The 72,089-nt window shown below is 37.4% G+C and overlaps 1 protein-coding gene and 1 long non-coding RNA gene across 2 annotated transcripts; both read left to right on the top strand.

The window, feature by feature from the left end:
* Positions 1–22,810: 22,810 nt before the first annotated feature.
* On the top strand, positions 22,811–28,847 carry LOC138879084 (uncharacterized). Its single transcript, XR_011402674.1, has 2 exons — positions 22,811–23,011; positions 28,509–28,847. It is a non-coding gene; the product is annotated as an uncharacterized lncRNA (long non-coding RNA).
* An 829-nt stretch (positions 28,848–29,676) lies between these two features.
* On the top strand, positions 29,677–38,153 carry LOC104235220 (transcription factor GTE1-like). Its single transcript, XM_009788937.2, has 9 exons — positions 29,677–29,794; positions 31,322–31,444; positions 34,582–34,791; positions 35,540–35,617; positions 35,746–35,970; positions 36,142–36,240; positions 36,384–36,442; positions 37,497–37,647; positions 37,745–38,153. The coding sequence occupies exons 2-9, from the start codon at positions 31,322–31,324 to the stop codon at positions 37,937–37,939; spliced, it is 1,140 nt and encodes a 379-aa protein (XP_009787239.1). The 5' UTR covers positions 29,677–29,794; the 3' UTR covers positions 37,940–38,153.
* The last annotated feature ends 33,936 nt before the right edge of the window (positions 38,154–72,089 follow it).

Raw genomic sequence — 72,089 nt, forward strand, 5'->3', positions numbered from 1 at the left:
AATTGCACAAAGCAGAGTTCGGCCAGACACATCACAATTGACATGATTTAGAATGAGAAGTATGGTGATAACTGAGGTTCAGGCAATCATTTGAATCTTGAATTTTGAGAAAATACAAGGATGCAACAACTTTCAAAATGAAAACACAATACAACAAGTGAGTGTGAGAGATTCAGGTCATTCAGAGGATTTGTGGTCCAGTTCCAACCAAAAGGTCAAACAACTCCTTGCTGGCCCGAAGCAGATAATCAGAATGAAGCATGGCAGTGGCAGAAGCAGACGCTCAGCAATGATGCCACAAACTAACCACCACGTTTTCAAACTAACAAGATTTTATTTTTCTAAAGCGGGGGCAAGAAAATTTGTTAATCCACAGGGACCTCCCACGAAGAAGGCATGGTTTAGGGGCAAGAAATTCTGTGCAAGATCCTCCAAGAAGAGAGCATGGCTCAGGTAAGTTCATTCTCGGCTTTTCAGGACCCCCCTGGATAATGGGATTTAATTTTTAAAAGTTCTCAGAACCTTCATGGATAATGAGATTTAGTTTTTAAGTTTTCAAGACCCTCCTAGATAATGATATTTAATTTTTAAAAGTTTTCAGGACCCTTATAGATAATGGAATTTAGTTTTTAAGTTTTCAGGACCCCCTGGATAATGAGATTTAATTTTTAAAAGTTCTCAGAACCCTCCTGGATAATGGGATTTAGTTTTTAAGTTTTCAGGACCCTCCTAGATAATGAGATTTAATTTTTAAAAGTTTTCAGGACCCTCCTAGATAATGTGATTTAGTTTTTAAGTTTTCAAGACCCCCCTGGATAATGGAATTTAATTTTTAAAAAAATTCTCAGGACCTTCCTGGATAATGATAGTTTTTAAGTTTTCAGGACCCTCATAGATAATGAGATTTAATTTATAAAAGTTTTCAGGACCCTCCTGGATAATGGGATTTAGTTTTAAAGTTTTCTGGACCCCCTAGATAATGAGATTTAATTTTTAAAAAAACAAATTCCCAAGACCCTCCTGGATAATGGGATTTAGGTTTTAAGTTTTCAGGACCCTCTTGGATAATGCAATTTTAATTTTTTTTAAAAACAAAAAATTCTCAGGACCCCTCCTGGATAATAGGATTTAGTTTTAAGTTTTGAGGACCCCCCTGGATAGTGAGATTTAATTTTAAAAATTTTCAGGACCTTCCTGGATAATAGGATTTAGTTTTTAAGTTTTCAGGACCCCCTGGGTAATGGAATTTGTTTTTTAAAAAACAAATTATCAGGACCCTCCTGGATAATGGGATTTAATTTAAAAATCTGAGGACCCCTCCTGGATAATGGGATTTAATTTTAAAAGTTCTCAGGACCCTCCTGGATAATGAGATTCAATTTAAAATTCTCAGGACCCTCCTCGATAATGAGATTTAGTTTTTAAGTTTTGAGGACCCTCCTGAATAATGGAATTTAATTTTTAAAAAATTCTCAGGACCCTCTTCGATAATGGGATTTAGTTTTTAAGTTTTCAGGACCCTCCTGGATAATGAGATTTAATTTTAAAAATTTTCAGGACCCTCCTGGATAATAAGATTTAATATTTAAATTTTCAGAACCCCTCTGGATAATGGGATTTAATTTTTAAAAAAAAACAAATTCCCAAGACCCTCCTGGATAATGGGATTTAGTTTTTAAGTTTTCAGGATCCTTCTGGATAATGGAATTTTAATTTTTAAAAAACAATTCTCAGGACCTTCCTGGATAATGAGATTTAGTTTTTAAATTTTAAGGACCCCCCTGGATAATAGGATTTAATTTTTAAAAGTTCTCAGGACCCTCCTGGATACTGGGATTTAGTTTTTACGTTTTTAGGACCCTCCTGGATAATGAGATTTTTTTTTTAAAATAAATTCTCAGGACTCTCCTGAATAATGTGATTTAATTTAAAATTCTCAAGACCCTCCTGGATAATGGGATTTAGTTTTAAAAGTTCTCAGGACTCTCCTGGATAATGAGATTCAATTTAAAATTCTCAGGACCCTCCTAGATAATGAGATTTAGTTTTTATGTTTTCAGGACCCTCATGGATAATGGAATTTTAATTTTTTTTAAAAAAAATTCTCAGGACCCTCCTAGATAATGTGATTTAGTTTTTAAGTTTTCAGGACCCCCTGGATTATGGGATTTAGTTTTTAAAAGTTCTCAGGACCCTCCTGGATAATAGGATTTAGTTTTTAAGTTTTCAGGACCCCCTGGATAATGGGATTTATTTTTTTCAAAAACAATTCTCAGGACCCTCCTGGATAATGGGATTTAATTTAAAATTCTCAGGACCATCCTGGATAAAGGGATTTAATTTTAAAAGTTCTCAGGACTCTCTTGGATAATGATATTCAATTTAAAATTCTCAGGACCTTCCTGGATAATGGGATTTAGTTTTTAAGTTTTCAGGACCCTCCTTGATAATGGGATTTAATTTTTAAAAGTTCTCAGGACCCTCCTGAATAATGAGATTTAGTTTTTAAGTTTTCAGGACCACCCTGGATAATGGGATTTAATTTTTATAAAACAAATTCCCATGACCTTCCTGGATAATAGGATTTAGTTTTTAAGTTTTCAGGATCCTCTTGGATAATGGAATTTTAAATTTTTTTTAAAAAATAATTCTCAGGACCCTCCTGGATAATGAGATTTAGTTTTTATGTTTTCAGGACCCCCCTGGATAATGGGATTTAATTTTTAAAAGTTCTCAGGATCCTCCTGGATGATGAGATTTAGTTTTAAAGTTTTCAGGACCCCCTGGATAATGGGATTTAATTTTAAATAAAAATTCTCAGGACCCTCCTGGATGATGGGATTCAATTTAAAATTCTCAGGACCCTCCTAGATAATGGGATTTAGTTTTTAAGTTTTCAGGACCCTCCTGGATAATGCGATTTAATTTTTAAAAGTTCTCAGGACCCTCCTGGATAATGAGATTTAGTTTTTAAGTTTTCAGGACCCTCCTAGATAATGAGAATTAATTTTTAAAAGTTCTCAGGATCCTCTTAGCTAATGGGATTTAGTTTTTAATTTTTCAGGACCCTCTTGGATAATGGGATTTAGTTTTTAAGTTTTCAGGACCCTCCTGGATATTGGGCTTTAGTTTTTAAGTTTTCAAGACCCTCCTGGATAATGAGATTTAATTTTAAAAGTTTTCAGGACCCTCCTGGATAATGGGATTTAATTTAAAATTCTCAGGACCCTCCCCTGGATAATGGGATTTAGTTTTTAAGTTTTCAGGACCCCTTGGATAATTGGATTTAATTTTTAAAAGTTCTCAGGACCCTCCTGGATAATGGGATTTAGTTTTTAAGTTTTAAGGACTCTCCTGGATAATGGGATCTAATTTTTAAAAGTTTTCAGGACCCTCCTGGATAATGAGATTCAATTTAAAATTTTCAGGACCCTCATGGATAATGGAATTTAATTTTAAAAGTTCTCAAGACCCTCTTGGATAATGAGATTTAATTTAAAATTATCAGGACCTTCCTGGATAATGGGACCTAGTTAAATTTCAAGACCTTCCTAGATAAGAAGATTTAGCGTAAGTTCTACCTTTAGGAACTATAATTTAGCTTTAAAGTTGTCACTCTTAAGTTGAGATTTAATTTGAAGTTTTCAAGGGCCCTCCTGAATAATGGGATTTAGCTTTTAAATTCTTAGATCTCTTTTAGGTAACATGATTCGATTAACACTCACAGATGCGCCCAGGTTCCAAACTGGGGCAGAAAAATTTCTTTCATTTCGTCCGTTTTGTTGTAATGGCATTCAAGTTTTGGAAATCAGGTGCCCACCTGGATAACAAGGGAATACAAGTCAAGTTTGGAAATCAGGCGCCCATTTGGATAACAAGGGAATACAACTCACGTTTTGGAGATCAGGCGCCCACCTGGATAACAAGGGAATACAATTCAAGTTTTGGAGATCAGACGCCCACCTAGATAACAAGGGAATACAATTCAAGTTTTGGCAATCAGGCACCCACCTGGAGAACAAGGGAATTCATTTCAGAGTTACTTCAATTCGCAAATTCATGAAGCATTCGGAACCCGCCTGAAGAATAGGATCCATTTTTTAGTCTCATGTTGAAGATCAAGTAGAGATTCACGGAAGATTCAAGACAAGAAGTAGATAGGATCTTGTATTTTTCTTTTACTTTTGTTGTAATTTTTCCCTTATATTTTCGATGTAGTTGTAGGAACTGCGGACCGGAACCTCGATGGCATTTCACTCAGTTCTCCACCTCGGTACTCCATCGTCCTTCTCACTTGTGAACTACACGTGGCCTGATTCCTTTATAGCCAAGGATATGTAGGCAGCTCAGATACCAGCGCTCGGTCACATTCTCTTAAACAATGCGTATTTCCCGTCAAAGAGGGGCAGCTGTAGATATGTAATTTTTGACCCACGCATTAAAATTACCTTTAATAGTCCTAGTATTTTTAGGATATTTATTTGAGTTTATTTCTATAGGATTTCACTTTATTACTAATTTTAATTCTACTTTTTAGGCACAAAAATTGAAAAAATACAAAATACAAAATACAAAATAAAATAAAATAAAATAAAATAAAATAAAATAAAATAAAAAGTTTCATTTTTCTATTTAATTTAGTATTAGGTATTTTTAGAAAGACATATTACTTTCAACTTATTTTTATTCTAATATAATCCTTGAAATACCAAAAAAATAGTTTTAACTTTAATTCTTAGCTTTAATTTTTATATTAATAGTTTCTCAAAACCAATTAGAAGTTTTTACATTTTTGTAGGTATTTAAATTGGATTTTTAACAAATAGAGGCCCAAACTTAACAACCCAATTCCTTAAGCCATCAAACCCCTTGACCCGCCCGTTTGACCTGTTACCCGCCCCATTTTACCCTCTAATCCTGGCCATCCATTCACTTTGATCCAACAGCCTCTATTTCTCCCCACCATAACATAAAAACCTAATATTTCCCAAACCCTACCCTAATGTAACTACACCCAAACGGCGCCCCCCCTCCCTCTTCACACGCTTCTGCCCGTCACCAACACCCCAAAACCCGCTGGAAAAGTCATTTTTCCGGCATTTCACGTAAGCCCTGGTCCCCCCTCATCATTATAACACGATTTTACGCGTTTTCCTCTCATCTCACGTGTTTTTCGCAATTGTTTGAAGAATCCGGGCCGTTCATGAATGGATGATAGTTAAATGGGGGCCGTAGGATCGAAATCTTTAGATCCTAGGCGTCCATTTGCCTAAAATCCGTTTGTACGAAAGGTTATTCGGAATTTTGAAGTTTTTTTTCCTGATTTGGAGATAAAAAATCGATTTCTTGGTGAAGAAGCATAGGAGGTTCGAGACCCCCTATATATTGGGATGATTTCTCAGATTTTGGGTTCGAGAGGAGGAGACAGAAATTTGGAAAAAAAAACTTGGAGAAAAATTAGGGTTCCTTTGAGATTTCAGATTTTTACGTTTGATTTGAATTCCAGAAAAAAAAATACAAAAAATAGTTTGGGTCTAGACTCTTGGTCAAATTTTGTTTCTAGATTTCGAAATCAGGAAAATACCAAAAAAAAATACAATATCGTTCTGCCTTCTTCAGTTTTAATATCGGATTTGGAATTCAACTATGGAGTTTGATCGAGGTTTGTCGTGGAGTTGAAGCAGCCGTCCGAGATCTGTTCGTAGTTCGCAGTCACGTTCAATTTATGTGGCAATTTTATCTTTTAGAGTTGGTCGTGTACTCACTGTTTTGTCCGACGTTGTTAAAGTGATTCTTTTCCAACAGGTTCATTATGCTACTTCCTCTTTATTTTAATGTAGTTAGTTGTGTCTGTAAATTTGTTGTTGGTTAGTTCATGTGACTGTGGTTTCTTGCCTCTTCTTTAGCTTCTTCCGATGAATTTGGTTTATTATTTAGGTTGAGTTTAATACATGCTTGAATCTGGAATTTATGGCTTCTGTGCTAAATTTGAGCTTTAGTAGACGTAGTCAACTCTTCGAGCTAAGTTGTTTCCTTCGGTCTTTTTTTTTCATGTTAGAATAGTGTACCTTTAGGTTAAGTGGGTAAAATGATTTGAAAGTGCGACTTACCAAAGCTTCCCTCGTAAGTAAACATTTTTTTTGTGAAATTAAAATGAGATAAAGAAGTTCGGTTACTTATTCAATTAGTTGTGTAGAGTATGGATTTCTGGCAAACATGTTTGGTGCGTTTTGGTTGAAAGTTGGTTGAAATTTTTCATTCACTTATTCTGTTAGATACTCCTATGTGATTAGTGTCATTTAATTGTCGTATCACATTTTGAGTATATAAATCATTTTTGTGGTATGTTGGAACAATTTGATAAGTATTGATTTAGTCTTGGTAGCAATATTTGATTAACTTGGGATCTTAAGTGGCTATTTTCTAATTTTGGTATTGGATAAGTATTGATTTAGTGTCTAAATGACATACACTCAAAGGCGTTTTAGTGTTAATCTTGAGTCTTGAGCTTCTCAGCAGTCTCACGTTTGATCTTCGGGCTATTATTTCCCTATCTTCTTCGACATGTCCTGTATGTTTGCTGATGGGTGTTTCCTATTATTTCCTCTATATTTGTCTTGGACAATGAAATTTGGGGAGTAGAGAACAAGAATTAAGATCTTAAATTTTCCATTGCTTCTGTTTATTGCTTTATTACTCGCTGGGAGCATGCCTAGGCCGACAATATTTGGGTAAGCAAGCCTTAGAATTTTGTTGGTCTCGAGGCGAAAGGTCATTCCCTTAGTTAAATTTAACCGGGGAATGCCCCGAAGGATTTGTATATATTTTATCCGGGGTATGCCTCGAAGTACATGTAAATGAAGGCCAGAGATTGGGATGAGTAGAATAGAACTTTAATATTTTCTTCTATTTATTTCATCTTTCTTAGGTGGGGACGACCTCTAGCCTCTTGTGTATTTATTTTGTTTTTGTGTTTTTACCTCAATTGAATATTTTAAAGCCGACTAGATCAAGTATGCAACCGTACTAGTTACGGGACTTGGGGAGTGCCTAACACCTTCTCCCCGAGTCAAATGAACCCCCTTACCCAATCTCTGGTGCGAACTTAGTTTTGGAGTCCAAAGTGTTTTAAAGGAAAAAATATTTTAAAAACGGTGACCTGACACACCGAAATCAAAGTCAGGTGGCGACTCTGAGTTATTTCCTTTTGAACATATTTTGTCATTTTTTAATTGAAAATCTTTTCAAGTTTTGCGAAATATTTTATTATGTTAAAAGGGTTTAGTAAAGTAGAGGTAAAAAAGAGGTATGACAAGCAATAGTAAACATGTTTAGTGCACCTAAACCAAAATTGATTACCACTTAGTCTTGACCTGTCACAAAATCACTACTAATTGAGTGGCCAGCCAAGAATTTCTGAATTTGAATCTTTCGGTGCACGCGAACACGTGTACATATTCGTAGCCAAGATATTTAATTATATACAAACTATTAATTACCACAAACTATTACCAAAAGAGAACAAGACAGATTTAGAAGCTCTAGAGAGTTATACTTGGCTGTCTATTTTAGGTATTCCGTATTTGAAATTTTATGTTTACTGTTCCGACTAATTCAAATTTATATTGAGTAAGTTAGTAGAAGGAGGTAAAGCACTCTCCATCAAAATATTCTTAATTTTCAGACTCAAACACGACACTTTTGATTTAAAAATGGATAGTTCGGTGTACGAAACATCTCGTGTTCATGCAAAATACAAAGCAAGGGAGATTGACTCCACTATTCGAACACGGTGACCTATAAGCAAGGGTGGATCAAGGAGAGGCTAGTAAAACCTTTGCTTTAGGCCCACTAAATTTTGCGGCCCAAAAATATTTTTAGTTTTTGATTTACTATCTTATTTTCGCTTAGATAATATTGAAGTTTATAGAAAAAATATGAAAAATCCAAAATCCTTATAAAAATGGAAAGAAAGACTATCTATTTATAACAATAGTAATATTTTAGAACTTTGAATTAAGATACTCAAAGCTTCATATCGATAAATAACCTTTTTTTACAATACAACCCAAGGTAACGAATTATAAATACATGGCTAACATTTTATTAACTTAAATTTTCTTACCAATATAAATATAAATATTATATTTTATAAGATAAAGATAAAAAGAAAGAAAGAAAAAAAGGAACCAATATAATATTAATATTATATTTTGCAAAATAATTATATTATAGATAAAAAAATTAAGATTCTATATTAAAATTTAATTTTAGGCCACGGGTTTTATCGAAACGCCTTTTACGTGTGAGACAAAAATATTTCAAGTCAATGACTATGAGATTGTTTGGTACATTGGAAATGACATGAAAAAGAAAGAAAAAAGCTGGATGTGTTCTAGTGGGATTTGCTCATGTTGCATTGGGGCCAAATGTGAATAATAAAATAACATTTTTATTTCTTTTGTTTTTTAATTTGAATGACGTCAGAAAATTGTTCCCTTCGTAAGTACTCTAGTTTTCTTTCTTTTGTTTTTCCCTTAAGACAAAGCTTACATTAATTTAATACCATCTTATTAAAATTGTAGGTACACTTCAAACTAAGGGCCAATCTTTTGCTTCATAGGTTCATCCTTTCTTGAAATTAGGAAGATTAATTATTATTAAAATAAAAGGTCACTCCAATAATGGGTGACAAGAAAACATTTCAAGATTGATGAAATTTTCATGTTACTAGCATAAGAAATTGTTGTTTATTTTTAATCCCAAAAACAGATAAAATGAGAGTTATTGCAGGTTAACGGCTAGCATAAAATTAAAATTCAGAATACGTTATCCAAATAAGGGAAATGAAAGGTGACGATTTATATCACCGACCACAATTAACTTCAAATTCAATTCTTTTTGAGCTAAAACAACGTTTTTTTGTAAAATCTTGAGAGAGATATACCTTCACCGGCTAGTTAAGAACTTCTAATATGAAAATAAATTACAAGGATACTAAAAAATAAAATAAAGTAAAGGGCATAAGCACATGATATTTCCCATCAGAACAAATGAGGTTCCACTTAGCTAATATTCAGAAAAATATTACTCCTACACATTCACTTTCAGTGAAAAATGCATATTACTTTATAGGTCAACTTGCATTTATAATTGTTCTATTTACCTTCTCTTTTTAATGTTTTGGATTTCTAACGTATCTTCCACTAATGTGATACTATTAAATATTTTTTTTCCTATGAAAACGCAGTGTCGTGTTAACTCACTTATACCAATAGTCTATAATTCATTATTTAAATAAATCTTGAGAGATGATCTGAATTAGCCAAATGTATCACTAGATGCTGTGTGTAATCCATTATCTTTTGCATTACGAAGACTGCCACGAGCCAGCAAAGATTTGAAGTTTATTGTTCGAAATTGTAGTTTGTTTAAATTATTGGGTCCTAATTTAATTAATTTGTACATATTTAATAAAATTTCTTAAGACAAATGTAAAAGAATAACACTTTGACATTCTATGAAAATTCTTGCTTTATAAATATACAAAATATATCTTTTCCTCATATCTGACTTTAACTTTTCTCTCATGATCCAAGAAGTATATAATACTAATATTCAAAGGTTCTTCAATCACTTATTATTATCATGAGGAATATCACTGAACATTTTTTCGATTATCTCACTTGCATTTATTTACTTAAATGTCATTATATTTCATATATTACTATTGAATGCTGACTTCTCTGTTCTTGGGTCATTAAATATTATCATTGTTACATATTCATTGTTATCTGATAGAACTTGTGCCAATATTGTCACGAAATCAATTAAACGGTTTCTGGATATTAATATTGGAAAAGATTAACTCTATTCTATTAGAAAATCTAATTGTTTAAATCTAAATTTGAATTTTGGGTTAAACAATAAATACATAATTTAGACTAAAATTATTGAAATCGGCTGAATCTGTATCCCGCATGCTAGCTCGACCCCTAGCCACAAAGTTGGCTTGGGGACATGATCATCATATTGCATCCTTCCCTAAAATTCTATACGTACAAAATACTAAAATAATACAAAACCCATAATCTTGTGACATGGTTTTCAGAAAAAAAGTACAACTATTAGAACATGTGGTGCAACATCCACGAAGCTATGCTACTTCAGTTTCTTTATTAAAAAAATGATTAGAAAAAGGAAAAAAAGGAATAAACTTTCTCTGATAGGATCACTATCCACCTTAATAATTTGATTATTTTATGCTAATTTTTAGTCAAATCCTAATCCTAACGATTTTATCCATTTTCAAACGAATATTTTAAAGATAAATTTCTCCAAAATGGGTAAGATAAGAGAATATATTTCATTTTTCTATAAGTAAACTAACTCATGATGATTGCGAAGAGTACTTAATAAGATTAAGATTTTATTATTAAAAACCCAAATTGGTAAATGGTCAAAGCTCCCAAGCTAATCAATATTTAAACTGTTGTTTAGTAAAAACTATGTTCTAGTCATCTTTAATCGGGTGAAATTCAGAAATAGCCAGATTTATAAGTGGTCATTCAAAAATAGTCACAGTTTCAAAAGTAATTGAAATTTAGCTATTTTTCATGTAAAGAAAAATCTGAACGAAAACATTGTTCAAAAATCGAAAAATACTCCAGTATAATATACTGAAATTCCAATATAATATACTAGAACTCCAGTATACTGAAATTCCAATATATTATACTAGAGTTCCAACATAAGTATATTGGAACTCCAGTATATTATATTGGAGTAATATACTGGACTTCCAGCATAGTATATTGGAGTTCCAATATAATATACCGATCCAGCATAATATGTTGGAAGTTTATACACAGGTGCTCCAATCTCCAGTATATTATACTAGAACTTTTCGCGTGTTGGAGGTCCAGCATAATATGCTGGAAGTTCATATACAGGTGCACCGATCTCCAGTATATTATGCTGAAACTTTCCGTGTTGCAACAAAATAGTAGTTATTTTTCAATGACTTTACAACCGCTGACTATTTTTGAATGAACAGTCCAAAAAACAGACTAGCCCATGCTATTTTTACTGTTTAATCAAACCAATGGGATTTAATTTGGAGTTGGACCAGAAATATTAAATGGGGCTTTTACTATTCTCACTCTTCTGGTTCTTTTTTTTTTTTTTTAAAAAAAAACAAAATTTCCTGTTTAATTTTTTTATGCATAAGTAGATGAAATTAGAGGTGAGATATAGCATCCAATAAATTTGCTTAGTATTTAATGAAGTGAGTTAAAAACTATGAGATCTCAAGTTTAATCTCACCACGAAAAAAAATACTAAGTAGTTTCTTCTCATCCGTGTTAAGTTGTCGTGAACATCAAGTTAATGATTCAATTCTAAAGTGACTAATTAGTGAGAATAGAAAATCCCCTTAATTTTGTTTCAATATTTTCAATTTTGCAAATCTTTATCTGAATCACTTTTATAAGTTACTTACGCTTGCAAAGGTGCCCTTATTGGCTAAGCAACCATAGTTAGGTGCATTTCCATATTTCTTCAAATATATCAGATTACAAATTGACAACTCAGTTCCATCACTTTAATCATAAATAAATATTTTAAAGTTTTCAAATCAAGTCATTTCTATATTTTTGTTCTTTCATTTATTTATTCCTAACTATTTATTTTTCTCACAATCTTAAATGAAGAGAATATGAGTGCCATTGTGATAAGTTTAGTTGCTGCCAAAATTTGGTGAGTTCCGTTTGGTGAGATTCTGCTCCAAAATTTTGACCAAGCCATTTTAAAGACATAATGGAAGAGTCATCATCATCTGGAGTTATGATAAAGCTTACTGCCACAAATTACACATTGTGGAGACCTCGGATGGAAGATCTCCTCAGTTGTAAAGATTTGTTTGATCCCATAGAAGCAAAGGGTAGGAACCCCGATTCCACCAAAGAAGTAGAGTGGAAGAAATTAAACAGAAAAACTATCGGTCAAATTCGACAATGGATTGACGATAGCGTTTTTCATCATGATGCACAAGAGACAGATGCGTATGCCCTCTGGGTGAAGTTAGAAGGGATGTATCAAGCCAAGACCGCTAGGAACAAAGCCTTGTTGGTGAGGCGTTTGGTAAATTTGAAGTTAAAGCACGGAACTTCAGTTGCCGAGCATACCAGTGAGTTTCAGAGCTTGATAAATTAACTATCGTCTGTTGACATGCCGCTCGGGGATGAGATGTAAGCCCTACTACTTCTTAGTTCTCTTCCTGATAGCTGGGAGACGCTGGTAGTCTCTCTCAGTAATTCAGCTCCTAGTGGAAATCTGACCATGTCTATGGTTTAAGATGCCTTATTTAATGAAGAAGCCAGAAGAAAGGACATCGATCATGGTGAGTCGCATGCCCTTATTACAGAAAGAGGGAGACAACAAGAAAAAAGTCAAGATAAGAGGAGAGGCAGAAGCAAGAGTAGGGGAAAATCCACAGATGGTAGGAAGTCATCATATGCGTGCTACCACTGTGGAATAAAGGGCCATTTAAAGAAGAACTGCAGAAAATTGCATAAGAAGAAGGAGCAGTTGAAGCAAAATGATGGAGATGCATTAGTCACTACCCACAGAGAGGTAACCATTTGTTCCATCCAAGAAGAGACATGCCTTCACGTCTCAAGTCAAGAAGAAAACGAATGGGTGGTAGATACTGCAGCATCATACCATGCCACATCCCGAAAAGATTTTTTCACAACATACAAAGCAGGAGACTTTGGAGTAGTGAAGACGGGGAACACTTCTTCCTGTGAGATAGTTGGAATTGGTGATAACAAAATACAAACAAATATCGGGAGTACAATGATATTAAAGGATGTCCGTCATGTGCCAGATCTTCGTCTAAACCTAATATCAGGTATAGCTCTTGACAAACAAGGCTATGAAAGTTATTTCGGAAAAGGCACATGGAAATTGCTGAAAGGGGTTATGATTCTCGCTCGAGGACATATTTGTGGCAACTTATATAAAACTCATGTGAAGGTATGTTCAGACAGCCTCAATGTTATGGAAAAAGAGGCGTCTCAAAACCTGTGGCACTAGAGACTCGGTCACATGAGTGAAAAGGGGATATCAATTCTAACGAAAAAGCAGCTTATCAGAATGGACAAGAATGCTGCTTTAGACCCTTGTAATCATTGCTTATTCGGAAAGCAACATAGAGTCTCTTTTACATTTTCTTCAACCAGAAAATCAGAGTTACTCAGTCTGGTACACTCTGATATTTGTGGTCCCATGGAGGAGAAGTCACTTGGCGGCAATAGGTATTTTCTGACTTTCATTGATGATGCTTCTCGAAAGGTGTGGGTGTACTTCTTAAAGACAAAGGACCAGGCTTTTGATTATTTCAAGATATTTCATGCCATGGTAGAGCGTGAAACGGGAAAGAAATTAAAATGCCTTCGCTCAGATAATGGAGGCGAGTATACTTCCAAGGAGTTCGATTCCTATTGCAAGAGACAAGGGATTCGACATGAAAAGACGGTCCCACGCACCCCACAACACAATGGAGTAGCCGAGAGAATGAACCGGACAATTATGGAAAGAGTCAGAAGTATGATCAGTATGGCAAAGCTGCCTAAGCCATTCTGGGGAGAAGCTGTTCGCGCCGCCTGCTACCTAATCAACCGGTCACCATCAGCCCCGTTGAATTTTGAGGTTCCAGAGAAAATATGGTCTGGTAAGAATCCCTCATATTCTCACTTAAGGGTATTCGGTTGTTTAGCACATGCACATGTATCCAAGGAGCTCAGGAAGAAGCTTGATGGTAGAACTATACCATGTATCTTCATAGGCTATGGAGATGAAGAATTTGGGTATAGATTATGGGATCCAATACAGAAGACGGTGATCAGAAGTAGGGATGTTGTATTCCACGAAAACCAGACAATTGAAGACATTGAAAAGCCCACAATGTCTTATGAAAGAGGTTCCAGTGCCCAAAAAGTTGGTCCAGATCCACTACCATTGCAGTTTGACACAAATAGCATGGGGGAGCATGAAGCAGTACCAGAAGCAGAACAGGAGGATGTTTGGCAGGGGGAGGCACAAACCCCTCAGGAAACTACAGAACCATCACAGGGGAACGATGATGGTACACATCCTGAAGCTAATAATCAACAACCTCGTCGATTTGAATGAGGTCAGATTCCATCAACTCGATACCCAGAAACCGAGTATATTCTACTTTCTGAAGATGGAGAACCAGAGAGTTTCCATGAAGCTATATCTCATAAGGATAAAGAAAAATGGCTGCAAACAATGACCGAAGAGATGAACTCTTTACAAGAAAACAACATTTATGAGATTGTGAAATTTCCACAAGGAAAGAAGGTACTGAAGAGTAAATGGGTATTCAAGCTCAAGAAAGATGGCAGAGGAAAGGTGGTGAAGCACAAAGCCCGGTTAGTAGTCAAAGGATTCCTACAGAAAAAGGGAATGGACTTTGATGAAATATTTTCACCATTTGTAAAATTGACTTCAATCCGCATCATCCTTGGATTGGTAGCCAGTTTGAATTTGGAGCTTGAACAAATGGATGTCAAGACAGCATTTCTTCATGGTGATCTAAATGAAGAAATCTATATGGAGCAGCCGGAAGGTTTTGAGGTTTCAGGAAAAGAAAACCTCGTCTATAAGCTTACGAAAAGTTTATATGGCCTAAAGCAAGCACCGAGGCAGTGGTACAAAAAGTTTGACTCATTTATGGTAAGTCAAGGATATAAAAGGACTGTTGCAGATCAGTGTGTTTACATTCAGAGATTTTCGGATGGCAATTTTGTTGTACTTCTACTTTATGTAGACGACATGTTGATCGTCGGACAAGATGCAACAAAAATTAGACAGTTGAAGAAAGAACTCTCTAAGTCCTTTGAAATGAAAGACTTAGGTCCAGCTCAACATATTTTGGGATTGCAGATAACTCGAGATAGGAGAAACAAGAAGTTATGGCTATCTCAAGAAAATTACATTGAACGGGTGATCAAACGGTTCAATATGAGTAATGCCAAACCGGTAGGTGCCCCTTTGGCAAATCACTTCAAGTTGAGCAAGAGTTTGTGCCCCTCATCCAAGAAAGAGATTGAGGAGATGTCTACAATTCCATATTCTTCAGCAGTTGGAAGTCTGATGTATGCCATGGTTTGCACGAGGCCAGATATCGCACATGCGGTAGGTGTGGTAAGTCGTTTTCTTTCTAACCCTGGAAAGAAACATTTGGGAGGCAGTTAAGTGGATTTTCAGGTATCTTAAAGGTACTTCAAAATCAAGTCTGTGCTTTGGGGGAGCTGATCCAGTCTTGGAAGGCTATACAGATTCAGATATGGCCGGAGATCCTGATGGAAGAAAATCAACCTCAGGATATGTTTATACTTTTGCAGGGGGAGCTGTGTCATGGCAGTCAAGATTGCAGAAGTGTGTTGCACTATCCACAACTGAAGCAGAGTATATTGCTGTAGCGGAAGCTGGAAAAGAAATGTTGTGGCTAAAGCGGTTTCTCCAAGAACTAGGGATAAATCAAACAGAGTATAAGATACATTGTGATAGTCAAAGTGCAATTGATTTAAGCAAAAACTCAATGTATCATTCTCGGACAAAGCACATCGACATTTGCTATCACTGGATACACGAGGTGATGAATCAACAACTGTTGAAACTAGTGAAGATCCATACGAAGGAGAATCCAGCAGACATGTTAACAAAGGTGGTCACTCAAGAAAAGTTAGAACTGTGTAGAGACATAGTTGGAATAACTTTCAAATAGTAGCTGCGTTGGAATGCAGCTGAAGGGGGAGAATTGATAAGTTCAGCTGCTGCCAACTACCAATTCTAGAAGCCCACCATTGTTGAAGCCTCCATTGTTGAATGAAGAATTCAACCACCAACCACCTTCTTTAAGGCTATAAATAGAGCCTTATGTTTTACACAGAAAAATCAATCTAGAGAGATTGAAATACAATTCAGGAAGAGATTGTGAGAACAAAAAGAGAGTTTGGTGAGATTTTTTTTGTAGAGAGAAATTCTTGGTGTAAATTCTCTGTAATTCTATTCTTGTGAAATAGAGTTGTTTTTTCCTCCCAAATAATCTTCATATTGATCCGAGAATCACAACACATTGTGCTAGAAAATTATGAATCTGGGAATTTTCTTGCAAATGAATGCTAATGAAAAGTTGAATGAAAATATTAAATATGGTGGCTTGAAGCAAGCAAGTTGGAACACATTGTACTAGGCAATTTCCTTAATTAATTTAAGGAACATATAAAATACTACTATTAGTTTAAAAAAATTATAAACAATTAGTTTAAGACCCCACCATTGTATATTATTACGTCATCTCTTTTTGTCCTTAATACTACAATCGGTAATGGTGTTGATGGAGAAAAGCTGTGAATCTTTCTGATTTGGTGGAGACATCTTTGGCCACAATTAAAGTATTTAATCAGTTCTCAATTAAAATTTCAATGAATCATGTAACATTTTATAAATAAACCAGCTGGCAAATATATATATATATATATATATATATATATATATATATATATATATATATATATATATATATATATAAAATAAAAAGCTCGGTGGCTTACTATGCTACTTTGCACTTTATAACGTAGCAAATATATAGACATTTTACAACAACAACATACCCAGCCACGTAATCGCACAAGTAGGGTTTGGAAAGGATAGTGTGCATGCAGACCTTGCCGCTACCTTATGAAGGTAATAAAGAGAATGTTTCCAACAGACCATTAGCTCAATAAAAGCATAATCACAATAGTTATGACAAAGAAATATAGTAGTGGAAAAGCTATTGAAGGAAAAGCCTTAATAACAGCCAGCAAAATAAAATAATTGAAGCAAAGGAAACAACAGGCAGTAATAGAAATCTAAAATTAGGATGATGTTTTATACTTCAATGCCACACAAGAGGGGGGTGATTTGTGTGTTGTTCAATTTTTCGCGTGCATAGATTATAGAAGGACTTGGTTCTTCTATGTGTTCCTTATACTACTGTTGCGAAAAGTAAAGAACACAAGTATTTTTACGTGAAAAATGTCCGGGTCAAAAGGGGAAAAAAAGAATATACTAGTATTACAAGTATGGAAAATATTGCAAATATATAGACATTTTGTAAACCCGATTAGAACATTCTGCAAGATTCCCATTAAATCAAGAAAATTAGCCTAGCTATACTGTATACATGATCAACCAATTACTAAACCTTTACAGAAATCACACATAATATCTAACATAAGCCTAGTTTCAAGTCAAAGAATTCGTAGTTGTTCGTAGTTTCCATGCTTATATCATGGATTGATTCCAAACTTCACGGCCAAGGTTGATTTTATTGTAAAATTGAGATTATTTCATTTCTGTTCGCATCAAAGAGGGCCAATGAGGGAGGCGATGCCGAATCCAACCATGGGCTTGCAGGTTTGGCAAAATCCAATTTTATGACATTAAACCCTATATATATGTGTGTGCGAAAACAAACATAGATAGAGTCAGAGAGATATACTTAGAACTCAAAACGTCTAAATTTTGGATTCACCACAGATGATTTGGCCCGGATTAGACCACTGTTTGTGCTTCATCTCATGGTTCTGCCATCTTTTGTAGCGGTATCATACCACATTTAGTGGTGTACATAATAGATCAAACATAGTGTAGATGTTCACAGACCAAAGAATGTGATGTCAACACAACAGGATCACGATACTTAGCCTTTGTCGCTCTCCAAAGGGCAAATGTTCTTAGTTATCAACCTTGGCTAAATCATTAGAGATTAATATTTTATATGTTACTCACATTTATTTAATTTTCTTGGGAGTTGAGGAATTCTAGGTAAGGAAAGGAAAAGGAATAGTGTAATACTAGTTGAACCTTGCACTTAATAAAATAAAAGATATAAAGTAGTTTTAACTTTTAAAGTGGGCACAAAATCTTATAGTTATTGAGTCATACAAGATACATTCATAAGCAAACGAAGAAATATTATCTTGATCAATTATATGTATTTATAGCTCCCTTTCTGGGTTTTATCATACAATTGTTCGATAAAAAATGACAACTACGTATATATATATATATATATATATATATATATTCGTTGTGATTCTACCCCTCTTATTATTTCCTTTTCACTCTTAAGAAAATAATAAACTATCAGGAGTCTTAGGAAGAGAAATAGAAGAACGATGGTATAAAAGAGAAAGTGTAATACAAAATCCACATGCAAAATGGTCTATAGGGCACAAAGTATAACATATAATGGAAATACTACAAGAAAAATGTACCAATTTACAGATACAAAAACAACTAAAACAGATTAATATGAATTTCTGTAGATCAACTGTGTATACAACACAAAGCTATGACAAAAATGAATATAGAAAGAAGAAATATAGAAAATATAGACATCAATACAACAAGAGATACAATAGAAGAAAATCATCAGCTAGAAAACCCTATCTAGATAGGTATAGACATGTTAGAAAGTATAGAACGGATAGAAACTATAAAAATAAGCTAGAATGTTTTACTTGCGGTAGTGTAGAACACTTAGCAAATACATGCCCAAAAAGAATTAATAATAAAACAAGAAATTCACAGTTAATAGAAGATTTTCAAGAAACCCTAATAAATGTAGATGAATATATGTCAGATAACGAAAGTTTATACTCTATAGTAAGCGTAGATATAGAAGAAAAAACTCAAATAGATACCTCAGAATCAGAAGAGGAAGAATTAGTAAATGAAATAGGATTAGAAAAATTAGATTTAGAAGAAAATACCTTTGTAAATATATCAGAAGAATGTAACCATAATTTTGAAAGAAATAAAGAATTAGATAGTAATCAGTGTTTTATATGCAAATGGTACCCTAGTAGAAATAAAAGAGCTAAATGTAAATTATGCTATCTAGAAAGATGTATTTCATGTATAGAAAAAATTTTGAAACAAAAATAAATAAAGAAGAAAAATACCAAGAAATAAATGATCATACAATGAATTTGAGAATAATGACATTAGAAGCTAGAATAAATGAACTAGAAAAAAGAATACGGAAAATGGAAAAAGGAAAAGAGAAATTAGAAGATATAAAAGAAAATCTAACAACAGTAGAAGAAGAACTAATGAATATAGAAAATTATGATACACTAATATGTAATGAAGATAAAAAAATAAGTACAATAATATTTTTTGCAAGAATCAAAATAGAAGATTATGAAATAGAAACGTTAGCTCTAGTAGATTCCGGGTGCACAAGATGTATAATAAATAAAAAAATAGTTCCCCCAAATCTAATCAAAACCTTAGAAAAGCCAGTTGCAGCTATGCAGATGGATGAAACTCATAATATATACAGACATTATATAGATAAATCACAAATTAGCTTTATAAATACATGTTTAGATTTCTATAAACCCAGCTACAAGGTGGATAAAATCTGGGTGAGAGACTTAAACATAAATGTAGATTTTGTACTAGGATTAAGTTTTATAATACATAATAATGGTAGTTGTCTACTCAGTAGAGATGGAGTAATATTCTTTAAAAATATTACACAAACACCAGTACAAACAATAGAAACTGCAACCAGGATAAGAACAAGACTGAACGCGAGCTTGCAAGAAAATCAAAAAGAATGTTGTAAAGAGTGTAAAGATAAAAATACATGCTGTAAGATTAAAGAAGAATCTAAAACCTTAATATTAGAAGAAAATAAAGATAGAGATATATTAGAAAAGGACTATACTTTAATAGACATTGAAACAGAATTATACAATTTTAAAACAGGACTACAAAAATAGGAATAATAAAGAACGAAAAGGATCTAGATAATATAATAAAAACATTAGATGAAATAGAAATAATAGGGGAAAAACCTTTAAAACATTGGGAAAACAATAAAGTTATGTGTAAACTAGATATAATTAACCCATAATATATAATTAAAACAACTTCAATAGAAGCTACAAATCAAGATCTAGAAGACTTCAAAATTCAAATTAAAGAACTTATAAATTTATGAATAATAAGAAAATACACTTCTAAACATAGGTCAGCAGCCTTTATGGTTAGAAACCATAGTGAGATAGTAAGAGGAAAAGCAAGAATGATAATAAACTACAAAAGACTTAATGATAACACTAGAACAGATGGATATAAGTTACCTGATAAAACAAAACAAATAAATAGAATACAAGGAAAAACGATATTCAACAAGTTTGACTGTAAATCAGAGTTTTGGCAAGTGAAGATGCATGAAGAAAGTATTGAGTGGACCGCATTCACTTGTCTAGAAGGACACTTCGAATGGCTAGTAATGCCGTTTGGACTAAAAACAGCTCCACCAATTTTTCAACGAAAAATGGATAGTATATTTGGAGAATATAAGAGGTTTGTTTTAGTATATGTAGATGATATACTAGTATTTAGTAAAGATATTAAAGAATATTTAGGGCATTTACAGACAGTATTTAGATTATTTGTAGATAATGGAATAATAATTAGTAAAAAGAAGATGGAACTATGCAAGAATTATATAAATTTTCTAGGAGTAATCTTAGAGGATTCTAGAAACAGACTACTTGATAATAGAAACAAATGGTAGTTTTGAAGGATGGGGAGCAGTTTTAAAAGCAAAACCAAATAAATATAATGATAAGAGCACAAAAAAAAAATATGTGCTTATCAAAGTGGTAAATATAAAGAAAAAGAAAATATGAGTAGTATAGATGCAGAGATATTAGCCGTAATTTACGGATTAAATAGTTTTAGATTATATATATTAAATAAACAAGAAGTAACAATTAGAACTGATTGCGAAGCCATAGTTAAATTTCACCAGAAGATAAATGCAAAGAATAGTAGTAGAAGAAGATGGTTAAATTTTATGGATACTATATCAATATATAATCTGGTTTTTGAACATATTAAATGAAAAGATAATAATTTAGCAGATTAGTTAAGTAGGCTTAAAATTACTGTCAATTAATAGACAAGTATTTTACATGTACAACATGAGACCAACAGTTTCCAAGACTGAAGACAAAGAGAAGGGCATTGCCTCACGCTCAAACAGATACTTGCAGACAGTATTAGGTAATCTTCATTTTAAGCCACATCCTTTAGGAGAACAGACCAATACGGAAAGAATAAATTTTGGAAAAACATAATTTAATATTTTTTCCACCATCAAATATGTCATTTAGAGTCCTACCAGAATGTGTCATAGACAGACCTCAACGGTGTTTAATTGATAATTTATGGATATCATACAATAAGAAAGACACAAAATATTTTATAGCGTCTCTTAATACCTTAGGATAATATTTTACAGATAAAAACCAAGACACAAGATTTAAGTATTATGTGGTTATACATGATAAGACAAATGGTATTTTTCAGACATGGTTAGAAGTACTAGATTCCATTAAAGATATAGAAAAACTACTTTTTAAAGGTTTTAATGATTTTACTGAAGCATTAGATTATGCAAGAGGAATACTAGGACCAAAACTATATCTCCCCAGCACTCAGACAAAACCCGGAAAAAATCCCTCAATATAATATCAGAAAAGACAATGACAAGATAATATTCTGTGATCATTATTCATCAATGACAGAAGCCTTTAAAATAATAAACCAGAAAAATGAAACCCTGGCACAAGAAAAGACAAAACTTATGGAGCAGGTAAAGGTATTGGAGCACAGGGTACAAGCTTGAGATTTGAATTATCCCAGACTCAAGCTATTTCTCAACAAGATACAGAGATGAACATTCCAAAACAGAGTTCTCCATATCAAACAAAAATGGATGAGAAGAGTGTGCATTCCCCAATGAATGCAGCAAAATCCACTGTATCAGATAATGATACAGCTAGTCCGGTTCAAACGGTAGCCGGTAAAGACACATCAAATCCGTTTATGGCTGTCACTTTGCCAAAAAGTGAAGATGAAAGTTCATCAGGTTCATCGAGAAGAAGACTACCCAGAACATTAACACAGGGATAAGTGTTAAAAAAGAAGAGTATAATTTCAAAAAAGAAAAAAAATGAAAAAATAAAAAATATAATAAAAAAGACATTAGAAAATTTTTTTCAAGACAAGGAAGAACAAGACAAACACATGGTTCCAAGTCCAAGACCAAGTCCAAATCTAAGTCCAAATCCAGAAAGGACCCAAAGTTCAAGAGAAGATGATAACTATGAAGACAACCTAAATTATCAGGATGCTCAAGATCCATATGAAGATGAGTCAGAAATGAGTTTCGATTCAATACCTATATATAATTTAGACACATAAAAATAAAGTCCCAGTTAAAACAACAATTAAAAAGCACCAAAAACAAAGAAAATAAGGTTGGTATACAGAGCAATAATGACAGCATACTAATGAGAAAAACAAGAAGGAAAAGAAGATGTGACAGAGAAATGCTAGATGTGCTAAAAGACAAAAGTAACGAGTGACATAAAGTAATTAAGATGTGACAAGAGGTAAAATTAGTTGTGCTAAAAGACAAGTTAAAATTTCGAGTGGAAGAAAAAGTTACAAACACAGAAGGAATCTCCGACCAAGCCATGTGAAGATGGGGCCCAATGAAGTTCCCTGCAAGACTGGACAAGATAGATTTCGGAGGAGTTTGGAATCCGTTTTTCAAATCCGTTCCAAAATTTAGCTATAAAAAGGAGAAGGAAGCACAAGAAAAATAAGATCGAAGAGAAAAAACACTTTGAAGAAAACCCATCCAACCAACTCCCCTTTCCATCATCAACCTCCTATCCAAAACCCTTTGTAAAATATTTCTTATGAATACTTTAGTAGTTCCTCCTCTAAGCTTGTAAAATAAATAAGGCCTTATGTTTATGTGTGATCGTTTTTAATTCCCAAAGCTCAGTAGACTTTTTCGGATTTCCCGAAAGGAAAATCTCTCTCCTATAAGCATGTAAGTTACTCATCTTTTATCTAAATTATGTTCCTATTACCCCTGTTTATTTTAAAATTTTTGTTATCCTGTATAGTTTCATGTTTCATGTTCATATGATCGATTATTAGATATCACTCTAAGTATATGGTTAGCTTCCCAATTTCTTAACAATTATGATGATTAACCTGTAAATTCCTAGGAGAAACTGGTTAAGTAAAACCCGAAAATAATTAAGAAGGGTATAAGTGTTTAACCATGGCCAGGGTGAGATTAAAGAAATAAGAGTTAAGAAAAGTATTAAAATCTTTAAAAGATTGGGAAGAAGAGATGAATAGAGTGGATTAAAAAAAAAGAGTAGTAAAGGGGTAATTTCAGTTCATAATTTAGATAATATGGTAACTATACAAGTCTATAGAATAAAAGAGAGAGAGTACCGAGTAGGATTTTCACAACATAAGAGTTCAATCGCAAAAAATAATTTTATTATTAATGTCCAACAATCATAATAACTATACAAATCCAGAAAGCTTTGCTAGGAGCCTTACTCAAAGTTTGGAAGAATTTATAATAGACGTGAAAAACGGGTTTTATTCAATAGTAGATTTGGCCATACATTTTATATATCTACAAGACAATAGTAGTATCTGTTCAGATATATATATATAGAAAACAACTACATCTGATATGGTTAATATTATCATACCATCAGTCATATCATCTATACCATCTAAGAAGACGATTTAGACGATTTTAATTTCGACTTTATACCATCTACCCTTACTTTATACCATCTACCTTTACTTTATAAATCTACCCCTCTTATATATATATATATATATATATATATATATATATATATATATATATATATATATATATATATATATATATATATATTCCTTATACTTGATTTCTTTTAATCGAACCTATACCTATATATTGTGGGAAAAACTCTCGTCGATTGGCATGCGAAAATTATATTACCAGGCGGTTTCAAGTAAAGGGTTTTTATTCTAGGCTTGAGTAATCAAAGAATGCATGTCCGTGATTAATATTCCTTCCAATGCAAGAAATTCCTATTAGTTACTGCATTCGTAATTAAATATTAATTAATACATATTTAATGAATGTCCTAATATAAATATAGGGTGTCTAAGTAAAAGTTTTAGAATTTGTAAGTTTGAACCCGTAACTAATATGGTAGCTAGCTCCTCCCCATTATCAGCTACAGCCACTCGAAAATTCAAAAAGAACCAAAGGAACATTTGAAAACAGTCAAATTAATGATCTGCTTATTGCTCGGAAAGAGATATATCAGCACAGCACTTATGCAAACATGCATCTTCTCTATATATCATTCTCTCCACTAATACACTGTTTCATTCTCTCCCTGAGCTCAAGAGCACCAAACCCTAATTCTATTTGCCCCATCCTTCCCTCCCCCCCACCAAACCCGACCGAGGTCGAACTCTTATCTTTTTGGTGAAAGATTCTTCATAATTCTTGAATTTTCTTCCCACTTGTACAAATGGTTCTTGATTCAATGTTATATTGAAAGAATTCCTTATGGTTAATCCTAGTGAAGATGGGAAAAGCTAAATTGTTCTTCTTCATCTTCAATTATTGATAAAGACCTTAAACTTTCCACATTTAGTGGCCACTTTGCAATTTAAACATTTGTATTTCAGGCGAAAACATATCTAAGATTTTAATTCGATAGGTTCAACTTTTATGTTCTTACCGCTAAAATCATTCGACTTTTGAAAATATAGTTTTACAATTTAATATTTGTTGAAATTGTAGTGATTTTCACATACGCATACATACACTTCGTGTCAATAATGCAGGTTCAGATGAACCCAATAGTTATACTCTCCAACCGCCACTGTCACTTGATCACCTACACAACTTGAGCTTGCGACTGAAGCTAACACACAACTGATGTTTGGTTGGCAATCAATTCATTCTAAAGTATCTTCATTTAATCAAATCTGTGTCAAGTGGCCACCATATGACAAAATAATTAAGCCGGCAATGGCTCAAATTGTACCTATATAAGAAACTGTTACTAGTTCCAACATTGTTAGTATATAGTTTGTCTTCTAACATCACTTTAGTGAGTTTATACTAAAGCTTTTGATAAAACGATTTGAGTTGCTCTTAACTATAACATACTGCACTTTCGAGGACATAACCATCGTCTTAATTTAATTAAAACTCCTTTCTTTAGTATACATGTGAAAGTTCGAAAAATTACAAGAAAAGTATATATATTTTCATGATTTCCAACATTACAAGTAAAGTCGCCGTAAAGAATTTTCATGGCAATTTTAGGATATCGTTGAAATTTAGTCGCATCTACCTTTTCGAGTCTAAATGACGTCATGGCGAAAAAGTTCCAATCTTAGATGAATTATGCCACAATGTCATGTCCAAAAAAACCAATTGGATGTTAGGAAAAATAAGTACGTTTGACCTCCCAAAAATAGACGGCTAAGATATATTGTAGAGGTCCCTTTGATATGTGGTGTTAACGTATGAACAGCTAGTTTCTATTACTTCAATAATCATGTCGATATTTATATTCATAAGCATAACGATCAGTATACTAGTGATATTATTCGTTTTACACGTTTTAGCACGACAGTTGAAGACTTGTTAATTTACTTATATATTCAACATAATTTTTGTGTTTTGTCGATGCCGAATTTGTTTAGAGATTATAATATGCTCGAACCAATTAGGATTTGCTACATTATATAAATATAAGAAATAATGAAGCTAGAAAAATGGAGAAAACAGCGAGGCCATTGAGTGGGGAACATTGAAATTGCATTAAGGTGTTAAGGCTAATAAGGAAAAGTTAAAAGGCACTGAGTATTAGTTTTAGTGGATGCTTTATTTGAGGCCTTCGATAGGGACATTACCACAGAGCCAAATTTTGATGAAAATAAAAATAGTGAGAGCACTTCAATAATAATATTATAGTCAATTAAATATATCCACATACATAGGGAACTGCTTTAATTTTGGTGGGTGGGTCTTTTTATTATATATAAATAATAAGTTTCTTACTAGACCCAATAATTTGCGAACATATTTGTACGATTTTGAATAAGTTTGGAGCTTCGTGATTTTCATGTATTACCTAGCAAGTTAAATCATATACTTATATATTTAGGATATATCAGTAACTTTTTAATAGAAATTACCTAATAGTTTGGGTTTTTATATAAATAACTTGATTTCAACATAAGGGTTCATATACTATTTATGTATTACAAACTATGCCATGGTAAAAGTTTAGCATTTATCAACTTTATTTAATGTGGTTAATTAACTTATGATCATTAGCATTTCGGTTCGGTTTACCTTATGAATTTCATCTTTCCTGGGGTGAGACGTAGCCACATACAACGAAGGATAATACTCAATTTAACACAGTTTCATCATAAAATTATATTGTGTATGAAAAATAATATAATGTGTATATTAAAAAATACTTTTCATTTATGTATTTTAAATTTTGAATGCTCTTACGGCTTGTTTGGATGGTTGTTACCTATTGCAAAGTATCGTATTGCTACTTTAAATACAATGTTTGTTTTGATTGTTACTTAAATTCTATTGTATCGTATCGTTAAATCCGTCGTTACGTAACGATGAAATGTGTCACTTTATGTAACGACCGATTTGATGTGATCGCATCGTTACCTTATCTTTTTCTCTTAATCTCACCCTTCATTATTATTAAATAATTTTATTTTATCATTTACCGTACCTTTTTTATACCGTATCATAATTTTTCTTTATAATATTGCAAGTTTATCATCATATTGCTAGTGCGTGATACCATGAAATGACGGCAAAACAACACAATCCATCCAAACATTGTATTCATCAAACGATACAATACAATACAATACAATACAATACAATACAATACAATACAATACGATACGATACATTATGAAACGATATGTAACAACCATCCAAACAAGTTGTTAGCGAAATTCCTGACTTCGTCACTGTTTCTAGAATTATCTCCTTAAGTAATGGACACGAATACTATATTCTATCTTAGTGGTGCCAACTTGGAGCTATGCTACTAGTATATAGTACTCCGTATTCCAGTTTAGTTAATTAATCAAATAAAGTTTAAATGAAGATTTGAGAAATAGAGAATTGGGGGCCACCTTTGAAATCTTTGACCAATTGTTTGGAGTATATATGGACTTAATGAATCATAAGCCACATACAATCTAATAATGAACCATTCTCCAATTGAACTTTTGTTTTAACAAAGCACAGATATAGAAACCATAAAATAATTTCTTTTATAAAAAGTATTACACACAGTGTAAGCACTAATATTTGCTGAAGTCACACAATTAGTTAAAGCATATATACATACAAAAATTCTTGTCTGGTTCCAACTGAAATTAATGTTGCAAAAGGTCAACACAATTAGTAGTTGTGAAATATGAAATGTGTAGCTAGTTTGGGCTGTTTTGGTTCATTTGCTGAAAAAGATTAAGTATTTAAAATTGAATCTGATTTTTTTTTTTTTTTTTGTAGAAGTTAAAGTAGTGTTTGGCATGAATTTCACTTATAAAAAAAATTAAAAAAATGACTAGAAACCACTGTTTTCACTTGATCAAATAAGCCTCATGTTCCAAACAATATTCACATAAAATAATACATAAAAAGGCAACTAATAAGGAAAAATGACACTATATAGTCACTTTCAAAATAATAACCGAAAAATTTATATATTTTTTGAATAGATATACATTATGTATGCTATATTCAAAAATTATATATTTTTTCGGCTACCGAATGTAAATAACTTTTGGCGCTAGTTAAAAGTGAAAAATTTCTATATTTAGTAGCTAATTTTTTTGTAAATCCTTCAAAAGAATACGAAAACGATTTGAAAAAATGCTATCAAATGAAAACTGGACTAATAAGGAAAAATGACACTATATAGTCACTTTTAAAATAATAGCCGAAAAATTTATATATTTTTTGAATAGATATACATTATGTATGCTATATTCAAAAATTATATATTTTTTCAGCTATCGAATGTAATAACTTCTGGCGCTGGTTAAAAGTGAAAAATTTCTATATTTAGAATCCTTCAAAAGAATACGAAAACGGTTTGAAAAAATGCTATCAAATGAAAACAGGACTAATATAGCCGTACATTCAATTTCTTAAATTAAAATAGCCTGCGAATATATATTATATGTATAATTCGTGTATAGTTTATTTATGTATTCCGACTAGAAAAAGTAAACAGCTATCAAATGAAAACAGGACTAATATAGCCGTACATTCAATTTCTTAAATTAAAAATAGCCTGCGAATATATATTATATGTATAATTCGTGTATAGTTTATTTATGTATTCCGACTAGAAAAAGTAAACAGTAAATCTAGCTGGCTATTTATATGGCTTTTTTTAAAGAAAAGAATGAACTCATTTGGAAATTTTTGTGTGAAGAAACAGATTAGACTGGGCCAAGCCCATTTATAATATGGGCGCAAAAAAGGTGGTGGTTTAGTAAGAGAAGCCCATCAGGCGTTAATTGACTTGGAAAGCACCGGCCCGTTGTCCTTCCACTGCACAGAGCGGGAGCTACTCGTTGCTCTGTGAAGCCAGCCTCACGCAGTCCGCCCCGCTTTAGGGACCAAGAAGCCCATGCCTTTGCTTGGGCCACGTGACCCAACTCCATGCTTGGATAGGGCAGGTAAGAAATTAGCCCACCAAGCCCAACCTTCAGAGACGGCCCATCATTCCACCACATTAATGCCCCCACTTGGGTTACAAGCCCTCGTTACTGAGCTCGGCAAACAAAGCTGTCTCACAGCCTCTTATAAATAATTGTAATTTAATGTTAAAAGCCGATGTGGGATGTTGTTGATTTCAATGCATAAAATTTTGTTAGTGTAATGCTGCAATTTATTTATACAACTGGAGTGTTTGTCGAACTAAGCAAAGGCAACCATGTAAATAATGCAGCAAATACTTCTATCATATTATAAATTGTAATATTTACACCATTATTATCTAAGGTGGCATTAAGAGTTTACCTATTAGGGGGAAAAAACACTTTGTTGTAGAACATTATCTGAACGCATTAAAGGACCAAATTTTATTTATATTTTCCAAATTTTGATGTTCATGACATATTTATGTAGCAATGTTTGGTATATATTCCATCTATTTCAAAAAGATTGTCTTAGTTTAATTTGACGCAAACTTTAATAAAGAAAAAAAAATAATTATATATATTGTGATTTAGAGCCCGTTTGGATTAGTTTAAAAGAAGTGGCTTTTCAGCAGAAATAACTTTTAAGCCAAAAAACAATTAAGTTGGGTTGCCTAACTAATTGTTTTTGGCATTTTTAAGCAGTTTTAAACTTATGTTAAACACTTTTTAACTTTGCCAAACACTTAAAACATTAAAAAAAACTTAAAAATCGATTTGACCAACTTAAAAGCCAACCCAAACACCTTCTTAATACACAAATTTCAACTACTATTAAGCTTCTTTCAACTGTTACTGAATTTCATGATTTACATTATCAGTATTCCTAATTCGATATTATTTATTATTTGACTCAAATCAAATATCATATTGTTAGAAAGTAAAACCATAAGCAAAACCAATTACTTGGTGCTCAAGGGGTAAGGAAAAAATAAGTCTCAACTTAGCTGACACCACTCACTCACCTTCATCAGCTTCGAATCGTTGCAATTCTCCGATCTACTCCCGCCGGCGAAATCGAGCTGTAAGTTTTGTTTTTCTCTCTCAACATTTCATCTCTCTTAACGAAACCCTAATCCCTTTAATTCAGTATTTTGAAGAGCTAAAAAAAGAGGTAACTTTCTGGGTCTTTAATCTAGAAACGAGAAGCATAACCTCATTGTTATTCAAATCTAAGTGCACATGTTTAAACTGCAAAATTATTTAATGCATAAGATGTAGTAGTACTTATTTTAGCATCAATTGCAAAATCTGTTTCCAGTTCTTGATTTATTGTAAAAAAAAAAGAGTTAAATTTGCAGCACGTGGTGTGTGGGTAAAACAAAAGTTTGGTATTTAAGTGGAGAAGCGTAGAGGGCGGGCCCGTTGTCTATCGAGTTTTGAACCATGTGCCACCTGCTCTCAATGATTTCGTGGTTATTTTAAAAAAGGAGTTAATTTGCTACATTTATTTTCATTTTTGTGAGGGTCATCTTAGTTTGATAATTAGCTTCAGTTGTGAGGGTCATCTTATTTTGTTCCTAGAATCTACCTGTAAATTAAGAACTTGAAACTAGGAAACAAACAGACAAATACACTGAGAAAAAGAATTGTTGATAGGAGAGAAGTAGACGAGAAGCCAAAATTGACTTGAACACAGAGTCCTAGTACACAGATAGCATAAGGTCGTATTTTTATGCTACATTTTTCTTGGATCATTTCGTGCCTCACTGTTCAACTGTGCACTTCATCTAAGTTGCATCGCTTCAGTGTGAATCGATCTCCTTTCAATTCGCATTTCTCCATCACTTTGTGAGGTTTCTTTTAATAGCGCTGCTTAACTATAGAAGTGTGCATGCAGTACTATTTATTTACTACTACTTCTTATATGATAATAGCTTCTGGAGTTACGAGGTGTACTTATCTGCCTTTGAGTACAACATCAACGACCCAGTGAAGGCAGATACTACTACTTATCTGCCTTTGAGTATTTCTTATAAATTTTCTCTTGAACTATTTTTAAAGAAATGTGGTCTATGGGAAGAGTATGTATTTTATTTACTCTCCATTTGATAATGGCTGCAAAATTGCCGGGTCTACTAGTCTGCTTTTGAGGATAATAAGCTATGTTGCGCGGACTCTCCAAAATGTAGCCGCACCCGTGTCGGATCCTTCAAAAATGCACTACTTTTGGAGGATCCGATACATATCAGGCCACATTTTCGGAGAGTCCGAGCAACATAGATAATAAGTACTCAAGTTTCTGACATTTTTATCATAGAGAAGATGAAACAACAATTAGACAATCAAATGTGAATGTGTGAATTTCAAGTCATCTAGAATACTCATAAACATCCACTATCATGTGAATATATTGCTAATTCAGTGAGGTTTTGGTTAGTTCTTATGAAAGGTTCTAAGTATTTAAATGCTATTGCAATTAAGTTTTTTATCTTGTTGACATTATTAAAGTGGTGTAGTTTGCCTTCAATTTGGGTTTATGGTTTCTTTTTGCGATGAAAAAGGTCAATGAGTTTTGGCTAAGGTAGAGCTTATATCCTTGTTTAATCAGATGGAGAACGCAAATGGCTCGGTTCCTGACATCCCAATACAGGAGCTTAAAGAGAAAAAAAATGCTGATTCTGTTGAAAATTTCAGCCAACGTGTTGATGAAATGGTTGGGAAGGTTGATCAGGTACATCGGTGCTGAGGCAAATTGTAGACTTGATTGTTATAACTAGTTTGTTCAAGCATTCTTTGAAATTACTGTTCTTCTTTACATTATAGTCACATTGTTGTTTTGTCCGATCATCATGTATTTTGTCTACATGATCTTGTTAACATGCGATTTCTAGCATATTCTTAATGTGTTATCTGTGATAAATCTTTGGTAAATCAAAACATGTTATTTCTATGTTCTTTTTATTTTGTATAATGTTGGCCAGAGATGAATTTAAATGGGAGAAATATCGTCGGTGATGGTTCGTATAGCCAATCCCAACTTGTTTAGTTGTTATAGATGACACACAATATACAATTCACAGCCTTATCAAAAAAATAATACATGTTCAAATTGGCCATATTTTTTGTAGAAGTAGTCATTCTAATCGACATTATGGTTGTGCTTTAATGTGGACAAGTTTGGGTGTGTAAAAGTTGTATTCTAATAGGAGAAAGTGAAAGGCAAAGAGATTCTCCATTGCACCTCTCAAGTTCTTTTCTTACATGAATACAATTGAGAATATAATATGTAAAAGAATAACATAACATTCTTCTGCAAAAAATAATACATGATTCAAATTGGCCATATTTTTGATAGAAGTATTCATTCTAATCGACATTATGGTTGCACTTTAGTGTGGACAAGTTTGGGTGTGTAAAAGTTGTATTCTAATAGGAGAAAGTGAAAGGCAAATAGATTCTCCATTGCACCTCTCAAGTTCCTTTCTCACATGAATACAATTGAGAATATAATATGTAAAAGAATAACATAACATTCTTCTGATAGTCTGCTACAGATAAGAAGATACATTCAGTTACTTGCCAAGATTTATTAGCAAGAGCATTCAAAATGAAGATATCAAGCCATAAGCCCATAAGCATATTCTCTTCACTTTTGGAACCTTGTCTTAAAGTCATATGTTCTGGTGAAACAAATAGGGAAGAAGCAAAGTTGATTGGAAGGAAGCCAAACCACATTAGACAGATATTCAGTGCACAATGCCTTTTTTTTGGGGTGGTGGGGGTGTGTGAACTTGCTTGATCAGAGATGTGAGAAGAATGACAGAATTTACAACATAATCTGTTTAACCATGGAATTGAGCGTGGCACCATAGGATTTTTTTTTTAAAGTTTAGTTCAGGGAAAGGTGTTTTGATAAGATGAAGTGAATTAAACACAGGGTAAATACACTCATGGAAAAGAAAAAGCTGACCAAGTATGGACCATGCGAGCAAAAGCTTTCGGAATTCTCCAATCTAATCCTTTTCTCTCTTGTTTGATCCTTGTGGTTCTTACCCTACTCTGTCAAGGTGTTAGGAGAATGAGCTGTTCACCTCTTGTGGTGAGGCTTGCCCTTTTCCAGTTAATTTCTGAGTGATAACGGTAGAGCCGTCAATATGGGTTTGGCCAGTTGGGCCAACCCAGCCCCGCCCGTGATTTAGTAGGGCTAGGCTAGAATTTTTGGAGTCCGTTTAAAAACGAGGCTTTTAAGCCCGGCCCGAGTAAGCCCGTGGCTCGTGAGGCTTGACTGAGGCTGGCCCGTGGACCTAATAAAAATACATATTTAAAATATATAAAATATAAAAAGTATATGACACAAAAAATAACAAGAAGAGTATCCCAAGCTTAAAGTTTATTAAGCTCATCATATTAAAAGATCAAAGTCTTAAAACGCTAATTAGCTTTAAAATTTTAATTATTCTTAATATTTAACTAATTAATATTGCATATGAATTGTAGATGTAGATAAAAGTGAAGATGTTAAGACAACCTTCTCCTAAGCGGATTCAAATGTGTTTGATGAAGATGATGTGGTGGATATCCCATAAGCGTCATGGACGTTCTCTTGAATAGTTTGTTTTGAGTTTTGACTTTTAGTGAATGAAATATGGTCTTGTCTTTTTACTTTTTTAGTGTTTATTGTGATATATTGGAACAATATAAAAAGTTATTAAGTTTTGTGAAATTTTTCTAATAAGATTTTTTTAACTTTTAAATATATATCTTTTTTTTTAGTTTAGAACTTAAAGAAAAAATATAAATTATATTTTTAAAAATGATCGGCCGGCCCGTGGGGGCCTACAGCCCACATAGGGCTGGGGTGACCTGACCATTATAAGGCCCATCAAAATGGTGGGCTACCCAGCCCAGCCCGTCAATTGCTAAAGCCCATGTGGGCTGGGCTAGCCCGGCCCCACCCATATTGACAGCTCTAGATAACGGGCCAGGTTTCTTTTACTAGTTGAAGGTAAAATTAATATGTGATGCCAAAAAAAGAAGAAAGAACCAAAAAAAAAGATGAAAAAACAAGGCATTGATTAAGAGAATTGTAAATGGTGGCTTTCTCCGGATTCTGTAACGATGTGAAAAGAAGATGGACATTTAGAGAATTGAGCTCTTCTTTTCTTTTGGCTTTTGAGCTCTTCTTAGTTATTTGGTTGAATGTAAGCTGTAACTTGGACAAACCACACGATCCATCTACCTCTGTAAATGCCTTGTTTGGGCTGGTTTGGGGAGAAAGCTATTAACAACTCGGATATGATTGCATCTCCATACGACTGAGGCTTATAAAACCTTTTCTTTCCCTTTTCTTTTCTAGATGGCAGGGAAGGTTAGTTGCCACTTCCTGCCCAGGCATTCCCTTACCATTGGATATGTTCTAATGATACTCTGTTATACTTAAATCCAATTGATACACTTTTTGGTTCCTTCTTATGCTTGATACTCTATATTAGGTGTAATGATTTTCAGCTTGCTAGCTTGCAATTCTTATCCTTGCCTGTGGCAAAGCTGCCTATTGCTCACTTCAATTTTTTTCATAAATGATCTCATAGCTTCATTTTTAATGCTCTTAGCAAATCATTTCTGTTTGAAAGCTTTTGCTTCGCACTAGTTCATAAAACAGACAGTAAATGTTATTCTCTCGGTATTGTTACTCTCACTAGACTATATACCAGCACAAAAACTGTATATTATCCAGCATTTGCAATAAAAAATTATAATATCTCTCAGCATCTATGTTGCTTATAGCTCATGTATTTCTGCCATGTTTTCATTTGGAATACAATTGCTCTTAAGTGTTATCTGGTAACAAGCTTGTTACATCAACAGCTTGAGCAGAGACTGAATGATGTTGAGCATTTCTATTCCAATACTAGTAAAAAGCAATCAAACACGCCAAGAGGTAGCTCTATTCTGAAAGACAAAGAGAAACAGATTTCTAGCTTTAAAAGGCGCCAGCAGGATGCATCACGTAGAGAAGCAGCTGGTGCCAGGAGAATGCAAGAACTTGTGCGCCAATTCGGCACTATATTACGTCAGGTAACTTATTGTGTTCCAAGTGTCTTGACACCTTTTTTTCTGCCTAATGCTAGTATGCTGCTAAAACAGTAATTTTTGTAACCTTTAAACTTCTACAACTGTTAATTATGAAATAATTTTGTATCCTGAAGCAAAACAGCAAGACAACGTGACAAAAGGTTTGGGAAAATAGTGGTACTTGCAGAATGGAGTGTCATTCTGATAAACATTGAAGCTCCAGATAAGGATGTGTTATAGCTACTTAATAAAATCACTATTGTTACTCGATGGAATTTGCTGAGGCCTGTGCGTTAAAGAGATCTCAATATGCTTAAGTTTTAAGCTAGTGTTTTTTGTCATTGTGATTTCCTGTTTCCTGTAAAAGTATACTCAGTTTTGACGTATCTCATATCATTTACTCATTTTTGGGACCAATGCCATTATACTCTTTTTACTTTCTCGACGGAGGTACATATCATTGTATTTGTCCTGCTGTTGATTTTGCATTCTCTCCCTGTCTCACCTTAATGAATAAGTTCACTGATTTACCAATAAAAGAGGAAGTCAGTTGGCCGATCTTAGCCTTCATTCTTCTCTATCTATGTAACCATCTTTATTTTATTTCTTCTTACTGTAGGATATAGTGGTAAAAGAAAAGAAGGGTAGGGTATCTGAACATATTATGGTGGTGCACCATGTTTGAGAGCAAATGTAGTTATTATTTACTCTAGTTAATTTATAGAAACTCATTGCTTAATCTATTTGTCAGATCACTCAGCACAAGTGGGCAGAACCTTTTATGGAACCTGTGGATGTTGAGGGTCTTGGATTGCATGATTACTTTGAGGTAAAGGTTTTGGATTTTCTTTTGAGAAGAAAGGTTTTGAATTTTCTTGCCGGTATAATTGTATCCATGATGTCCTTAGGATTCCTTTGGTCATTTTGTTTCTGCTAATACATCATGTGTTTTTCTAGGTTATTGAGAAGCCCATGGACTTCAGTACTATCAAAAGAAAAATGGAAGCAAAGGATGGTTCTGGCTACAAGCATGTCCGGGAGATATGTGCAGACGTTAGGCTTATATTTAAGAATGCAATGAAATACAATGAGGAAAGGCATGACGTTCATGTAATGGCCAAAACCTTATTGGGCAAATTTGAGGAGAAGTGGTTGCAGCTTTTGCCAAAAGTTGATGAAGAGGTACAACCCATATCCATGTGTTGCCTATGGTCTTTGTCCTTTATTTAGTATCTCATGTAAATTGGTAAGATTATTGAATCATTTTCTTGTAGGCTGTTGATTATGCTTATGTGATGATTGGCTTTATAAGTAAATGATTGAGACATAAATATATAGAACTACTGCTTATAGGAAAAGCGGCGAAAGGAAGAGGAAGCAGAAGTCCAGCAGGATATGCAGCTCGCTCAGGAGGCTGCTCATGCCAAAATGGCTAAAGATTTGAGTATTGAGGTAGTTAAAGCTCAGTTTCCTTTACACAAAGATAAAAGTTTAGTCATATTGGGCCGACTGTTTGTGGATCTTCCTCTTCCCACATACTTATTAAATTTAACCCGCTATAGAAATTTAACTTAGACTTATCTTTTGAATTCCAGCTTGATGAGGTGGACATGCAACTAGAAGAACTCAGGGAAATGGTGCTTCAGAAATGCAGGTTAGAACCTTAGCAAATAACTCTCTTCAGTTAAACTGTGCATTTATTAATTCCGAAGTAGCTGATTGGTTTTATAAATATATTTTATACTCTAGTCCTTCCTTTCATTAGGATAGGGTTACCAGATAAGTTTTCAGGCTTGGTCCAAAAAAATTACCTAAAATGCTCCATGTATTTTATTTGTTTTGTCCGGATGTTTCTATGGTATGAACTTTTTCAGTGCTGAACAATGGGGTCTTTTCAAGAAAATCCCCAACATATGGTGCTAGTAATAGGCGAAAACCCCATGACCACGATGACAAGTGTGCCAATATGGTCAGACACTTGAAATAAATATAATGAGAACACTAAATGTTTCGGCCTAGAGGGAAGACAGAAAACAAATGAATTTTACGAGTCTTGTGCCTGGATAAGAGGGAGGGGAGCAGTTGTCCTGTTAATAAGTTAAGTAACATTAAGAACAAACAGTTCAAAACTGAAAAAAAAAACTACCATATGACCTTTTTCCAATAGTAAAGTAAGATGGATGTGTCGGCTGGGAAATTAAAGGCAATTGTAATTGGGCCTGCTCATGACAGGGTATTGACAGTGAAGCTTTTCTTTTTCCCTCCGGGTTCTGGTCTGGTTACTTACTTGGAGGGTAAAACTAGTATGCTGGACATTCATTGTGTGATTTGCTGTGCAATTCTGTATTCTGGAACTTAATAATACTATGAATGACCTTTTCTCCATGTTTTTTTATAAATTCTAAAAGCGAACAGTTGAAGTCAGATAATCAGATAAACTTAGGCCCAACAGCTAGATGCTAATTGCTAACATAGTAAGCGAACAAGGAATGCTCCAAGTATGATTTGGGCCATAATACATATGTTTATGTGATACATTAGTATGTCTTGTCCTGGTTCAACAAGGTCAGGCATGAAATTTGGCTCATCGCTAACAAATCATTTAGATGTGTATTGTGCATGTGTTTTCTTTGTTTCTGTAGTTATTATGTTATTCGATTTTAGGTTTACTGCAGTATTTGTCGCTAAGTTTCTCATAAATATTTCAGAAAGATGTCAACTGAAGACAAGAAAAAACTTGGGAATGGGCTCACAAGGCTGTCTCCTGAAGATCTTAATAAGGCACTGTTGATTGTGGCACAGAGCGATCCTACTTTCCAACCGACAGCAACAGAAGTGGAGCTTGACATGAATGCTCAGGTCATCATTATCGGTCTTGATCATTTCATATATGCAGCATTTCTAGTTCTTAATCTACTCTTACTTTACATGACATGGGTATTTTACCTTTATGCAGAGTGAGTCCACATTATGGAAGTTGAAATTCTTCGTACAGGACGTGCTACATGCACAGGGAAAGAGCCCAGCGAGCATCGTACCAAACACCATCAATAACAATAATATCCTAAACAACAACAACAACAAACGCAGAAGAGAAATTTGCGATGCACTCGCCAAATCTTCCCAAAAAAGGAGTAAAAAGCCATCCTGATTTGTCATAACCAACATCTTGTGGTCACTTTTGGAGGTGTAAATGTTTTGGGGGGGGGGGGGAGTTGACAAACCATCTATCCTCAACGTTGTTAATACCTCAGAAAGGACAGGAATAGTTATTGTAATAAGTAGGTTTTTGTATAGGAAATTCCTGATGGATATATCTTACAGGCAGCTTGCATTTGCAGATATACATAGCAATAGTGCACTAACAGGTCGTCCTTCAATGCTTGGTTAAAAAGGGCAGTCCGGTGCACAAAGGATCCCTCGTTCACGCAGGGTTTGAGGAAGGGCCGCACCCCAAGGGGGTGTGATGTAGGCAGTCTACTCTGATGCAAGCATCAGTGGTTGATTACGCGGCTCGAACTCGTGACTTATAGGTCACACGGAGACAACTTGCCCGCTGCTCCAAGGCTCCCCTTCAATGCTTGGTTAAAATATCATTTAGTCCTCCAATATCTTCTTGAAAGGAGGTTTATAGGAAATAGCTTATGCCACCCGCATTGTCCCGAATTGACACGAGAGGCTTGGATTTAAAATTTGTGTGTAAACATTCCATTTATTGTAACTTTTGTCTCTTTAAGGAAAGGAATAAGCAAAACGACCCAGGGCTACCTTCTAAAGCCAGTAGTGGAGTTTGTGCTTTGTTCTACCCATAAGTTATTAGTATCACATTCTCTTTTCGTCAAAGTCGAAGGCCTAATAATCAAAGCTATAGTTGCATGTTTGTCTTTTACTCAATGCATAATATATACTCTATTATTTTCAGTGTTTATAAGATGATCTTGATTCAGCATTGGTCAACATTAAAGGTCTCACTACAAGCAAATGCCTGGTACTTTACATTTGGGAAAAGTATGGATATTAGTATATGTTTTTTCTGCCATCGTTATCACAAATTGAATATATTATGTTAATAACAAATTTAGCTCTATTGATGGAGGGCCAAGCTTTAAGTTTGACTTTGATGGAGGGCCAAGCTTTAGCTTTGACTTCTGCTTCAAACTCTGCTTTGGAAGACTGGCCCCACCCAAAGTGATCGATGTCGCATCTTGACTTGAGTAGGAGGTTTTCCTTTCTTTCTCTCTTCTCCTTTGCTTCTTTAAATTAAAAGAATACACTAGTACGATATACAAGGCAAGTATAGCGAATGTCCACAATAACAATATATCAAGTATATTTCCATAATTGAGGTGTGAGGAGGATATTGTATACGCACACCTTATTTCTTGCATGTGAAAGTAAAGAGTCTGTTTACAATAGACCCTAGACTCAAATAAGTACAACGAATATAAAGATGAAAAGTAATTCAAGGTAATTAGACAGAGAAAAAAAACAACAGCTCAAACACACAATGTTATGGAATATTGGGGACCAAAGATAAAAAGGGAATATTTGTTGTCCTTTTACCTAAGCACACATTTCTAAATCCTAGTACTAGATCAAGCAAAGAGCTCGAAGAAAATAAAATGCAGAAGTAGTAAAAGGGGGAATCAAAACTTTGGAATAAAAATGTTATTCGAATCCTTTTTTTAGGGGAAAGATACGATAAGTCCTAAATTTTTGTCTCGGAATTCTAAGTACTATTGAAGCTTTTTAGGACTAATAAATTCTGTTTTTCCAGCTCAAGATAGTGACTGCTTTTTTTAATATATATATAAACTTTAAAACACTGTTAAATTAAATACTAGTACAAAGTTATTGACTAAGTAAACAATTACTCAAAATTGATTTCTAAGATAATCAATCATTTATGATTGTTTAAAATAGACAAATTAAGCTTTTATACCATAATCATAGATGATTGTGATAATATGCAAAGTATTGTTAGTTAATGGGTATATTTAGATAATGAAATTTAAAAAAGAAATGAGTTAATTTGAAATTCGAATAATAAACAAAGGCTTTATAAGCAAAATGACTACTTAGTGTTAACTTCATACATTTGTGTCAAATTAAATCAAACTAAAACATAAAGGAGACAAAAGTCATTCTTCCCCATTTAACTGTAACGATTTCTAACTTAGTTCAACCAACGGATAATTTAGGTTCTTTATTTATCTATCTATCTATCTATATTTATATCTATATCTATATCTATACTATATTAAAAGCACGAAGGCCCACAGCAAAATGTCGTTCACCTTACCTTTTAAAAATAAGTTTCACATTAGAAAAAGTTGTAATTTAATTAACTTTCCTAATATCTAGCACTTTATAATCAACTAAAATTTTGGTTATTAAATATTTTCTTATTGACTTTCCTAATATAATTTTTTTCCTTATTTTAAATTGTTAATATCAATAACAACAACAACGGCCCAGTGTAACCCCACTAGTGTGAGGAGGAGGATTCTTTGCACCACTTTAATTTCATATTCATAATATTAAACTCCTATATTTAATATTATATATTTTTCATCAACTCCCTTTAAAACTATAACGTTGAACATGAAAGTTTTTCCGTAATATTTAAATTCTAGAAAAAGATCTAAGCTCTTTTTGTTTTGGTTGTGCATAAAATATTTGTACACCTATACAGAGTTACTTGAACAAAAAATCTCTATATCCTTTTTTATCCTATTAACTATTTAGCTAAAACTAAAATAAAGAATGTAGTATTATTCTATTGCATTTCTTTATTTTTGTTATTTGTCATACGAGCATGAATATATACAATAAATTTTATTATCTTCTACATTCATGAGCCGCTCTATATATTTTATATTTATTTAGGTTTAATGTGTAAGAAGCTATAAGCAATTATAAAAGATACATTGAAATTTATTTTTCATATGCTAGCTAGCATGGACAAATGCACGGCTATGGATTATAGGTGACCTCATTTGGCCTTACCAGTTTCAGAAAAACTCCGAATTGTGACTAACTTTTGTTGATCACCTCGGACTGTTGACTCGCATTTTTGCCGCGAGCTCCTTTTGTTGTTGACTTGAATTGTAATTTGAGCTGCTTTCCCTTTCTCCAGGTGGATACCTGATTGCTGAAATCAAATTGTACTTTGAGATGCTTTCCTTTTCTCCAAATGGACGCCTGACTGCTGAAGTTGAACTGTATTCCCCTGCTCTCCAGGTGGGCTCCTGATTGTTGAACTTGAACGTATTCCCTTGCTCTCCAGGTGGGCGCCTGATTGCATGAACTTGAATTGTATTCCCTTGCTCTCCAGGTGGGCGCCTGACTTCAACAAAATAGACAAAACAAAGAAAATTTTTCTGCCCCAGTTTGGGTATCTGGACACATATGTAAGTGTAAAACGAACCACATTACCAAATATCAATAAGTACTTGAAAGCTAAAGCTTGAGTTATACTCCCTTGTTCTCCAGGTGGGCTCCTGATTGCTGACTTGAAATGTATTCCCTGCTCTTTAGGTGGGCTCCTGACTGCTGACTTGAAATGTATTCCCTACTCTCCAGGCAGGCTCCTCACTGCTGAACTCGAATGTATTCCCTACTCTCCAGGCGGGCTTCTGACTGCTAACTTGAAATGTATTCCCTGCTCTCTAGGCGGGCTCCTGACTTCAACAAAATAGACAAAAATAAAGAAAAATTTTCTGCCCCAGTTTGGGTATCTGGGCACATATGTAAGTGTAAAACGAACCACATTACCAAATATCAATAAGAACTTGAGAGCTAAAACTTGAGTTATACTCCCTTGTTCTCCAGGTGGGCTCCTGATTGCTGACTTGAAACGTATTCCCTGCTCTTCAGGTGGGCTCTTGACTGCTGAACTTGAATGTATTCCCTGCTCTCCAGGCGGGCTCCTGACTGCTGTATTCCATGCTCTCCAGGCGGGCTCCTGCCTGCTGACTTGAAATGTATTCCCTGCTCTCCATGCGCGCTCCTGACTGCTGACTTGAATGTATTCCTTGCTCTCCAGGCGGGCTCCTGACTGCTGAACTTGAATGTATTCCCTGCTCTCCAGGCGGGCTCCTGACTGCTGATTTGAAATGTATTCCCTGCTCTCCAGGCGGGCTCCTGACTGCTGACTTGAATGTATTTCCTGCTCTCCAGGCGGGTACCATGATTTCAACGAAATAGACAAAACAAAGAAAATTTTCTGCCCCAATTTGGCAGTTGTATGTGAGTGTTAAACTGAATCATATTACTAAGAATTTGAAAACTAGGTCCCATTATCCAGGGGGGTCCTGACAACTCTTAACTAAACGATAATTTTAAATCTAAGCTATATCTTTTAAAGACATGACTTTCGCTACATCTTGTTATCTAAGAAGGTCTTAAACTACTCCCCATTATCCAGGAGGGTCCTGATAACTCTTAACTAAACGACAATTTTAAATCCAAGTTATATCTTCTAAAGGTGTTACTTCCATTAAATCTTGTTATGTAAGCCAGTTTTAAACTACGTCCCATTATCCAGGAGGGTCCTGAAAATCAAAAGTCAAGTTTTATCTTAAGAGTGACAATTTCACGGCTAAATTATATTACCCTACAATAGAACTTACTTTAAACCTTACTATACAATGGAAATCCTAAAGCTAGGTCCCGTTATTCAGGTATTCAGGAGGGTCCTGAAAACTCCTAATTGAATCCTATCTCAAACATGTAAACTTTGAAGCCTACTTTTGTTCCTTTGGGGCGCACTTATGCTAGATCTTGCTACTCACAGTTGTTTTGAATTTTAAACTAAATCCCATTTTCCAGGAGGGTATTGAAAACTTTAAATTAAATCCCATTATCCAGGCGGGTCCTGAGAGTTTACGGTCAAACCTGTCTGGTGCTTGCCTTTCCTTGCAGTGGGTTTCTCCAAAACAAACGAGATTTCCTGCCCCTGTTTCAAATCAAAGAAAAATCTTTCAGTTTAAAAATATGGTTGTTGGTTTGTGGCCTTGACTTTGAGGGCAGTTGCTCCTTCACTTCTCATGATAACTGATTTCCACTCGAAGACCTTGCTTGTTCCTTGACTAATCACTTTCTCTGTCATCCTTACTCATGAACTGACATTTACCAACTTTTGTGTCTCCCATGTGTAAGCACGTGATTTTTGCTTCACGGACAATCACTCCAAAAGAAAACAAAAAATAGTGACAAATGGCCTCGCTGTGCAATTTGTCGTTTTTCCGTGACATGTGCTGTTAGTCATTTGTGGATCTGTCCATTTTGCATTTAATCTTACCGATCAAAATACAAAGCATGTATGTCAGGGTAATTAAAACCATAATTCGGTCATTAAAAAGAAAGAAAATTCACAAAAAATATGTGTGCATTTTTATTTCAGGTTGTGATTTAACCATTTAGAATTTTTTTAGTATGTGTGCAAATGATTGTGTCAAGTATTGATTAGTTGGATGTGGCAAGTTCATTTTAATTTAGTTGTATTTTTAAAATTGGAAAACAAAAGAAAAAAAGAATTCAAATGGTGTAGCAAATCGGACTTGGGCCTATTTTTGAATTGAGGCCCAAGTTCAGCCCATCAGCCACGTCCAAGGACACAAGTCCAGTCCAAACATGACCTGCCCAGGCACCTCCCGAAACGACGCCGCATCAAGCGTCTGATCTGAGCTGTTCAACCACACCCATCCAACGGTCCACATCCGCACCCGTGACCCGACCTGTTTAGCCGGTCCAACCCAACCCCTCATTTAAATCCAAACGACCCCGTTTTAATGCCAACCGACCTCGTCTCACCCCTCACCATCAGATCCAAGCCGTTGAGATCATCTGATCTAACGGCTCAGATCCAATCCTCTACTCCGTATATAAGCCTTCCCTCACACCCCACGCCCCCTATCCGAACCCCACCTTTCCTCATCGTCTTCACCAAACACTGAAACCCCCCCAAACCCTAGCAGCCGCCCTGATTTCCCTCTCACCAGAACCCGACAGCATGAACGCCGGTGACCACCCCCTTCACACCCCTGAAACATCCAACCACCCTAAGCACGAATCCACTAACCATGTACCTCGAATCACCTCCCATCGTCTCGAATCTGGATTTGAAGATTCGAGACAAAACTCGATCTATACCAAACCTCACCATCTTCGTACCAGACACTCCCATGACCTCCCTCGTGACCAAACCAAGCTTGGTTTGGTCCGAATCTACCCACAACTCCTAAAAAACTAGATCTGAAGATCCAAAACCTAGAACACGAGTAGCCTTGGAATCCGGCCGGTCTTAACAGGGGTTTGAGGTCTAATAGACCTTAATCAAGGTGTTCTCGTGTGAGAACACCCTGATTAAAGTTTGTTCGGCCTCAAATGGTCGAAGCTAAGTCGGATTTGGGTCAGTTTGGTTTAAACTTTTTCAGTAAGTTTTCCCTTCTCTTTGTTTTAATTTTGATTGAGTTGTTAGCATGCTTTGTTGTGACTGTTTGTTATTATCTGATAATTTTCTTAATTTCTTCCATCTCTGTCAAAGACCTTTTTACTTGGTCGTTTGTTTTCTGTGTATGTTTTGAATGTATCCTGCGATAAACATGTTCGATCAGGATAATCATCGCACAAATAATTTATATAGGTTCCCAGTGATTGATCAAAAGTTGTCCGAAGCCCTTTAGGTCTCTGTATGTATTTGTTTATATGAACGACTGATTATTACCGGTTATAATTAGTATAGTCGACTTGATAAACGTCGTCGATTAACTTCCTACGACTGAATGTTCAAATATTCTAATTCGTACAAAGTGAACGAACCTGTCGATTGTTAATTGGATGCTCGACTTTGCCTGAATTTAACTTGTAACTGCATTGTAAACAATTAAAAGAATCAGGCTAGGGCAGTTCTGAAATTGAACTTTCAGAAGTTCAAAATTACCTGATGCCGCAAGGGGTTTAGGGCAGTAATAATCAAGGTTAGCAAGGGTAGTCTGGGGTTCGAGAAAAATAGGAAAAGCTTAGTTTAAGTGAGCTGACAAGTAGGGTACTAAATTAGGATTAAACTAATGCCAATGGGGAACAAGACACAAGAGTATGGGGTTTAAAATGAATACTTAAATGAACCCATAACTCTTGAACAAAAGGAATAAGCCAGGCGTGGGGAACAAATGGCTGGCATCAAAAAGATGCTTAGGCATGGGATTTAATAGGTATGGGCAGTCTGCAATTGGCAGAATCCAGGCAGCTTGACTGCACTGGTTGTTTGGCTTACAAATAGGCTATTTATGAACTTAAAAGGGGCTGAAAATTTTAGTCTTGAGAGAGGTCTTGTGAGTTGAAGAAAACTGAAAGAAAAAAAAAATAGAAAGAAATTTCCAGAAATACAGTAACTGAACACTGTCCAAAAAACTGCACAAAGAAACCAAGTTGGTTATCCTAACTGGGATTGTTATTGTTCCATTAGAGAAGTCTGTGTTCTTCTGCTGTGATTGTTATTACACTGAGCTTTCTGTGTGCTGTTGGTTCGAGTTTTAGTCTCCTTGATTGTCGAACTGTGCTGGTTATTTGCTAAGCCTTGGTGATTATTGAACTTCTGTGGCTATAGCACAAAATATTCTGTTTCCTTTCTCGACTGGTTTTGTTTCCTATCCTGGTTTCCTGGGATTATTAGTCTGTTGCTCGACCAACGTGTGAACTTCATCTTTGTGGCTGTTTGGTTGTTGTTGTGTTGTGCTATTTATCTGCTGCTGCTGTGCTTGCTGCGTACCACTCAGCTGATCATTTCCTTCTTCTTTTGTTCTCTATACCAGGTACATGACTAATATACTGTCAAATGTAATTGGAAAGTTGAGCATGAATACAAAAGAAAAGAACTGAAGAGTGACTCTTATACATAGATTGTTACATTAAATATCATGTACTGTATGATAATTTTCATTCCTGTTTTGATAATAGAAGTAGCCTGTATGCCCAGTATATATCAATGTAGATTAGCTGAATGTTAGTTTATATATGTATGCTGTTAGGTGAAAATATTCCCAATATAATAGGTTGTATCTTAGACTTAGTTTAACTGTGTAGTATATTCTTTAATGTAGGCCAAGCATGAAAACTATCCACTCCTAGTTAAGTTCTTTCCCTTTAATAAACGATCCCTTTATAACTGATAAACCACGCCAATAGAACCCAGAACAAGTTCACGGCCTCAACCTCACAGGGGTCGAGCCCAGGTCGAAACAGACCAAGCGGGCCCTTAATATTTGCTCGGCTGACTGTGTACGTGGCCGTGCTTCTGATTTTGCGCAAGCACTCGGAATTCTGTTACAGATAACTTGCAAGCATGTAATTAACTAGGGCTATCTCTGTTTTCAATTAGTAGAGACAAACGCGACAAGAAACGTAGTTGCTATAGGATATCCTTTAAAAATAAGGACGAGATGAGCCTCGACAAATAAAAACGCACAAGCTGCGGGGCCCTCGTTAAATGTATATATCAAAGCATTCAGTTCCCAAGGCGGGTCGTTTAGCAAATCTCGCGACCCTCCCGGAATAATAACGCGATAGCCTCTTTTAGCGCATATTTAATAATTTTACCCTCTTAAATTCGGGTGCACATTTATGTGACCCAAATCCAAATCTCGACGGATTCGAGATGTGTTTCTAATCACAGGTACATTGATTGTGACGTGGTTCGAAATGCGTGTCCATGATGTCACAAGTTCTTTTTAAAAAACAAGAATGAGACGAGCCTCGATAAATAAAATGTACAGTAGCTGCGGGGCCCTCTAAACGTATGTATATATATTAAAGTATTTAGGATCCGGGATGTGCCGTTTAACGAATTTCTATGACCTTCCCCAAAATATCAAGACGCTAGTTGCTTTAGGCGCGCCTCTAATAATTTATTTTCCTTAATTCGGGTGCACATTTATGTGACCCAACTCCAAATCTCAACCGAGTCGAGATATATCGATAACCACGGGTGCATTGATGTAACGTGGTTCGAGATATGTTTTCACGACGTTGCAATTCTTGTAAAATAATAATAACGACAAAAGCGGTTAAAAGTTAAAATTTGCACATATATTCAATTTGTATAAAATCAGATAATCAAGCCGAACATAACAGTTGAGCGACCGTGCTAGAACCACGGAACTCGGGAATGCCTAACACCTTCTCCCGTGTTAACAAAATTCCTTATCCGGATTTCTGGTATGCAGACTATAATTTAGAGTCATTCTTTTCCTCGATTCGAGATTAAAATTGGTGACTTGGGACACCCTAAATCTCCCAAGTGGCGACTCTGAAATAAATAAACCAATTCCGTTTTGATTGTCCTTTAATTGGAAAAACTCCCTTGCGCCCTCTCGGGTACGGAAAAAGGAGGTGTGACAGCTCTGGCGACTCTGCTGGGGATTTGGAGCCCAGAACCACTGGTTCAGGGTTAGAAATTCGAGCTTAGATAAATTGTTATATTTGGTTTTATCTGATTTTTGCATGTTTGAGCCTAATGTGCTAAATGTTGCTTTTACCGCTTTGATATTATTTGAACTGTATATAAACTATGCCGAAACCTTTCTCTTCTTATCTCCGGGGAGAAGCTCGCTGGTCAAGCCTCCCTATTCTGTTAGTGTCAATACCCAAAATAAGAAAGAGGACGGATAAGTTACGAACCCGGACGGCCTTTTGGTTCCCGGTAAGTTGCCCCTCCTCGACTCGAGTTATCCGCTCGGGTACACAATCTAGAACATATACCCAGGTTATAAACCTAGTATAACGAAACTCCATGCCGGATCCCAAGTAGGAACGCTTATTTGCATCACGTTGCATTTGACTTAGGGGACTCAACACAGGGGTTGGGTCCGTCTAGGACTAGCAACCTGATATGAAAGGACCATCCTAATGCATCATATTTGTTTTCTGTGCATTTATTTGTCTCGCGCCCGCATGCTGACCGGTGTTTGAATATTGAATAAAATTGGGAAAAAAAATAATAATACTGTCAAAATACTGTTAAGGAGTTAAGAAGAAGAAATAGCGGTTAAGGAGTTAATCGTTTGTTGTTGGGAAAAACCAATGCCAAAATGCTGTCAAAACTCTGCCAAAATTTTGAGAATAATAAAAAAAAATAAGAAAAAAATAAATATATATATATATATATATATATATATATATATATATATATATATATATATATAGTTTGTCATAAAAATGAAGATGAAAAAAGTCTTATTTTTCAAAAATCATTTTTATTATTTTTATGAAAATCCGAATAATATATATATATATAAATATATGTCTTTATTTGTTGCAAAAAATATTTGTCTTGCCAAAAGTCTTGAAAAGATCTCCTTTCCCCTTTTAAAGTAGTCCTTTCATAATTTTATGTCTAAATAAAGTTTTTTTTATTGTTGCATTCACTTGGCATAATCACCCTAATAAATGTGCAGGATGAGCACGATACAAAACGAACCTTTTTCAGTAATGACCAAGATCCCTTTTGAGTTGCGATTATGGTGGAACGACTTAGGCAAAGAAGGGCAAGACAAAGTAAGGAAATATCTGAAAGGTCTCCCGGACCTACTAAACGTTCAGCCTCGGGGTGATATTATCAGATCATTGGTCACTTGTTGGGATTCTGCACACAACGTGTTCCATTTTTCGGACTTCGAGCTCACCCCGATGTTGGAAGAAATAGCAGGGTACATCGGAAGTGATGAAGCCCTTTAAGGTTCAAATACTTGATTGCACCTAGAGCTGTCACGGTACACCGGTTTCTGGATTTCCTAAAAATACCTCGAACGTTCCACCATCCAGATCTTGCCAAAGGGTTCTGCAGTCTCCACCTCATATATGCTGGATACGGCCACGTGGGCGGGTTCAATAAGCCGGATTTCAAACTATGCAGTAGAGGCAACCGACAAAAATGGAACGAACACAGGCTAGTGGCTTTTATGACAACCTTTCTGGGTCTTATAGTGTTCCCAAGGAAAGATGGAAACATTGATCTAAAGGTAACCGGGGTCGTCAATACTTTGCTTACCCAAGATAAAAGTACTCTGGCGCCTATGGTTATGGATGACATTTTCCGGGCTCTCACTTCTTGTCGAGCCAGGGGCGACTTTTTCGAAGGATGTAACCTACTGCTGCAAATGTGGATGACCGATCATTTATGCCACCGCTCCTCGCTCTTGGGCTATGGTTCGCCCGAGAAAACTTGTATCGGAGAATTCTACACGAGAATCAAAGGGCTCAATTTACCTGAAGGAGTCACATCATGGACCTCATTTCTCCGAACTCTCACTGCCAGCCAAATCCAGTGGACGCTCGGATGGTCACCTATTGAGGAAATCATATACATGCCGGCAACCCGGCCTCACTTTCTGTTGATGGGACTGAGAAGTATCCAACCCTATGCACCGTATCGGGTTTTGAGGCAACTTGGGAGGTATCAAGTGGTGCCGGAAGATGAAGATTTGAGTACCCAAGTGATTGAAATCAGTCCGAACGGTCATTTCCCTGAAGAAGAAGTTCGCCAAATCTGGAGTGAGTGCCAACATCTGACAGCAAACACTTGTGTGATTGATACGGCAAAAGGGGAAGTCGCCCCGGGATATCACGCTTGGTTTAAAGGTAGCCTGTCCTACGAAAGACCGGATAAGAGACCGCATCTCAAAGATTTCGTAGAATCGTCCCAAGGGCAATGGAATTGGTTAGCAAAAGAGAAGGGTTATCGGGAAGAAATCGGTGATTTGAAGCTACAAATGGACAGTCTGAAATTCGATAACAGCGTACAAATCGCGGCGGATCGAAGCGAAAAGAATAGATTGATCCAAGAGAATGAAGAACTTAAGGCCCAAATCCAAAAATTGAGATTGTCTCTTGATGAGCAGCCCAGAAGTTGATCAGACCAGCAGTTGATAAGGGGTTTGAAAAGAGAAATCACGGAATGGCGAGATGGGTTAGAAGAATCCGAAAAGGTCCTGGCAGAGCTCAAGGCACAGTGGGGAACAAGAGTAGATAAGCATCGCCGATGTTTGAACCAATTGAAACGTGACCACGAGAAGACTGTTGCCAAAATAAAGAGAGAGATGGCTACACTTGAGTTTAAAGCAGTTAAGCAAGCCAGGGATTTCCAATTGGAGAATAGATATTATTACGACTTGTTGGCCCAAATGAAGACAGAAGTGTGGCAGCTGAAGAATCAGCATATATAGGATTCACAGGTATTCAGGACGTGCAGTGATCAGATAAGACACCTACTCATAGAGAAGAAACAAACCAGAGATAAGATCAGGGCCATTGCCCACACCATCATCAGACGGTGTCGGCGGTGTGAGAACATGACCAGCGTTACAATTCTCTCAGCAGTGATGGGTTATGTCAAACAGACCATGCACGAGTTGGAGCAGCTCGAAAGGGATCTCGCACCTAGAACCGCAAAAAGGCCGAATGATGCCTCGCGGGTCCTTAAGTTGGAAAATTAGCCTTTGGTCGAGTCTTGTTTATTTAGGCTTTGATGTTTTCCTATATGGTGTTTTCTTTTCCTTTAGTCAAATCAGATTAAGAACTGGGGAGTTTGTACTATTGCTATTCTTTGTTTGGAGTAATTTGTAATAGCAAAATTTTGAGAATGAATTTAATGATCCCAAAAGAATTTTTGCGTTTCTTTGCTTTATGACAGAACTACGCCTGGTCTGATTCGCGCGGGGACGTGGTACGTAGGCAATCCCCATAAAATTCGACCGTTTTTAATAAAGAAAGAAAGAAAATACAAATAAAATAAAACACAGGGTTGGGAGGAATAAATGAGCAAGTCGGGATGACGCATGTTGTTCGAAGCAAAGCATGTAGAAACGGTTAATTGCCTAGGAGCATTGCATCCTCTATGTGTTATGATCAAAGCTGTTAAGCTCTAACGCTAACAAAGTTTGTTGTTGTCTATACCAGACAAGTTAGTTGTTAAAGAACTCTGGCAACACACTCCTACCAAACCAGATCCAAAGGACCGATAGCAACAAGCATGACTACCTCAGAGAATAGCAATGAGGAAGAGAGGCCGATGAGCCAGTTGTTAAAAGAAGCGATGGAAAAGATTGAAAGGATGGGACTAGAGATGAAAGCAATGCAGCTACCCATAGCCAAAACACAAAAGAGCCCTGAAACACTGGGACACATGCCGGAATACCCTCACTCTGGCCCTTCCACAAGCCGCCCAAATCCCCTTTATCATCAAGAAAGAAGCCCTCATGATTCCCAAGCTCCACCACCCCATCAACCTCTCCCAACACCCAATATTCCCATTTTTGTGGGACCAACATCAGCCCCTTTGCAAAGAACGACCAGTGAGCCATTGTTTCAGGCTCACGATACACAATACTATCCCCCTGAGCCTACGTTTCATGCCCCCGAACCACAGGCCTACAATCCACATTTGGAAGTGCCGGCAGAGATTGAAAAGCCGGTTAAAGCCCCTGAACAGGATGAGGTATTGAGAAAGTTCAAAAGCCTGGAGCAGTCCTTCAGGAACCTGCACGGATTGGGCAATCAAGTCAGCGTGGCTTACAAAGACCTATGCCCATTCCCGGACGTCCAACTCCCAGCTGGGTTCAAGATGCCTAAGTTTGATTTGTATGAAGGGCACGGTGATCCCATGGCACATTTGCGAGGATTCTGTAGCAAAATGAGAGGGGCAGGCGGTAAGGATGAGCTGCTGATAGCTTATTTCGGCCAAAGTCTGAGCGGATCCGCACTAGAATGGTATACCAGGCAGGATTCCAGCAGGTGGTATACTTGGGATGATCTGGCGCAGGCTTTTGCAGGTCATTTCCAGTACAATCTCGAGATAGTCCCCGACCGTCTCACATTATTAAGAACTGGGAAGAAACCCGGGGAAAGTTTTCGCGAGTTCGGGTTCCGCTGGAGAGAACAATCAGCTAGAGTCGATCCTCCCATGAGAGAGGGAGAGATGGTGGACTATTTCTTGCAAACATTGGATCCAACCTACTTTGGTCACTTGGTGATAACGGTTGGAAAGTCCTTCAACGAGGTGGTCAAGATAGGGGTCATGATAGAAGAGGGTCTGAGGTCTGACAAAATCTTGAACTATTCGGCGCTCAAGGCCACGACCCAGGCTATTCAGAGCGGCACGGGAGGTGCACTGAGAAGAAAGAAAGAAGAGGTTGCCACGATTGAGGCAGGCAGTTGGTCCAGGGCTAGCAGGCTACACTACAACCAACCCAGACCTCACAGGCCAAACTACCCATACAATCCACCACAACATTTCTATCCGCCTCGGGAACCACATTGCTCCGTACACCAGGCCCAGGCATACACTCAGCCTCCGGTTCGCCCGCAATGGCGCGCGCCGGCTCCCAGAACATACATGCACCACCACAAAACACCTACCCTCCACCGAGGGCGTATAGAAACCCTTCAGGGGCAGGCTTTCGGGGAAATCCAGATGCTAGGAATGACAGGTTGCAGAAACAGAGAACTTTCACGGAGTTGGGAGAAACCTACACCGCTTTGTTCCACAAGCTGAGGCAATTGGGTTTGGTTAGTCCTGTCCAGACTCGAGAACCAAATCCCCCACCTCAGAATTTGGATCGATCAATAAGTTGTGAATACTGCTCAGGGATGCTCGGGCATGATACCGAGAAGTGTTGGAAATTGAGGCATGCCATACAGGATCTTATTGACACTAATAAGATCGAGGTCCAGACACCGGAGGCTCCTAACATCAACCAAAACCCACTGCCAGCGCACCACGAGACTCACATGATTGAGTTGGTGTATGAGGGAGGAGAGTTGAGAAAACCCTCACAAACAGTGATGATGATCCAGGCCGCCCCTAAAGAAGTCTCAACCAGTGGAGGAACGAGTGTACAGTCGCAGGGAAAAGGTGTCAAGCCGGTAGTGATATTGGGAAAGAGCCCGTCCGCCATAACAAGCAAACCCGAGCCAAACAAGTTGGTAATATCAGGGATTCCGCCCACACCGGCAGTCGTGTTAAAAGGGGTATGTAGAGAACTGGTAACCATAAAGCCCGTGGTCCAGCTGCCGATGATTGATAGCAGGGCTGTGCCTTGGAAATATGAAAAGGCGGTGGTGGTGTACAAAGGAAAACATGTGGAAGAAGTTAGTTGTGAAGCGCAAGGGCTGACTCGATCAGGTCGATGTTTCGCTCCGGTGGAACTAAGGAGAACCAACCCAACTGCAACCAAGAAACCTGTGTCCGAAGAAGAAGCTGAGGAGTTCCTGAGGAAGATGAAAGTACAGGACTATTCTGTGGTCGAACAACTGAGAAAAACACCGGCCCAGATCTCGCTGTTGTCATTACTGATCCATTCTGAGGAGCATCGCCGGGCTTTGATGAAGATATTGAACGAAGCTCATGTACCCAACGAGATTTCTGTAAACCACCTGGAAACCATTGCCAACAAGATTTTCGAGGTGAACAGGGTGACATTCTCAGATGATGATCTGCCGGTGGAAGGTACGGAGCATAATAAAGCTTTATACCTAGCTGTCAAATGTGAAGACTCGGTGGTAACTCGAGTATTGGTGGATAACGGCTCAAGTGCCAATATTTGTCCACTATCTACCCTGAACCAACTAAAGATCGACCACGGACGAATCCACAAGAACAACATCTGTGTCCGAGGTTTCGACGGAAATGGAACAGCCACTGTGGGGGATGTTGTACTTGAATTGACCATCGGTCCAGTCCTGTTCACCATGGAGTTCCAGGTGCTAGATGCCACAATATCTTATAACCTTTTGTTAGGACAACCATGGATCCATGCAGCCAAAGCAGTACCCTCCACCCTACATCAGATGGTGAAGTTCGAGTGGGAAAGGTAAGAGGTCGTGCTACACGGCGAGGACACGGCGTGCACCATGGGTGGCGCCATTGTACCTTTCATAGAGACCGATGATGTCAAGGGTCCTTCGGTCTACCAGATTTTCGATACGGGGTCGGCCAACAAAATTTCTGAAGGAGAAATCATCCCGCACCCTAGGGTAGCTGCCGCAACAGTCATGATGGTCTCGGAAATGCTGGGTAATGGATTTGTGCCAGGAAGGGGCCTGGGAGTCGAGCTTCAAGGGATTGTCCAACCTGTCTCCCTGCCTAAAAATCTGAAAACTTTCGGATTGGGGTTCAAACCAACCGCAGCAGATAGGAAGCAAGCGCGAAAAATGAAGAAGAGGGTTTAGTTTTTGCCCAAACCGGTGCCACGTCTCTCAAGGTCTTTTGTCAGAGCAAGTGCCAAGGGGTCGCCAGTCCCTAAGATCCTAGGACCATTGATTGGTATGGATGGGGACCTGAATTAGAGTTTTGAGAGGCTATTCGTTGATGTCAGTATGGTAGAAGCTGGAGAAGGTTCCAGCAGAACAGAGATACAGTTTGTGGGGCCTGAGGCCAAGACCAACAATTGGACAGTTACTCTTCTTCCTGTCCGAGGGGAGTCTTGGTAGTAGGCTTTGATTTATATTTTGTGTGTTTTGTTTGTTCGGATTATTCCAGGGTGTAATCCAAATTTTACTTTTGTCTTGTAAAAGTGTGAACCCTTTTATCCCGCAAGTTTAATAAAGCTCTCTCTTTTTGTCCCATTTTAATTTTTGTTTTGTTCTTTTTCTTTCTGAACAGTTCTCTTTTTACTGGTTCTAATGACATGGCATGTACAACGGATCTTCGACCTAGTCTAATAAATCAATCTGAATCCGACTCAATGATGCAAGAGGTCGTTTGTGACGATGAATCTGAATGTGATGAAGGTGAAGCCTTCGAAGAGATAAACCGAGAACTATGCCAATTTGAAGAAAAACCCAAGCCTAACCTAAATGACACTGAGGCTGTAAATCTAGGAGACGCTGATAACGTCCAAGAGACCAAAATTAGCATCCACATTGAGCCGAATGTCAGGGAAGAATTGATCAAAACCCTCATGGAATTCAAAGATGTTTTTGCATGGTCATATGACGATATGCCTGGATTAAGCACCAATTTAGTGGTTCACAAATTGCCCACTGACCCGGCATACCCTCCGGTCAAGCAAAAACTAAGGAAATTTAAAACAGAAATGAGTGTAAAGATCAAAGAAGAAGTGATTAAGCAGTTGCAAGCGAAGGTCATTCGGGTCACTCGATATCCCGAGTGGTTGGCCAATGTGGTACCAGTCCCAAAGAAGGATGGAAAAATCAGGGTGTGCGTCGACTACCGCAACCTCAACAAAGCAAGTCCCAAGGACAATTTTCCGTTACCCAACATTCATATCCTGATCGATAATTGCGCTGGGCGCGAGATCGGATCCTTTGTGGATTGCTATGCGGGTTATCATCAGATCCTAATGGACGAGGAGGATGCTGAGAAGACAGCGTTTATTACGCCATGGGGAACCTACTGCTATCGGGTAATGCCATTCGGGTTGAAGAACGTCGGGGCAACGTACATGCGAGAAATGACTGTTGTGTTTCATGACATGATACACAAAGAAATCGAGGTGTACGTCGATGATGTGATCATCAAATCTTGGCGTCAGGAGGACCATGTAGCAGACCTAAGGAGATTTTTCCAAAGACTCCGAAGGTATGATATCAAGCTTAACCCGGCCAAATGCGCATTCGGGGTTCCATCAGGAAAGTTGCTAGGATTCATCGTCAGTCGACGGGGGATTGAGTTAGACCCATCCAAAATTGAATCCATCCGAGATTTGCCACCGCCAAGGAACAAAACAGAGGTAATGAGTTTGCTGGGTAGACTCAATTACATCAGCAGGTTCATCGCTCAACTCACAGCAACTTGTGAGCCCATATTTCGGCTGCTGAAAAAGGATGTTGCGGTAAGTTGGACGGCAGAGTGTCAAGAGGCTTTCGACCAAATCAAAGGGTATCTGTCTAATCCACCCGTATTGGTCCCGCCTAAGCCCGGGAAACCCCTAATCCTTTACCTGACGGTCTTGGAAAATTCATTTGGTTGTGTACTGGGGCAACATGATGACACAGGAAGGAAGGAGCAGGCCATCTACTATCTTAGCAAGAAATTCACAGTACATGAGGTCAAGTACACTCAACTCGAGAAAACATGTTGCGCCCTAACTTGGGTAGCTCAGAAGTTGAAGCACTACCTGTCTTCGTATACTACTTATCTCATATCCCGTTTGGACCCATTGAAGTATATCTTTCAGAAACCTATGCCCACGGGAAGGTTGGCAAAATGGCAAATTCTGCTCACAGAGTTTGATATCGTCTATGTGACGAGGACAGCCATGAAAGCCCAGGCGCTGGCCGATCATTTGGCAGAGAATCCTGTTGATGAAAAATATGAGCCTTTAAGAACATATTTCCCCGACGAAGAGGTAATGCATACCAATGAGCCGGAGTTACCCGAGGAACCAGGTTGGAAACTTTTCTTCGATGGAGCTGCAAATGCGAAAGGGGTTGGAATAGGAGCAGTACTCATTTCTGAAACAGGACTCCATTATCCTGTTACGGCTCAACTACGCTTCTATTGCACCAACAATATGGCCGAGTACGAAGCTTGCATTTTGGGTCTACGATTGGCTGCGGACATGGATGTCCAAGATGTTTTGGTGTTGGGAGACTCGGACCTCTTGGTACATCAAATTCAGGGTGAATGGGAAACGCGAGACCTAAAGCTCATACTATATCGACAATGCTTGCATGATCTGAGCAAGCGATTTCGATCGGTGAAGTTCAAACATATCCCAAGAGTTCACAATGAGGTTGCAGATGCCTTGGACACCTTAGCATCAATGTTGCACCACCCTGACAAAATATATGTTGATCCTCTACACATCCAGGTCCGTGATCAGCACGCCTACTGCAATGCCATAGAAGAAGAAGCAGATGGCGAACCCTGGTTTCATGATATCAAGGAATACCTCAGAATGGGGATATATCCAGAACATGCCTCTGGAGACCAAAAAAGAGCCCTTCGGCGTTTGTCGAATGGTTTCTTCCTCAGTGGAGGAGTATTGTACAAAAGAACCCCGGATTTGGGATTGTTGAGATGCATAGATGCCAGTCAAGCAACGACGGTTATGGCAGAGGTACATGCTGGAGTTTGTGGGCCACACATGAGCGGATATGTATTGGCAAGAAAGATCCTTCGAACAGGGTGTTATTGGCTCACCATGGAACACGACTGTATCACTTTCGTGAGGAAATGCCATCAGTGCCAGATACATGGAGATTTGATTCATTCTCCGCCAACAGAGTTACATACGATGTCAGCACCCTGGCCGTTTGTGGCATGGGGCATGGATGTCATTGGGCCCATCGAGCCGGCAGCATCCAACGGTCATAGGTTCATTCTAGTGACCATTGATTACTTCACCAAATGGGTTGAGGCTAAAACCTTCAAATCAGTAACCAAGAAGGCAGTGGTGGACTTTGTTCACTCCCATATCATCTGCAGATTTGGGATCCCAAAAGTGATCATCACGGATAACGGTGCGAATCTTAATAGCAGCCTGATGAGAGAGGTATGCCAACAATTCAAGATTACACACCGCAATTCCACCCCATATCGTCCCAAGGCGAATGGAGCGGTCGAAGCAGCCAATAAGAACATCAAGAAGATACTGCGAAAGATGGTGGAAGGATCCAGACAATTGCACGAGAGATTACCCTTTGCTTTGTTAGGTTACTGCACTACCGTCCGGACTTCCATAGGTACAACTCCTTATTTGTTGGTGTACAGAACCGAGGTCGTAATACCAGCAGAGGTCGAAATTCCGTCCCTCCGGATTGTCGCTGAGGCCGGGATTGATGATGAGGAATGGGTCAAAGCTCGATTGGAACAGTTGAGCTTGATAGATGAGAAAAGATTGGCAGCGGTGTGCCATGGTCAGCTATACTAGAAGAGAATGGCGAGAACATATAATAAGAAGGTGCGCCCCAGGAAGTTTGAAGTAGGGCAGCAGGTATAAAAGAAGATCCTCCCGCATCAGGTCGAGGCAAAAGGCAAATTCGCCCCAAATTGGCAAGGGCCTTATATCGTGACCAGAGTGTTGTCCAACGGTGCTTTGTGTTTGACAGATATCGAGGGAAGATGTGTCGACATGACTATCAATTCTGATGCAGTCAAGTGATATTATGTGTAATTTCTTTAATTATGGCAATTATTGGTTCGTTTGTTTGTATTTGGAATTTATTGGATAATGAGATGACGGAGGCAATTCTTTCTTCTATCCAAACACTTTTAACCCTTGCTTCCCCTTTTGAGCCTTAATTTATTCTTTCATACCCCTCTTTTGGAATCACTAATGGAAAAGACATGAAAAAAAAGAAAAAAAAGAAAAAAAAAGAAAAAAAAAATCTTTAAAGGAAAATGAAAAAAGGAGAAAGAAAAGAAAAGAAGATAAAATCATAAGAAATACAAAACCGTGGGAACTACGTTTGACCTGATTCCTCAAAGAGGATACGTAGGCGCCTCACGGCTCGGTCATAGTGTGCATCATAGTGTATATAGGATGCATAATGTACATAGTGTGCATAATAGGCACAGTATGCGTAACGCACGTAGATCAACATAAGTATAAAAAATAAAATTCCCCAAGCAAGGAAACTGGGGCAGAGGTTATATTTTAAGTTCCAGCAAAGGTTTGATTCCAAAAGTTGTAGCAGATCCCCCATCAAAATTATTTTCATTTTTGATAGCCTTTCTTTAGCCCCACACCAAAACCAACATCGACGTCCAAAAGACCTCCCGATCAATATCCAAGAGATGCCAAGTCAGGCAAATAAAGCCGAGAATAATACACCGATCCCCAGCAAAGAAGAGGATCATAAGACTGGGAATGAATTGATGGTCAAAGGAATCTCCAGAAGAGAGGGTCGTATCGACAACACCCCGATTCCTCGATGAAGAAATAAAATGAGAGAGTCTTATCGGTGAAAACCTTTACAGGCACCGGAAGGCGACGTAAGATGAGAGATATAAAATGAGAGAGTCTTATTGGTGAAAACCTTCACAGGCACCATAAGGCACCGGGAGATGAGAGAAAAGAGAGAGTCTCATTAGTGAAAACCCCTCGAAGGGCACTGTGAGGCGACAAGACAGATCAACAAAAAATGATCACATTCGCAACGAAATGGACACTCATCTATCATCCCTAGCAAGTCAGACCATCGGGCAAATCTATTGATACAAATAGACTGGGTCGGAAATTTATGGTTCACGTCATGATCAAGGGGACCGGTCATGTCCTCCAGATAAGTTCTTCTGAATTTCTTCTCCCCCAAATATTGGTTCAGAAAGTTTTTCTCCTTTTTCTATTTTTATTTCTCTTCCTAAAAATCTGTCTTGAAAAGGATTTTTCAAAGCTTACTACTAGAGACCGAAGGGGAATTCATCAAATGCAGGATAACCCCAACAGTCCTAAAGGCTGGCCCCAGGCAATGTAATGTTGTGCCCTGCGGTTTTGGAAGAAGTAAAACTCCTAAAGGGAGTGGTTTCGGGAGTAAGAGCAGACTCTCACAGCATGTACTGTAAAGAGAAAGCAGAAAAGGGGATAAATGGAAAACCAATCCCCAGCAGGCCGGATACCCCCAGCAAGCAATTTTGTCCACCAACCAATTATGGAGGCATAAAGCAAGAAAAGGGGAAGAGAGAAAAATCATCCGCCGGAAAGGCACCTCCTCCCACCACGGTTAAAACTAACTAAATCCTTTCGTCTGTTGCAGGAAAACAAAGGATTGATAATGGCAGCAAGACGCAACGCCAGTGAAATCACCAAAAAAAACCGGGGCAAAAAATTTTCTGCCGATTGTCAAAAATTTTCTCGGAAGAACGGGGAAACAATTTCAATACTTTAAGTTCTAGGTTGCCCACCAGTATAATGCGGGAATACATTCAAGTTCTAGGTCGCCCACCAGTATAATGCGGGAATACATTTAAGTTCTAGGTCGCCCACCAGTAAAATGCGGGAATACGTTTAAGTTCTAGGTCGCCCACCAGTAAAATGCGGGAATACATTTAAGTTCTAGGTCGCCCACCAGTATAATGCGGGAATACATTTAAGTTCTAGGTCGCCCACCAGTAAAATGCGGGAATACATTTAAGTTCTAGGTCGCCCACCAGTAAAATGCGGGAATACATTTAAGTTCTAGGTCGCCCACCAGTAAAATGCGGGAATACATTCAAGTTCTAGGTCGCCCACCAGTATAATGCGGGAATACATTTAAGTTCTAGGTTGCCCACCAGTATAATGCGGGAATACATTTAAGTTCTAGGTTGCCCACCAGTATAATGCGGGAATACTTTAAGTTCTAGGTCGCCCACCAGTATAATGCGGGAATACATTCAAGTTCTAGGTCGCCCACCAGTATAATGCGGGAATACATTTAAGTTCTAGGTTGCCCACCAGTAAAATACGGGAATACATTTAAGTTCTAGGTCGCCCACCAGTAAAATGCGGGAATAGTTTTAAGTTCTAGGTCGCCCACCAGTAAAATGCGGGAATACTTTTAAGTTCTAGGTCGCCCACCAGTAAAATGTGGGAATACATTTAAGTTCTAGGTCGCCCACCAGTAAAATACGGGAATACTTTTCAGCTCTAGATTTTGGAATCAGTAACCCCACCTGAAGGCGGAAGGTTACAATAGAGACCCCCAAGCAGGAAACAATAAAATCCCCAGCACCAAGAAGCAGAAGGCTGCAAAGGCAAGCGCGCGATTCAAAAGGAAGAAAGAATGCGTCTCAAAAGAAGCAATTTGGGAACGTTATAGCATGCCCAACATAACAATTTTGATGAAGAAAGCCATACCACTGAAGGAACCATTGAAAGGCTTAAAGAAGAGGGCCATGTTCCCAGCAGATCAAGCGAAGTGATGAAAACTGGCATTCAGAAAAGGCGAAGGACCAGTATCATCCCCCAATTTCACAAAATAAAGGCATCGGAGGAAAACATTAGCCGACAAGAAAGCAAGGCAACAAGAACAAGTTGAAGATAGATGAGACCTCATGATCCATAGTCTAGTTTAGCTTCTTGTTTTTCCTTTCAGAACAATGTAACAAGGAGATCGGTTTAGCGGTAGCATCCTACAGCAGCATGCAAGAGCGCACAACAGCAGCGAGCGCTACAGTCACACGGTAGTCCCAGCTACCAAAATTTCCCGAACTACATTGACCTGATTCCTGTTCCGCCCAGGATATGTAGGAAACCTCTGAAGCAAAGGTTCGGTCAAAACCTTTTTCAAAAAATGCTTCACACAGAGTATTCGGACGGGCAAAAATCGCTCGCTTTATCTTTGCGCGAAAACCCTTCGTGTCTTCGTGCAAAGAGGGGCAGCTGTAAGCACGTGATTTTTGCTTCACGGACAATCACTCCAAAAGAAAACAAAAAATAGTGACAAATGGCCTCGCTGTGCAATTTGTCGTTTTTCCGTGACATGTGCTGTTAGTCATTTGTGGGTCTTTCCATTTTGCATTTAATCTTACCGATCAAAATACAAAGCATGTATGTCAGGGTAATTAAAACCATAATTCGGTCATTAAAAAGAAAGAAAATTCACAAAAAATATGTGTGCATTTTTATTTCAGGTTGTGATTTAACCATTTAGAATTTTTTTAGTATGTGTGCAAATGATTGTGTCAAGTATTGATTAGTTGGATGTGGCAAGTTCATTTTAATTTAGTTGTATTTTTAAAATTGGAAAACAAAAGAAAAAAAGAATTCAAATGGTGTAGCAAATCGGACTTGGGCCTATTTTTGAATTGAGGCCCAAGTTCAGCCCATCAGCCACGTCCAAGGACACAAGTCCAGTCCAAACATGACCTGCCCAGGCACCTCCCGAAACGACGCCGCATCAAGCGTCTGATCTGAGCTGTTCAACCACACCCATCCAACGGTCCACATCCGCACCCGTGACCCGTGACCCGACCTGTTTAGCCGGTCCAACCCAACCCCTCATTTAAATCCAAACGACCCCGTTTTAATGCCAACCGACCTCGTCTCACCCCTCACCATCAGATCCAAGCCGTTGAGATCATCTGATCTAACGGCTCAGATCCAATCCTCTACTCCGTATATAAGCCTTCCCTCACACCCCACGCCCCCTATCCGAACCCCACCTTTCCTCATCGTCTTCACCAAACACTGAAACCCCCCCAAACCCTAGCAGCAGCCCTGATTTCGCTCTCACCAGAACCCGGCAGCATGAACGCCGGTGACCACCCCCTTCACACCCCTGAAACATCCAACCACCCTGAGTACGAATCCACTAACCATGTACCTTGAATCACCTCCCATCGTCTCGAATCTGGATTTGAAGATTCGAGACAAAACTCGATCTATACCAAACCTCACCATCTTCGTACCAGACACTCCCATGACCTCCCTCGTGACCAAACCAAGCTTGGTTTGGTCCAAATCTACCCACAACTCCTAAAAAACCAGATCTGAAGATCCAAAACCTAGAACACGAGTAGCCTTGGAATCCGGCCGGTCTTAACAGGGGTTTGAGGTCTAATAGACCTTAATCAAGGTGTTCTCGTGTGAGAACACCCTGATTAAAGTTTGTTCGGCCTCAAATGGTCGAAGCTAAGTCGGATTTGGGTCAGTTTGGTTTAAACTTTTTCAGTAAGTTTTCCCTTCTCTTTGTTTTAATTTTGATTGAGTTGTTAGCATGCTTTGTTGTGACTGTGTGTTATTGTCTGATAATTTTCTTAATTTCTTCCATCTCTGTCAAAGACCTTTTTACTTGGTCGTTTGTTTTCTGTGTATGTTTTGAATGAATCCTGCGATAAACATGTTCGATTAGGATAGTCGTCGCACAAATAATTTATATAGGTTCCCAGTGATTGATCAAAAGTTGTCCGAAGCCCTTTAGGTCCCTGTATGTATTTGTTTATATGAACGACTGATTATTGCCTGTTATAATTAGTATAGTCGACTTGATAAACGTCGTCGATTAACTTCCTACGACTGAATGTTCAAATATTCTAATTCGTACAAAGTGAAAGAACCTGTCAATTGTTAATTGGATGCTCAACTTTGCCTGAATTTAGCTTGTAACTTCATTGTAAACAATTAAAAGAATCAGGCTAGGGCAGTTCTGAAATTGAACTTTCAGAAGTTCAAAATGCCCTGATGCTGCAAGGGGTTTAAGGCAGTAATAATCAAGGTTAGCAAGGGTAGTCTGGGGTTCGAGAAAAACAGGAAAAGCTTAGTTTAAGTGAGCTGACAAGTAGGGTACTAAATTAGGATTAAACTAATGTCAATGGGGAACAAGACATAAGAGTATGGGGTTTAAAATGAATACTTAAATGAACCCATAACTCTTGAACAAAAGGAATAAGCCAGGCATGGGGAACAAATGGCTGGCATCAAAAAGATGCTTAGGCATGGGATTTAATAGGTATGGGCAGTCTGCAATTGGCAGAATCCAGGCAGCTTGACTGCACTGGTTGTTTGGCTTACAAATAGGCTATTTCAGAACTTAAAAGGGGCTGGAAATTTTAGTCTTGAGAGAGGTCTTGTGAGTTGAAGAAAATTGAAAGAAAAAAAACAGAAAGAAATTTCCAGAAATATTGTAACTGAACACTGTCCAAAAAACTGCACGAAGAAACCAAGTTGGTTATCCTAACTGGGATTGTTATTGTTCCATTAAGAGAAGTCTGTGTTCTTCTGTTGTGATTGTTATTACACTGAGCTTTCTGTGTGCTGTTGGTTCGAGTTTTAGTCTCCTTGATTGTCGAAACTGTGCTGGTTATTTGCTGAGCCTTGGTGATTATTGAACTTCTGTGGCTATAGCACAAAATATTCTGTTTCCTTTCTCGACTGGTTTTGTTTCCTATCCTGGTTTCCTGGGATTATTAGTCTGTTGCTCGACCAACATGTGAACTTCATCTTTGTGGCTGTTTGGTTGTTGTTGTGTTATGCTATTTATCTGCTGCTGCTGTGCTTGCTGCGTACCACTCAGCTGATCATTTCCTTCTTCTTTTGTTCTCTATACCAGGTACATGACTAATATACTGTCAAATGTAATTGGAAAGTTGAGCATTAATACAAAAGAAAAGACCTGAAGAGTGACCCTTATACATAGATTGTTACATTAAATATCATGTACTGTATGATAATTTTCATTCCTGTTTTGATAATAGAAGTAGCCTGTATGCCCAGTATATATCAATGTAGATTAGCTGAATGTTAGTTTATATATGTATGCTGTTAGGTGAAAATATTCCCAATATAATAGGTTGTATCTTAGACTTAGTTTAACTGTGTAGTATATTCTTTAATGTAGGCCAAGCATGAAAACTATCCACTCCTAGTTAAGTTCTTTCCCTTTAATAAACGATCCCTTTATAACTGATAAACCACGCCAATAGAACCCAGAATAAGTTCACGGCCTCAACCTCACAGGGGTCGAACCCAGGTCGAAATAGACCAAGCGGGCCCTTAATATTTGCTCGGCTGACTGTGTACGTGGCCGTGCTTCTGATTTTGCACAAGCACTCGGAATTCTGTTACAGATAACTTGCAAACATGTAATTAACTAGGGCTATCTCTGTTTTCAATTAGTAGAGACAAACGCGACAAGAAACGTAGTTGCTATAGGATATCCTTTAAAAATAAGGACGAGATGAGCCTCGACAAATAAAAACGCACAAGCTGCGGGGCCCTCGTTAAATGTATATATCAAAGCATTCAGTTCCCAAGGCGGGTCGTTTAGCAAATCTCGCGACCCTCCCGGAATAATAACGCGATAGCCTCTTTTAGCGCGTATTTAATAATTTTACCCTCTTAAATTCGGGTGCACATTTATGTGACCCAAATCCAAATCTCGACGGATTCGAGATGTGTTTCTAATCACGGGTACATTGATTGTGACGTGGTTCGAAATGCGTGTCCATGACGTCGCAAGTTCTTTTTAAAAAACAAGAATGAGACGAGCCTCGACAAATAAAATGTACAGTAGCTGCGGGGCCCTCTAAACGTATGTATATATATTAAAGTATTTAGGATTCGGGATGTGCCGTTTAACGAATTTCTACGACCTTCCCCAAAATATCAAGACGCTAGTTGCTTTAGGCGCGCCTCTAATAATTTATTTTCCTTAATTCGGGTGCACATTTATGTGACCCAACTCCAAATCTCAACCGAGTCGAGATATATCGATAACCACGGGTGCATTGATGTAACGTGGTTCGAGATATGTTTTCACGACGTTGCAATTCTTGTAAAATAATAATAACGACAAAAGCGGTTAAAAGTTAAAATTTGCACATATATTCAATTTGTATAAAATCAGATAATCAAGCCGAACATAACAGTTGAGCGACCGTGCTAGAACCACGGAACTCGGGAATGCCTAACACCTTCTCTCGGGTTAACAGAATTCCTTATCCGGATTTCTGGTACGCAGACTATAATTTAGAGTCATTCTTTTCCTCGATTCGGGATTAAAATTGGTGACTTGGGACACCCTAAATCTCCCAAGTGGCGACTCTGAAATAAATAAACCAATCCCGTTTCGATTGTTCTTTAATTGGAAAAACTCCCTTGCGCCCTCTCGGGTACGGAAAAAGGAGGTGTGACACCATGAATCTCAAAGCACGTCTATTACCGTCCACTCAATGTGCATGATGTTCTTTCATGACTTAACCCACTGGCATTGGCCTTGAGGTCTATTGCTCCTTCACTTGCCATGATAACTTTGATTTCCACTTGGAACACCTTGCTTGTTATTGGTTAACCACTTTCTCTGTCAATCTTATCACAGAAAATATCCTTAATCTATTCGCCTAACACCCTCCCTCTGTTGCATTGTCCATGAATTGATATGTACCAAACCTCTGTGTTTTACCGAAAATACCTTTGATTCGTTCACCTAACACCCTCCATCTTGTTGCATTGTTCATGAATTGATATGTACCAAACCTTGGTATTTCACAAGGATCCCAAAGCATGTTGATTATTACCAGCTCAATGCGCTTGTTGTTCTTTTCTGACTTATGACATTTTGATGTGTTAGCCAGACCCCATTTTGTGCAATTGGACAGCTGGTGGCAAATTTTGAAGTCATTTCTCACTTGTTCTAACCGCACAGACTCAGGAAGAGGAAGTGAACAAGACAAAAAGAACACAGCGAAGGACAATAGAAAAGATGATTCCTAATGAGAAAACTACAAAGTAGAAACTTATCAGTTGTGGATACCTACTCTAATGACTGTAAGCACGTGATTTTTGCTTTACGAGCAATCGCTCCAAAAGAAAATTCAAAATATATATGTGTGCGTCGTCCGTTTTAGGTTGTGATTTAACTTACTTAAACATTTTTATTTTTATGATAATTATGTTGAAGTGCTATATTGTTATTTGTTTTAATTTCATTTGTTTTATTAGTTATTTTTATTTTTATTTTTCTTTAAATTGGAAAACAAAAGAAAGTTGAAATCGGTTGGGCCAAAAATAAATGAAACAAAAACAGGCCCAAACCAGCACTCAACCCAGTCCAGACCAGGCCTGCCCAGGCACCTCCTGAAACGACGTCGTTTCAGGCAAATCAATCTGAGCCGTCCGTCCCAGCCGATCTAACGGTTCAGGACCTCTTTCAGCGACCCATGTTCAAACCCGACCCAAATAACCAGCCTGACCCAACCCCTCACTTAAACCAAACGACCCCGTTTAACTACCAAACGACCCCGTCTCATTTCTCAGCATCAGATCCAAGCCGTTGAGATCATCTGATCTAACGGCTCAGATCCAATCCCATAGACCATATATAAACCTTCTCTTACACCCACGCCCCCTATACCAACACCCCACCCCTTCGTCCCCAAGCTCAAAGCCGGACCTCCCATTAGAAACCCTAGCCGCCCCCGTCTCCCTCGCCATTAAAGCCGGCGGCATGGACGCCGGTGGCCACCTCCTGAACACCCTAAGACCCCCTCACTCTCTTGAACATGGATCTGTTACTCCCTAACCTCGAATCACCTCCTATCGTCTCGAATCTGGATTTGAAGATTCGAGACAAAACTCGATCTATGCCAAACCACCCCATCTTCATACCAGACACTCCCCTGACCTTCCTCGTGACCAAACCAAGCTTGGTTTGGTCCGAATCTACCCACAACTCCTAAAAATCCAGATCTGAAAATCCAGAACTTGAAACACATGCACCTGGGGAACCCGGCCAGTCTTGACAAGGGTTTGAGGTCTAATAGACCTTAATCAAGGTGTTCTCATGTGAGAACACCCTGATTAAAGTTTGTTCGGCCTCAAGGGTTCGAAGTTGAATCAGAATTTGGGTCATTTTTGATTTCAAACCTTTTTGGTAAGTTTTTCTTTCTTTTGTTTTAGTTCTAATTAAGCTGTCAGCATGTTCTGTTGTGTTTGTTTGTTATGTTGTTATTTTTATTTCGGATTTCTTCCATCTCTGTTAAAGGCCTTTTATTTGGTCGATTGTCTTCTGTTTGTTCTGAATACACTCTGTGATAAACATGATCGTCAGTTAGATTAGTCGTCAAATGAACTAATTCATATAGGCCCAGTAATTTAACAAAAGTTGTCTGATACCCCTTAGGTCCCTGAACGTATTGTTTATGCGAGCGACTGATTATTACCTGCTATAATTAGTATAGTCGACTCGATAAATGTCGTCGATTAGTTTTCTATAACTAATGAATCGAATGAGCTAATAATGTCGCATGACTAATGAGCCTGTATTGTGATTTGAATGTTGGGCATTACCCATGAATGGTAGTTTGTAACTACATTGTAAACAATTAAAGGCCAGGTTGGGGCAGTTCTGAAATCGAATGTTCAAAGCCCAAAGTGCCCTGATGCTGCAATAGGCAGGGCAGTAATAATCCAGGGTTAACAAGGGCATTCTGGGGTGTTGAAAAAGACAGAAAAGATTAGTATAAATGGGCTGACAAGTAGGGTACTAATTTAGGATTAAACTAATACCAATGGGGAACAAGACACAAGGGTATGGGGCTTAAATTGAATAATAAAATGATGTCCATAACTCCTGATTAAACAAAACCAGGCGTGGGGAACAAAAGGGGGCTGGCACCAAAGATGCTTAGGCATGGGCTTTAAAGAGTATGGGCAGGCTGCAAGTTGCAGATAAGGGCAGCCTGGCTGCACTGAGTCATTTGGCTTATAAATAGGCCATTTGAGAACTGAAAAAGGGCTGGAATTTTTAGTCTTGAGGCTGGTTTTTAGTCTTGAGAAAAGAAAAAAAAACAAAGTGGAAATTTTAGTCTTAAGGCTAGAGTTTGGAGTCTTAGGCTGGACATTTTTAGTCTGCAGAGAAAAAAAACAAACAAGAAGCATAGAGTCTCAGAGTATTGTAACCAAATACTGTCTGAAAATTACATAAGAGTTTAGGTTGGTTTAGCTGCTTTGGCCAATTGTTGTTGGTTGCCTGTTCGAGCTGTTTTTGGTTGTTGAATTGCTGGGGTTTACATTGAATACTCTGCTGTCTCTGCTGGTTCATTACTCTATTTTTCTGGGTTCGTTGTCTGTTGCTCGACTATTCGGGAGCTTCATCATTTTTGGTTGATATTGTTGCTGTGTTGTTGCTGTGTATCTGCTGTTGCTGTGTTTACTGCATACTGCCCAGCTGATCATCCCTTTCTTCTTTGTCCTCTATACCAGGTACACAACCAATGCACTGTCAAGAAATGTAATTGAAAATGAGCATGAATACAAATGAAAGATTTTGAAGGATGTCTCTTTACACATAGATTGTTACATTAAATATTCATGCAATGTGTAATAGTTTTACATTTTTGTTCTGGGTACTAGAGGTAGTCTTCATGCCTATAAATGTCAATGTATGGTAGTTGAATGCTAGAATGTGCATATAGGCTGGTGATGAGAGTATGCCCCAGGCAGTAGTTTGTATCTCATATTTAGTTCAAAGGTGTAGTATAAGCCTGTAATATATGCCAAGCATGAAATTCGTACACTAAATAAGTTCTTTCCTTTCCAATAAATTGCTATACATAACTCTTAAAACCATGTTTTAAGATCAGGAACACAAATTCAGGGTCTCAACCTCACAACGGTCGAGTCCAGGCCAAAATAGGCCAAGCCGGCCTGTTTCGAACAAGCGGTGGCCCAGGTCTGGCCAATCACGCTTGGGCTGGATTTGGGCCCGTGATTATTTGTTCGGACGGCCTCGTTTCTGATTTTAGGCATTTCTGAATGTTGTTACAAATAACTTGCAAGCATGTAATTAATTAGGACTATCCACTGCTTTCAATTGATAGAGACAAACACGACAAGAAACGTAGTTGCTATAGGATATCCTTTAAAAATAACAACGAGATGAGCCTCGATAAAAATAAACAAAACGCAGATGCGGGGCCCTTGTTAAATGTATATTAGTGAAGCATTTAGTTTCCAGGACGGGTTGTTTAGCAAATCTCACAACCTTCCTAAAATAACAATACGTTAGACTCTTTAGGACGCGCCTTAATAAATCTTACCTTCGTAAACTCGGGTGCACATTGATGTGACCCAAATCCAAATCTCAACGGAATCGAAATGTGTTTCTAATCACGGGTACATTGATTGTGACGTGGTTCGAGATGCGTGTCCATGACGTTGCAAATTCATTTTAAAAAATAAGAATGAGATGAGCCTCGCCAAATAAAATACAAATTGCGGGGCCCTCAGTAAATATTTGCTTTAAAAATTATTTGGACTTCGGGATGGACCGTTTAGTAAAATTCCACGGTCTTACCCAAAATAAATACGCTAGTCGCTTTAGGCGCGCCTTTAATAATTTAATTTCCTTAAACTCGGGTGCACATTGATGTGACCCAAATCCAAATCTCAACGGAGTCAAAGTGTGTCGACGACCACGGGTACATTGATTGTAACGCGGTTCGAGATACATTTTCACAACGTTGCAAGTCCTATAAAAATAACAGTGAATGATAAAAGCGGTTAAAAGATAAAATTGGCACATAAGTTCATACTTGTATAAAATCAGATAATCAAGCCGAATATAACAATTGAGCGACCGTGCTAGAACCACGGAACTCGGGAATGCCTAACACCTTCTCCCGGGTTAACAGAATTCCTTATCCGGATTTCTGGTACGCCGACCATAATATAGAGTCATTCTTTTCCTCGATTCGGGATTAAAAATTGGTGACTTGGGACACCCTAAACCTCCCAAGTGGCGACTCTGAAATAATTAAATAAATCCCGTTTCGATTGTCACTTAATTGGAAAAAACTCCCCTTGCGCCCCCCCGGGTGCGGAAAAAGGAGGTGTGACAGCTCTGGCGACTCTGCTGGGGACTTAACTCGAGTTGTCCGCTCGGGTACACTGTCTAGAACACCGACCCAGGTTTTGAACATAGAATAACGTGACTTCATGCCAGATCCCTAGTAGGAACGCTTATTTGCATCATGTTGCATATGACTTAGGGGACTCAACACAGGGGTTGGGTCCGTCTAGGACTAGCAACCTGATATGAAAAGACCATTCTGATGCATCCTATTGTTTTCCGTGCATTTATTTGTCTCATGCCCGCATGCTGACCGGTGCTTGAATATTTGGAATATTGTTAAAAAAAAGGAAATAACGGTTAGGAATTGATTGTTTATTGTTGAAAAAAAAAAAACAAATACTGTCAAAACTCTGCCCAAAATTTTGAAAAAAGTCGTTGTTCTGTTTTTCAAAAAATAAAATATCAATAGAAATATAGAGTTTGTCTTGTCATAAAAATCATAAAAAAAAAAAAGAGATCTTATTTTTAAAATGGTTTTTTGTTTATGAAAATAATAATAAAAAAGAGTCTTGTTGTCTTTACTTTTATTATTTGTTGCAAATATATGTATATATATATATGAAAAATTCAAAAGTTTTTCTTTACTTCAAAATGTATATATATCTTTATTTGTGGCAAAAGTATTTGTCTTGCTAAAGGTCTAGAAAAGTCCTTTCAAGCTCCCAGTTTTCGAAACAAAAATCCAGAATATTTCCGTTATTGACTTCTTTAGAAAGTTTTTATATATATATACGAAAATTCAAAATTCACAAAAAATCGCATATATTTTTGTTTTTATCAGGATAAGTGTCGTTTGTTAAAATCTTATTAATAAATGTGCAGAATGAGCACGATTCCGAATGAACCCTTTTCAATCATGAATAAAATTCCCCTCCAATTGCGGCTCTGGTGGAATGATTTGGGCAAAGAAGGGCATGACGAAATCAAGAAGTATCTGAAAGGCCTCACGAGTTTGTTGGATATCAGGCCACGAGGAGATATCATAAGGGCACTAGTCCCCCACTGGGATCCTGCGCACAATGTCTTCCGTTTCTCAGATTTTGAACTTACCCCAACTTTAGAAGAAATAGCAGGGTATATCGGCAGCACTGAGACTCCTTTGAGGCACAAATATCTGATTGCTCCAAGAGCTGTAGCAATACACCGGTTCCTGGACTCCTTAAAGATAGTCAGAACAATTCATAACCCTGACTTGGCAAAAGGTTTTTGCAGCATGAGTTTCATATATCAAAGATATGGTCACATAGGAGGATTCGACAAGCCAGAAAACCAGTTGTGCAGCAAAGGTAATCGCCAAAAGTGGGAAGAACATAGACGAATTGCTTTCATGATAACTTTCTTAGGACTACTAGTATTCCCAAGAAAAGATGGGAATATTGACATAAAGATAGCAGGGGTCGTCAGTACGTTGCTCACACAGAGTGATAGTACGTTGGCGCCCATGATAGTATCTGATATATTCCGGGCACTCACTTCTTGCAAAGCCGGAGGAAGCTTTTTCGAGGGTTGCAATTTGTTGTTGCAAATGTGGATGACCGAACACCTATGTCACCGAGCCCAGTTTCTGAGCCATGGATCCGCTGGAAAGACCTGCATAGAGGAGTTCTATACCAGAGTTGATGAAACCTACCTACCAGAAGGAGTCACAGCATGGACCTCATATTTCCATACCCTCAACGCTAGTCAAATACAGTGGGCGCTAGGGTGGTTACCGATCGACGAAGTCATATACATGCCAGCAGCCAGGCCCCATTTTCTCTTAATGGGACTTAAAAGTATTCAACCATACGCGCCGCATCGGGTTTTAAGGCAACTTGGGAGGTATCAGATAGTGCCGAAAGACGAGGATCTGAGCATCCAGGTAATCGAGATCAGTCCCGACGGCCAGTTTCCTGAAGCAAGGGTTCGTCAAATTTGGAGCCAATGTCAATACTTAGAAGCAAATACTTGTGTAATGAATCGGGCAAAAGGGGAAGTTTCGCCCGGGTATCAGGCCTGGTACA

This window comes from Nicotiana sylvestris, chromosome 1 (assembly GCF_000393655.2).
Source record: "Nicotiana sylvestris chromosome 1, ASM39365v2, whole genome shotgun sequence".
NCBI classification, from domain to species: domain Eukaryota; kingdom Viridiplantae; phylum Streptophyta; class Magnoliopsida; order Solanales; family Solanaceae; genus Nicotiana; species Nicotiana sylvestris.

Bases quoted from the DNA above. Each gene is read 5' to 3' on its own strand.
- LOC104235220 (XM_009788937.2), top strand. From the start codon at position 31,322: ATGGAGAACGCAAATGGCTCGGTTCCTGACATCCCAATACAGGAGCTT. The intron at 35,618-35,745 runs GTAAAGGTTTTG...GTGTTTTTCTAG, and splicing joins GATTGCATGATTACTTTGAG to GTTATTGAGAAGCCCATGGA. The intron at 36,241-36,383 runs GTAGTTAAAGCT...TTTGAATTCCAG, and splicing joins CTAAAGATTTGAGTATTGAG to CTTGATGAGGTGGACATGCA.